The sequence below is a fragment of the Lonchura striata genome, chromosome W (assembly GCF_050655825.1).
Source record: "Lonchura striata isolate lonStrDom1 chromosome W, ASM5065582v1, whole genome shotgun sequence".
NCBI classification, from domain to species: domain Eukaryota; kingdom Metazoa; phylum Chordata; class Aves; order Passeriformes; family Estrildidae; genus Lonchura; species Lonchura striata.
Window position 1 is genome coordinate 33,719,846 of NC_140743.1, and position 69,784 is coordinate 33,789,629.

Genomic DNA, 69,784 nt, shown 5'->3' on the forward strand with positions numbered 1-69,784 from the left:
CTCAGCAGTCCAGGTTCCTGATGTCAGTTTGTAGGGTTCCCTTGGGTCTATCAAGGCAGCACAAGTTTGAGGTGGCAACAAATTCAGTTTGGGGTCCATCCTTCGATATAAGGATTTTTTGCAGTCAGGGCCAGGGGCCCCTGGGCCCATCCTTTTTCCATTTTCCCTGGGAAAGAAAACTCAGCAGTCCAGGTTCCTTATGTCAGTTTGTAGGGCTCCCTTGGGTCTATCAGGGCAGCACAAGTTTGAGGTGGGGAACACTTTGGTGTGGGGTCCATCCTTCGATATAAAGATTTTTTGCAGTGAGGGCCAGGGGCCCCTGGGCACATCCTTTTTCAATTTTCCCTGGGAAAGAAAACTCAGCAGTCCAGGTTCCTGATGTCAGTTTGTAGGGCTCCCTTGGGTCTATCAGGGCAGCACAAGTTTGAGGTGGGGACAACTTCGGTGTGGGCTCCATCCTTCGATATAAGGATTTTTTTCAGTCAGGGCCAGGGGCCCCTGGGCACATCCTTTTTCCATTTTCCCTGGGAAAGAAAACTCAGCAGTCCAGGTTCCTGATGTCAGTTTGTAGGGCTCCCTTGGGTCTATCAGGGCAGCACAAGTTTGAGGTGGGGACAACTTCGGTGTGGGCTCCATCCTTCGATATAAGGATTTTTTGCAGTCAGGGCCAGGGGCCCCTGGGCACATCCTTTTTCCATTTTCCCTGGGAAAGAAAACTCAGCAGTCCAGGTTCCTGATGTCAGTTTGTAGGGCTCCCTTGGGTTTATCAGGGCAGCACAAGTTTGAGGTGGGGACAACTTCGGTGTGGGGTCCATCCTTCGATATAAGGATTCTTTGCAGTGCGGCCGCAGCCCAGGGCCAGGGGCCCCTGGACACATCCTTTTTCAATTTTCCCTGGGAAAGAAAACTCAGCAGTCCAGGTTCCTGATGTCAGTTTGTAGGGCTCCCTTGGGTCTATCAGGGCAGCACAAGTTTGAGCTGGGGACAACTTCGGTGTGGGGTCCATCCTTCGATATAAGGATTTTTTGCAGTCAGGGCCAGGGGCCCCTGGGCACATCCTTTTTCCATTTTCCCTGGGAAAGAAAACTCAGCAGTCCAGGTTCCTGATGTCAGTTTGTAGGGCTCCCTTGGGTCTATCAGGGCAGCACAAGTTTGAGGTGGGGACAAATTCGGTGTGGGCTCCATCCTTCGATATAAGGATTTTTTGCAATGAGGCCCCAGCCCAGGGCCAGGGGCCCCTGGGCACATCCTTTTTCCATTTTCCCTGGGAAAGAAAACTCAGCAGTCCAGGTTCCTGATGTCAGTTTGTAGGGTTCCCTTGGGTCTATCAGAGCAGCACAAGTTTGAGGTGGGGACAACTTTGGTGTGGGGTCCATCCTTCGATATAAGGATTTTTTGCAGTCAGGGCCAGACGCCCCTGGGCACATCCTTTTTCCATTTTCCCTGGGAAAGAAAACTCAGCAGTCCAGGTTCCTGATGTCAGTTTGTAGGGCTCCCTTGGGTCTATCAGGGCAGCACAAGTTTGAGGTGGGGACAACTTCGGTGTGGGGTCCATCCTTCGATATAAGGATTTTTTGCAGTCAGGGTCAGGGGCCCCTGGCCATATCTTTTTTCCATTTTCCCTGGGAAAGAAAACTCAGCAGTCCAGGTTCCTGATGTCAGTTTGTAGGGCTCCCTTGGGTCTATCAGGGCAGCACAAGTTTGAGGTGGGGACAACTTCGGTGTGGGGTCCATCCTTCGATATAAGGATTTTTTGCAGTCAGGGTATGGGGCCCAGGGCCAGGGGCTCCTGGGCACATCCTTTTTCCATTTTCCCTGGGAAAGAAAACTCAGCAGTCCAGGTTCCTGATGTCAGTTTGTAGGGCTCCCTTGGGTCTATCAGGGCAGCACAAGTTTGAGGTGGGGACAAATTCGGTGTGGGCTCCATCCTTCGATATATGGATTTTTTGCAGTGAGGGCCAGGGGCCCCTGGGCACATCCTTTTTCCATTTTCCCTGGGAAAGAAAACTCAGCAGTCCAGGTTCCTGATGTCAGTTTGTAGGGCTCCCTTGGGTCTATCAGGGCAGCACAAGTTTGAGGTGGGGACAACTTCGGTGTGGGGTCCATCCTTCGATATAAGGATTCTTTGCAGTGTGGCCCCAGCCCATGGCCAGGGGCCCCTGGGCACATCCTTTTTCCATTTTCCCTGGGAAAGAAAACTCAGCAGTCCAGGTTCCTGATGTCAGTTTGTAGGGCTCCCTTGGGTCTATCAGGGCAGCACAAGTTTGAGGTGGGGACAACTTTGGTGTGGGGTCCATCCTTCGATATAAGGATTTTTTGCAGTCAGGGCCAGGGGCCCCTGGGCACAACCTTTTTCCATTTTCCCTGGGAAAGAAAACTCAGCAGTCCAGGTTCCTGATGTCAGTTTGTAGGGTTCCCTTGGGTGTATCAGGGCAGCACAAGTTTGAGGTGGGGACAACTTCGGTGTGGGGTCCATCCTTCGATATAAGGATTTTTTGCAGTCAGGGCCAGGGGCCCCTGGGCACATCCTTTTTCCATTTTCCCTGGGAAAGAAAACTCAGCAGTCGAGGTTCCTGATGTCAGTTTGTAGGGTTCCCTTGGGTCTATCAGGGCAGCACAAGTTTGAGGTGGGGACAACTTCGGTGTGGGGTCCATCCTTCGATATAAGGATTTTTTGCAGTCAGGGCCAGGGGCCCCTGGGCACATCCTTTTTCCATTTTCCCTGGGAAAGAAAACTCAGCAGTCCAGGTTCCTGATGTCAATTTGTAGGGTTCCCTTGGGTCTATCAGGGCAGCACAAGTTTGAGGTGGGAACAAATTCAGTGTGGGGTCCATCCTTCGATATAAGGATTTTTTGCAGTCAGGGCCAGGGGCCCCTGGGCACATCCTTTTTCCATTTTCCCTGGGAAAGAAAACTCAGCAGTCCAGGTTCCTGATGTCAGTTTGTAGGGCTCCCTTGGGTCTATCAGGGCAGCACAAGTTTGAGGTGGGGAACACTTTGGTGTGGGGTCCATCCTTCGATATAAGGATTCTTTGCAGTCAGGGCCAGGGGCCCCTGGGCACATCCTTTTTCCATTTTCCCTGGGAAAGAAAACTCAGCAGTCCAGGTTCCTGATGTCAGTTTGTAGGGCTCCCTTGGGTCTATTAGGGCAGCACAAGTTTGAGGTGGGGACAAGTTTGGTGTGGGGTCCATCCTTCGATATAAGGATTTTTTGCAGTCAGGGCCAGGGGCCCCTGGGCACATCCTTTTTCCATTTTCCCTGGGAAAGAAAACTCAGCAGTCCAGGTTCCTGATGTCAGTTTGTAGGGCTCCCTTGGGTCTATCAGGGCAGCACAAGTTTGAGGTGGGGACAACTTCGGTGTGGGGTCCATCCTTCGATATAAGGATTTTTTGCAGTCAGGGCCAGGGGCCCCTGGGCACATCCTTTTTCCATTTTCCCTGGGAAAGAAAACTCAGCAGTCCAGGTTCCTGATGTCAGTTTGTAGGGCTCCCTTGGGTCTATCAGGGCAGCACAAGTTTGAGGTGGGGACAACTTCGGTGTGGGGTCCATCCTTCGATATAAGGATTCTTTGCAGTGCGGCCGCAGCCCAGGGCCAGGGGCCCCTGGACACATCCTTTTTCAATTTTCCCTGGGAAAGAAAACTCAGCAGTCCAGGTTCCTGATGTCAGTTTGTAGGGCTCCCTTGGGTCTATCAGGGCAGCACAAGTTTGAGCTGGGGACAACTTCGGTGTGGGGTCCATCCTTCGATATAAGGATTTTTTGCAGTCAGGGCCAGGGGCCCCTGGGCACATCCTTTTTCCATTTTCCCTGGGAAAGAAAACTCAGCAGTCCAGGTTCCTGATGTCAGTTTGTAGGGTTCCCTTGGGTCTATCAGAGCAGCACAAGTTTGAGGTGGGGACAACTTTGGTGTGGGGTCCATCCTTCGATATAAGGATTTTTTGCAGTCAGGGCCAGACGCCCCTGGGCACATCCTTTTTCCATTTTCCCTGGGAAAGAAAACTCAGCAGTCCAGGTTCCTGATGTCAGTTTGTAGGGCTCCCTTGGGTCTATCAGGGCAGCACAAGTTTGAGGTGGGGACAACTTCGGTGTGGGGTCCATCCTTCGATATAAGGATTTTTTGCAGTCAGGGTCAGGGGCCCCTGGCCATATCTTTTTTCCATTTTCCCTGGGAAAGAAAACTCAGCAGTCCAGGTTCCTGATGTCAGTTTGTAGGGCTCCCTTGGGTCTATCAGGGCAGCACAAGTTTGAGGTGGGGACAACTTCGGTGTGGGGTCCATCCTTCGATATAAGGATTTTTTGCAGTCAGGGTATGGGGCCCAGGGCCAGGGGCTCCTGGGCACATCCTTTTTCCATTTTCCCTGGGAAAGAAAACTCAGCAGTCCAGGTTCCTGATGTCAGTTTGTAGGGCTCCCTTGGGTCTATCAGGGCAGCACAAGTTTGAGGTGGGGACAAATTCGGTGTGGGCTCCATCCTTCGATATAAGGATTTTTTGCAGTGAGGGCCAGGGGCCCCTGGGCACATCCTTTTTCCATTTTCCCTGGGAAAGAAAACTCAGCAGTCCAGGTTCCTGATGTCAGTTTGTAGGGCTCCCTTGGGTCTATCAGGGCAGCACAAGTTTGAGGTGGGGACAACTTCGGTGTGGGGTCCATCCTTCGATATAAGGATTCTTTGCAGTGTGGCCCCAGCCCATGGCCAGGGGCCCCTGGGCACATCCTTTTTCCATTTTCCCTGGGAAAGAAAACTCAGCAGTCCAGGTTCCTGATGTCAATTTGTAGGGTTCCCTTGGGTCTATCAGGGCAGAACAAGTTTGAGGTGGGAACAAATTCAGTGTGGGGTCCATCCTTCGATATAAGGATTTTTTGCAGTCAGGGCCAGGGGCCCCATGGCACATCCTTTTTCCATTTTCCCTGGGAAAGAAAACTCAGCAGTCCAGGTTCCTGATGTCACTTTGTAGGGCTCCCTTGGGTCTATCAGGGCAGCACAAGTTTGAGGTGGGGAACACTTTGGTGTGGGGTCCATCCTTCGATATAAGGATTCTTTGCAGTCAGGGCCAGGGGCCCCTGGGCACATCCTTTTTCCATTTTCCCTGGGAAAGAAAACTCAGCAGTCCAGGTTCCTGATGTCAGTTTGTAGGGCTCCCTTGGGTCTATTAGGGCAGCACAAGTTTGAGGTGGGGACAAGTTTGGTGTGGGGTCCATCCCTCGATATAAGGATTTTTTGCAGTCAGGGCCAGGGGCCCCTGGGCACATCCTTTTTCCATTTTCCCTGGGAAAGAAAACTCAGCAGTCCAGGTTCCTGATGTCAGTTTGTAGGGCTCCCTTGGGTCTATCAGGGCAGCACAAGTTTGAGGTGGGGACAACTTCGGTGTGGGGTCCATCCATCGATATAAGGATTTTTTGCAGTCAGGGCCAGGGGCCCCTGGGCACATCCTTTGGCCATTTTCCCTGGGAAAGAAAACTCAGCAGTCCAGGTTCCTGATGTCACTTTGTAGGGCTCCCTTGGGTCTATCAGGGCAGCACAAGTTTGAGGTGGGGACAACTTCGGTGTGGGGTCCATCCTTCGATATAAGGATTTTTTGCAGTCAGGGCCAGGGGCCCCTGGGCACATCCTTTTTCCATTTTCCCTGGGAAAGAAAACTCAGCAGTCCAGGTTCCTGATGTCAGTTTGTAGGACTCCCTTGGGTCTATTAGGGCAGCACAAGTTTGAGGTGGGGACAAGTTTGGTGTGGGGTCCATCCTTCGATATAAGGATTTTTTGCAGTCAGGGCCAGGGGCCCCTGGGCACATCCTTTTTACATTTTCCCTGGGAAAGAAAACTCAGCAGTCCAGGTTCCTGATGTCAGTTTGTAGGGCTCCCTTGGGTCTATCAGGGCACCACAAGTTTGAGGTGGGGACAACTTCGGTGTGGGGTCCATCCATCGATATAAGGATTTTTTGCAGTCAGGGCCAGGGGCCCCATGGCACATCCTTTTTCCATTTTCCCTGGGAAAGAAAACTCAGCAGTCCAGGTTCCTGATGTCACTTTGTAGGGCTCCCTTGGGTCTATCAGGGCAGCACAAGTTTGAGGTGGGGACAACTTCGGTGTGGGGTCCATCCTTCGATATAAGGATTTTTTGCAGTCAGGGCCAGGGGCCCCTGGGCACAACCTTTTTCCATTTTCCCTGGGAAAGAAAACTCAGCAGTCCAGGTTCCTGATGTCAGTTTGTAGGGCTCCCTTGGGTCTATCAGAGCAGCACAAGTTTGAGGTGGGGACATCTTTGATGTGGGGTCCATCCTTTGATATAAGGATTCTTTGCAGTCAGGGCCAGGGGCCCCTGTGCACAACCTTTTTCCATTTTCCCTGGGAAAGAAAACTCAGCAGTCCAGGTTCCTGATGTCAGTTTGTAGGGCTCCCTTGGGTCTATCAGGGCAGCACAAGTTTGAGGTGGGGACAAATTCGGTGTGGGCTCCATCCTTCGATATAAGGATTTTTTGCAGTCAGGGCCAGGGGCCCCTGGGCACATCCTTTTTCCATTTTCCCTGGGAAAGAAAACTCAGCAGTCCAGGTTCCTGATGTCAGTTTGTAGGGCTCCCTTGGGTCTATCAGGGCAGCACAAGTTTGAGGTGGGGACAACTTCGGTGTGGGGTCCATCCTTCGATATAAGGATTCTTTGCAGTGTGGCCCCAGCCCATGGCCAGGGGCCCCTGGGCACATCCTTTTTCCATTTTCCCTGGGAAAGAAAACTCAGCAGTCCAGGTTCCTGATGTCAGTTTGTAGGGCTCCCTTGGGTCTATCAGGGCAGCACAAGTTTGAGGTGGGGACAACTTTGATGTGGGGTCCATCCTTCGATATAAGGATTTTTTGCAGTCAGGGCCAGGGGCCCCTGGGCACATCCTTTTTCCATTTTCCCTGGGAAAGAAAACTCAGCAGTCCAGGTTCCTGATGTCAGTTTGTAGGGTTCCCTTGGGTCTATCAGGGCAGCACAAGTTTGAGGTGGGGACAACTTTGGTGTGGGGTCCATCCTTCGATATAAGGATTTTTTGCAGTCAGGGCCAGGGGCCCCTGGGCACATCCTTTTTCCATTTTCCCTGGGAAAGAAAACTCAGCAGTCCAGGTTCCTGATGTCACTTTGTAGGGCTCCCTTGGGTCTATCAGGGCAGCACAAGTTTCAGGTGGGGACAACTTTGATGTGGGGTCCATCCTTCGATATAAGGATTTTTTGCAGTCAGGGCCAGGGGCCCCTGGGCACATCCTTTTTCCATTTTCCCTGGGAAAGAAAACTCAGCAGTCCAGGTTCCTGATGTCAGTTTGTAGGGTTCCCTTGGGTCTATCAGGGCAGCACAAGTTTGAGGTGGGAACAAATTCAGTTTGGGCTCCATCCTTCGATATAAGGATTTTTTGCAGTCAGGGCCAGGGGCCCCTGGGCACATCCTTTTTCCATTTTCCCTGGGAAAGAAAACTCAGCAGTCCAGGTTCCTTATGTCAGTTTGTAGGGCTCCCTTGGGTCTATCAGGGCAGCACAAGTTTGAGGTGGGGAACACTTTGGTGTGGGGTCCATCCTTCGATATAAGGATTCTTTGCAGTCAGGGCCAGGGGCCCCTGGGCACATCCTTTTTCAATTTTCCCTGGGAAAGAAAACTCAGCAGTCCAGGTTCCTGATGTCAGTTTGTAGGGCTCCCTTGGGTCTATCAGGGCAGCACAAGTTTGAGGTGGGGACAACTTCGGTGTGGGCTCCATCCTTCGATATAAGGATTTTTTGCAGTCAGGGCCAGGGGCCCCTGGGCACATCCTTTTCCATTTTCCCTGGGAAAGAAAACTCAGCAGTCCAGGTTCCTGATGTCAGTTTGTAGGGCTCCCTTGGGTCTATCAGGGCAGCACAAGTTTGAGGTGGGGACAACTTCGGTGTGGGGTCCATCCTTCGATATAAGGATTTTTTGCAGTCAGGGCCAGGGGCCCCATGGCACATCCTTTTTCCATTTTCCCTGGGAAAGAAAACTCAGCAGTCCAGGTTCCTGATGTCAGTTTGTAGGGCTCCCTTGGGTTTATCAGGGCAGCACAAGTTTGAGGTGGGGACAACTTCGGTGTGGGGTCCATCCTTCGATATAAGGATTCTTTGCAGTGCGGCCGCAGCCCAGGGCAAGGGGCCCCTGGGCACATCCTTTTTCAATTTTCCCTGGGAAAGAAAACTCAGCAGTCCAGGTTCCTGATGTCAGTTTGTAGGGCTCCCTTGGGTCTATCAGGGCAGCACAAGTTTGAGCTGGGGACAACTTCGGTGTGGGGTCCATCCTTCGATATAAGGATTTTTTGCAGTCAGGGCCAGGGGCCCCTGGGCACATCCTTTTTCCATTTTCCCTGGGAAAGAAAACTCAGCAGTCCAGGTTCCTGATGTCAGTTTGTAGGGCTCCCTTGGGTCTATCAGGGCAGCACAAGTTTGAGGTGGGGACAAATTCGGTGTGGGCTCCATCCTTCGATATAAGGATTTTTTGCAATGAGGCCCCAGCCCAGGGCCAGGGGCCCCTGGGCATATCATTTTTCCATTTTCCCTGGGAAAGAAAACTCAGCAGTCCAGGTTCCTGATGTCAGTTTGTAGGGTTCCCTTGGGTCTATCAGAGCAGCACAAGTTTGAGGTGGTGACAACTTTGGTGTGGGCTCCATCCTTCGATATAAGGATTTTTTGCAGTCAGGGCCAGGGGCCCCTGGGCACATCCTTTTTCCATTTTCCCTGGGAAAGAAAACTCAGCAGTCCAGGTTCCTGATGTCAGTTTGTAGGGCTCCCTTGGGTCTATCAGGGCAGCACAAGTTTGAGGTGGGAACAAATTCAGTTTGGGCTCCATCCTTCGATATAAGGATTTTTTGCAGTCAGGGTCAGGGGCCCCTGGCCATAGCTTTTTTCAATTTTCCCTGGGAAAGAAAACTCAGCAGTCCAGGTTCCTGATGTCAGTTTGTAGGGCTCCCTTGGGTCTATCAGGGCAGCACAAGTTTGAGGTGGGGACAACTTCGGTGTGGGGTCCATCCTTCGATATAAGGATTTTTTGCAGTCAGGGTATGGGGCCCAGGGCCAGGGGCTCCTGGGCACATCCTTTTTCCATTTTCCCTGGGAAAGAAAACTCAGCAGTCCAGGTTCCTGATCTCAGTTTGTAGGGCTCCCTTGGGTCTATCAGGGCAGCACAAGTTTGAGGTGGGGACAACTTTGATGTGGGGTCCATCCTTCGATATAAGGATTTTTTGCAGTGAGGCCCCAGCCCAGGGCCAGGGGCCCCTGGGCACAACCTTTTTCCATTTTCCCTGGGAAAGAAAACTCAGCAGTCCAGGTTCCTGATGTCAGTTTGTAGGGCTCCCTTGGGTCTATCAGGGCAGCACAAGTTTGAGGTGGGGACAACTTTGATGTGGGGTCCATCCTTCGATATAAGGATTTTTTGCAGTGAGGCACCAGCCCAGGCCCAGGGGCCCCTGGGCACAACCTTTTTCCATTTTCCCTGGGAAAGAAAACTCAGCAGTCCAGGTTCCTGATGTCAGTTTGTAGGGCTCCCTTGGGTCTATCAGGGCAGCACAAGTTTGAGGTGGGGAACACTTTGGTGTGGGGTCCATCCTTCGATATAAGGATTCTTTGCAGTCAGGGCCAGGGGCCCCTGGGCACATCCTTTTTCAATTTTCCCTGGGAAAGAAAACTCAGCAGTCCAGGTTCCTGATGTCAGTTTGTAGGGCTCCCTTGGGTCTATCAGGGCAGCACAAGTTTGAGGTGGGGACAACTTCGGTGTGGGCTCCATCCTTCGATATAAGGATTTTTTGCAGTCAGGGCCAGGGGCCCCATGGCACATCCTTTTTCCATTTTCCCTGGGAAAGAAAACTGAGCAGTCCAGGTTCCTGATGTCAGTTTGTAGGGCTCCCTTGGGTTTATCAGGGCAGCACAAGTTTGAGGTGGGGACAACTTCGGTGTGGGGTCCATCCTTCGATATAAGGATTCTTTGCAGTGCGGCCGCAGCCCAGGGCCAGGGGCCCCTGGGCACATCCTTTTTCAATTTTCCCTGGGAAAGAAAACTCAGCAGTCCAGGTTCCTGATGTCAGTTTGTAGGGCTCCCTTGGGTCTATCAGGGCAGCACAAGTTTGAGCTGGGGACAACTTCGGTGTGGGGTCCATCCTTCGATATAAGGATTTTTTGCAGTCAGGGCCAGGGGCCCCTGGGCACATCCTTTTTCCATTTTCCCTGGGAAAGAAAACTCAGCAGTCCAGGTTCCTGATGTCAGTTTGTAGGGCTCCCTTGGGTCTATCAGGGCAGCACAAGTTTGAGGTGGGGACAAATTCGGTGTGGGCTCCATCCTTCGATATAAGGATTTTTTGCAAAGAGGCCCCAGCCCAGGGCCAGGGGCCCCTGGGCACATCCTTTTTCCATTTTCCCTGGGAAAGAAAACTCAGCAGTCCAGGTTCCTGATGTCAGTTTGTAGGGTTCCCTTGGGTCTATCAGAGCAGCACAAGTTTGAGGTGGGGACAACTTTGGTGTGGGGTCCATCCTTCGATATAAGGATTTTTTGCAGTCAGGGCCAGGGGCCCCTGGGCACATCCTTTTTCCATTTTCCCTGGGAAAGAAAACTCAGCAGTCCAGGTTCCTGATGTCAGTTTGTAGGGCTCCCTTGGGTCTATCAGGGCAGCACAAGTTTGAGGTGGGGACAACTTCGGTGTGGGGTCCATCCTTCGATATAAGGATTTTTTGCAGTCAGGGTCAGGGGCCCCTGGCCACATCTTTTTTCCATTTTCCCTGGGAAAGAAAACTCAGCAGTCCAGGTTCCTGATGTCAGTTTGTAGGGCTCCCTTGGGTCTATCAGGGCAGCACAAGTTTGAGGTGGGGACAACTTCGGTGTGGGGTCCATCCTTCGATATAAGGATTTTTTGCAGTCAGGGTATGGGGCCCAGGGCCAGGGGCCCCTGGGCACATCCTTTTTCCATTTTCCCTGGGAAAGAAAACTCAGCAGTCCAGGTTCCTGATGTCAGTTCGTAGGGTTCCCTTGGGTCTATCAGGGCAGCACAAGTTTGAGGTGGGGACAACTTTGATGTGGGGTCCATCCTTCGATATAAGGATTTTTTGCAGTGAGGCCCCAGCCCAGGGCCAGGGGCCCCTGGGCACAACCTTTTTCCATTTTCCCTGGGAAAGAAAACTCAGCAGTCCAGGTTCCTGATGTCAGTTTGTAGGGCTCCCTTGGGTCTATCAGAACAGCACAAGTTTGAGGTGGGGACAACTTTGATGTGGGGTCCATCCTTCGATATAAGGATTTTTTGCAGTGAGGCCCCAGCCCAGGGCCAGGGGCCCCTGGGCACAACCTTTTTCCATTTTCCCTGGGAAAGAAAACTCAGCAGTCCAGGTTCCTGATGTCAGTTCGTAGGGTTCCCTTGGGTCTATCAGGGCAGCACAAGTTTGAGGTGGGGACAACTTTGATGTGGGGTCCATCCTTCGATATAAGGATTTTTTGCAGTGAGGCCCCAGCCCAGGGCCAGGGGCCCCTGGGCACAACCTTTTTCCATTTTCCCTGGGAAAGAAAACTCAGCAGTCCAGGTTCCTGATGTCAGTTTGTAGGGCTCCCTTGGGTCTATCAGGGCAGTACAAGTTTGAGGTGGGGAACACTTTGGTGTGGGGTCCATCCTTCGATATATGGATTCTTTGCAGTCAGGGCCAGGGGCCCCTGGGCACATCCTTTTTCCATTTTCCCTGGGAAAGAAAACTCAGCAGTCCAGGTTCCTGATGTCAGTTTGTAGGGCTCCCTTGGGTCTATCAGGGCAGAACAAGTTTGAGGTGGGGACAACTTTGGTGTGGGGTCCATCCTTCGATATAAGGATTTTTTGCAGTGAGGCCCCAGCACAGGGCCAGGGGCCCCTGGGCACATCCTTTTTCCATTTTCCCTGGGAAAGAAAACTCAGCAGTCCAGGTTCCTGATGTCAGTTTGTAGGGCTCCCTTGGGTCTATCTGGGCAGCACAAGTTTGAGATGGGGAAAACTTCGGTGTGGGGTCCATCCTTCGATATAAGGATTTTTTGCAGTCAGGGCCAGGGGCCCCATGGCACATCCTTTTTCCATTTTCCCTGGGAAAGAAAACTCAGCAGTCCAGGTTCCTGATGTCAGTTTGTAGGGCTCCCTTGGGTCTATCAGGGCAGCACAAGTTTGAGGTGGGGACAACTTCGGTGTGGGGTCCATCCTTCGATATAAGGATTCTTTGCAGTCAGGGCCAGGGGCCCCTGGGCACATCCTTTTTCCATTTTCCCTGGGAAAGAAAACTCAGCAGTCCAGGTTCCTGATGTCAGTTTGTAGGGCTCCCTTGGGTCTATCAGGGCAGCACAAGTTTGAGGTGGGGACAACTTCGGTGTGGGATCCATCCTTCGATATAAGGATTTTTCGTAGTGAGGCCCCAGCCCATGGCCAGGGGCCCCTGGGCACATCCTTTTTCCATTTTCCCTGGGAAAGAAAACTCAGCAGTCCAGGTTCCTGATGTCAGTTTGTAGGGATCCCTTGGGTCTATCAGGGCAGCACAAGTTTGAAGTGGGGACAAATTCGGTGTGGGCTCCATCCTTCGATATAAGAATTTTTTGCAGTCAGGGCCAGGGGCCCCTGGGCACATCCTTTTTCCCTTTTCCCTGGGAAAGAAAACTCAGCAGTCCAGGTTCCTGATGTCAGTTTGTAGGGTTCCCTTGGGTCTATCAGGGCAGCACAAGTTTGAGGTGGGAACAAATTCAGTTTGGGGTCCATCCTTCGATATAAGGATTTTTTGCAGTCAGGGCCAGGGGCCCCTGGGCACATCCTTTTTCCATTTTCCCTGGGAAAGAAAACTCAGCAGTCCAGGTTCCTGATGTCAGTTTGTAGGGCTCCCTTGGGTCTATCAGGGCAGCACAAGTTTGAGGTGGGGAACACTTTGGTGTGGGGTCCATCCTTCGATATAAGGATTCTTTGCAGTCAGGGCCAGGGGCCCCTGGGCACATCCTTTTTCAATTTTCCCTGGGAAAGAAAACTCAGCAGTCCAGGTTCCTGATGTCAGTTTGTAGGGCTCCCTTGGGTCTATCAGGGCAGCACAAGTTTGAGGTGGGGACAAATTCGGTGTGGGCTCCATCCTTCGATATAAGGATTTTTTGCAGTCAGGGCCAGGGGCCCCTGGGCACATCCTTTTTCCATTTTCCCTGGGAAAGAAAACTCAGCAGTCCAGGTTCCTGATGTCAGTTTGTAGGGCTCCCTTGGGTCTATCAGGGCAGCACAAGTTTGAGGTGGGGACAACTTCGGTGTGGGCTCCATCCTTCGATATAAGGATTTTTTGCAGTGAGGCCCCAGCCCAGGGCCAGGGGCCCCTGGGCACATCCTTTTTCCATTTTCCCTGGGAAAGAAAACTCAGCAGTCCTGGTTCCTGATGTCAGTTTGTAGGGTTCCCTTGGGTCTATCAGAGCAGCACAAGTTTGAGGTGGGGACATCTTTGATGTGGGGTCCATCCTTTGATATAAGGATTCTTTGCAGTCAGGGCCAGGGGCCCCTGGGCACATCCTTTTTCAATTTTCCCTGGGAAAGAAAACTCAGCAGTCCAGGTTCCTGATGTCAGTTTGTAGGGCTCCCTTGGGTCTATCAGGGCAGCACAAGTTTGAGGTGGGGACAACTTCGGTGTGGGGTCCATCCTTCGATATAAGGATTTTTTGCAGTCAGGGTCAGGGGCCCCTGGCCATATCTTTTTTCCATTTCCCCTGGGAAAGAAAACTCAGCAGTCCAGGTTCCTGATGTCAGTTTGTAGGGCTCCCTTGGGTCTATCAGGGCAGCACAAGTTTGAGATGGGGACAACTTCGGTGTGGGGTCCATCCTTCGATATAAGGATTTTTTGCCGTCAGGGCCAGGGGCCCCTGGGCACATCCTTTTTCCATTTTCCCTGGGAAAGAAAACTCAGCAGTCCAGGTTCCTGATGTCAGTTTGTAGGGTTCCCTTGGGTCTATCAGGGCAGCACAAGTTTGAGGTGGGAACAAATTCAGTTTGGGGTCCATCCTTCGATATAAGGATTTTTTGCAGTCAGGGCCAGGGGCCCCTGGGCACATCCTTTTTCCATTTTCCCTGGGAAAGAAAACTCAGCAGTCCAGGTTCCTGATGTCAGTTTGTAGGGCTCCCTTGGGTCTATCAGGGCAGCACAAGTTTGAGGTGGGGACAACTTCAGTGTGGGGTCCATCCTTCGATATAAGGATTTTTTGCAGTCAGGGTCAGGGGCCCCTGGCCATATCTTTTTTCCATTTCCCCTGGGAAAGAAAACTCAGCAGTCCAGGTTCCTGATGTCAGTTTGTAGGGCTCCCTTGGGTCTATCAGGGCAGCACAAGTTTGAGATGGGGACAACTTCGGTGTGGGGTCCATCCTTCTATATAAGGATTTTTTGCAGTCAGGGCCAGGGGCCCCTGGGCACATCCTTTTTCCATTTTCCCTGGGAAAGAAAACTCAGCAGTCCAGGTTCCTGATGTCAGTTTGTAGGGCTCCCTTGGGTCTATCAGGGCAGCACAAGTTTGAGGTGGGGAAAACTTCGGTGTGGGGTCCATCCTTCGATATAAGGATTTTTTGCAGTCAGGGTATGGGGCCCAGGGCCAGGGGCCCCTGGGCACATCCTTTTTCCATTTTCCCTGGGAAAGAAAACTCAGCAGTCCAGGTTCCTGATGTCAGTTTGTAGGGCTCCCCTGGGTCTATCAGGGCAGCACAAGTTTGAGGTGGGGACAACTTCGGTGTGGGGTCCATCCTTCGATATAAGGATTTTTTGCAGTCAGGGCCAGGGGCCCCTGGGCACATCCTTTTTCCATTTTCCCTGGGAAAGAAAACTCAGCAGTCCAGGTTCCTGATGTCAGTTTGTAGGGCTCCCTTGGGTCTATCAGGGCAGCACAAGTTTGAGGTGGGGACAACTTCGGTGTGGGGTCCATCCTTCGATATAAGGATTTTTTGCAGTCAGGGTCAGGGGCCCCTGGCCATATCATTTTTCCATTTTCCCTGGGAAAGAAAACTCAGCAGTCCAGGTTCCTGATGTCAGTTTGTAGGGCTCCCTTGGGTCTATCAGGGCAGCACAAGTTTGAGATGGGGACAACTTCGGTGTGGGGTCCATCCTTCGATATAAGGATTTTTTGCAGTCAGGGCCAGGGGCCCCTGGGCACATCCTTTTTCCATTTTCCCTGGGAAAGAAAACTCAGCAGTCCAGGTTCCTGATGTCAGTTTGTAGGGCTCCCTTGGGTGTATCAGGGCAGCACAAGTTTGAGGTGGGGACAACATCGGTGTGGGGTCCATCCTTCGATATAAGGATTCTTTGCAGTGCGGACCCAGCCCAGGGCCCGGGGCCCCTGGGCACATCCTTTTTCCATTTTCCCTGGGAAAGAAAACTGTGTAGTCCAGGTTCCTGATGTCAGTTTGTAGGGCTCCCTTGGGTCTATCAGGGCAGCACAAGTTTGAGGTGGGGACAACTTCGGTGTGGGGTCCATCCTTCGATATAAGGATTTTTTGCAGTCAGGGCCAGGGGCCCCTGGGCACATCCTTTTTCCATTTTCCCTGGGAAAGAAAACTCAGCAGTCCAGGTTCCTGATGTCAGTTTGTAGGGCTCCCTTGGGTCTATCAGGGCAGCACAAGTTTGAGGTGGGGACAACTTTGGTGTGGGGTCCATCCTTCGATATAAGGATTTTTTGCAGTCAGGGCCAGGGGCCCCTGGGCACATCCTTTTTCCATTTTCCCTGGGAAAGAAAACTCAGCAGTCCAGGTTCCTGATGTCAGTTTGTAGGGCTCCCTTGGGTCAATCAGGGCAGCACAAGTTTGAGATGGGGACAACTTCGGTGTGGGGTCCATCCTTCGATATAAGGATTTTTTGCAGTCAGGGCCAGGGGCCCCTGGGCACATCCTTTTTCCATTTTCCCTGGGAAAGAAAACTCAGCAGTCCAGGTTCCTGATGTCAGTTTGTAGGGCTCCCTTGGGTCTATCAGGGCAGCACAAGTTTGAGGTGGGGAAAACTTCGGTGTGGGGTCCATCCTTCGATATAAGGATTTTTTGCAGTCAGGGTATGGGGCCCAGGGCCAGGGGCCCCTGGGCACATCCTTTTTCCATTTTCCCTGGGAAAGAAAACTCAGCAGTCCAGGTTCCTGATGTCACTTTGTAGGGCTCCCTTGGGTCTATCAGGGCAGCACAAGTTTGAGGTGGGGACAACTTTGGTGTGGGGTCCATCCTTCGATATAAGGATTTTTTGCAGTCAGGGCCAGGGGCCCCTGGGCACATCCTTTTTCCATTTTCCCTGGGAAAGAAAACTCAGCAGTCCAGGTTCCTGATGTCAGTTTGTAGGGCTCCCTTGGGTCAATCAGGGCAGCACAAGTTTGAGATGGGGACAACTTCGGTGTGGGGTCCATCCTTCGATATAAGGATTTTTTGCAGTCAGGGCCAGGGGCCCCTGGGCACATCCTTTTTCCATTTTCCCTGGGAAAGAAAACTCAGCAGTCCAGGTTCCTGATGTCAGTTTGTAGGGCTCCCTTGGGTCTATCAGGGCAGCACAAGTTTGAGGTGGGGAAAACTTCGGTGTGGGGTCCATCCTTCGATATAAGGATTTTTTGCAGTCAGGGTATGGGGCCCAGGGCCAGGGGCCCCTGGGCACATCCTTTTTCCATTTTCCCTGGGAAAGAAAACTCAGCAGTCCAGGTTCCTGATGTCAGTTTGTAGGGCTCCCTTGGGTCTATCAGGGCAGCACAAGTTTGAGGTGGGGACAACTTCGGTGTGGGCTCCATCCTTCGATATAAGGATTTTTTACAGTCAGGGCCAGGGGCCCCTGGGCACATCCTTTTTCCATTTTCCCTGGGAAAGAAAACTCAGCAGTCCAGGTTCCTGATGTCAGTTTGTAGGGCTCCCTTGGGTCTATCAGGGCAGCACAAGTTTGAGGTGGGGACAACTTCGGTGTGGGATCCATCCTTCGATATAAGGATTTTTTGTAGTGAGGCCCCAGCCCAGGGCCAGGGGCCCCTGAACACATCCTTTTTCCATTTTCCCTGGGAAAGAAAACTCAGCAGTCCAGGTTCCTGATGTCAGTTTGTAGGGCTCCCTTGGGTCTATCAGGGCAGCACAAGTTTGAGGTGGGGACAACTTTGGTGTGGGGTCCATCCTTCGATATAAGGATTTTTTGCAGTCAGGGCCAGGGGCCCCTGGGCACATCCTTTTTCCATTTTCCCTGGGAAAGAAAACTCAGCAGTCCAGGTTCCTGATGTCAGTTTGTAGGGCTCCCTTGGGTCTATCAGGGCAGCACAAGTTTGAGGTGGGGACAACTTCAGTGTGGGGTCCATCCTTCGATATAAGGATTTTTTGCAGTCAGGGTCAGGGGCCCCTGGCCATATCTTTTTTCCATTTCCCCTGGGAAAGAAAACTCAGCAGTCCAGGTTCCTGATGTCAGTTTGTAGGGCTCCCTTGGGTCTATCAGGGCAGCACAAGTTTGAGATGGGGACAACTTCGGTGTGGGGTCCATCCTTCTATATAAGGATTTTTTGCAGTCAGGGCCAGGGGCCCCTGGGCACATCCTTTTTCCATTTTCCCTGGGAAAGAAAACTCAGCAGTCCAGGTTCCTGATGTCAGTTTGTAGGGCTCCCTTGGGTCTATCAGGGCAGCACAAGTTTGAGGTGGGGAAAACTTCGGTGTGGGGTCCATCCTTCGATATAAGGATTTTTTGCAGTCAGGGTATGGGGCCCAGGGCCAGGGGCCCCTGGGCACATCCTTTTTCCATTTTCCCTGGGAAAGAAAACTCAGCAGTCCTGGTTCCTGATGTCAGTTTGTAGGGTTCCCTTGGGTCTATCAGAGCAGCACAAGTTTGAGGTGGGGACATCTTTGATGTGGGGTCCATCCTTTGATATAAGGATTCTTTGCAGTCAGGGCCAGGGGCCCCTGGGCACATCCTTTTTCAATTTTCCCTGGGAAAGAAAACTCAGCAGTCCAGGTTCCTGATGTCAGTTTGTAGGGCTCCCTTGGGTCTATCAGGGCAGCACAAGTTTGAGGTGGGGACAACTTCGGTGTGGGGTCCATCCTTCGATATAAGGATTTTTTGCAGTCAGGGTCAGGGGCCCCTGGCCATATCTTTTTTCCATTTCCCCTGGGAAAGAAAACTCAGCAGTCCAGGTTCCTGATGTCAGTTTGTAGGGCTCCCTTGGGTCTATCAGGGCAGCACAAGTTTGAGATGGGGACAACTTCGGTGTGGGGTCCATCCTTCGATATAAGGATTTTTTGCCGTCAGGGCCAGGGGCCCCTGGGCACATCCTTTTTCCATTTTCCCTGGGAAAGAAAACTCAGCAGTCCAGGTTCCTGATGTCAGTTTGTAGGGTTCCCTTGGGTCTATCAGGGCAGCACAAGTTTGAGGTGGGAACAAATTCAGTTTGGGGTCCATCCTTCGATATAAGGATTTTTTGCAGTCAGGGCCAGGGGCCCCTGGGCACATCCTTTTTCCATTTTCCCTGGGAAAGAAAACTCAGCAGTCCAGGTTCCTGATGTCAGTTTGTAGGGCTCCCTTGGGTCTATCAGGGCAGCACAAGTTTGAGGTGGGGACAACTTCAGTGTGGGGTCCATCCTTCGATATAAGGATTTTTTGCAGTCAGGGTCAGGGGCCCCTGGCCATATCTTTTTTCCATTTCCCCTGGGAAAGAAAACTCAGCAGTCCAGGTTCCTGATGTCAGTTTGTAGGGCTCCCTTGGGTCTATCAGGGCAGCACAAGTTTGAGATGGGGACAACTTCGGTGTGGGGTCCATCCTTCTATATAAGGATTTTTTGCAGTCAGGGCCAGGGGCCCCTGGGCACATCCTTTTTCCATTTTCCCTGGGAAAGAAAACTCAGCAGTCCAGGTTCCTGATGTCAGTTTGTAGGGCTCCCTTGGGTCTATCAGGGCAGCACAAGTTTGAGGTGGGGAAAACTTCGGTGTGGGGTCCATCCTTCGATATAAGGATTTTTTGCAGTCAGGGTATGGGGCCCAGGGCCAGGGGCCCCTGGGCACATCCTTTTTCCATTTTCCCTGGGAAAGAAAACTCAGCAGTCCAGGTTCCTGATGTCAGTTTGTAGGGCTCCCCTGGGTCTATCAGGGCAGCACAAGTTTGAGGTGGGGACAACTTCGGTGTGGGGTCCATCCTTCGATATAAGGATTTTTTGCAGTCAGGGCCAGGGGCCCCTGGGCACATCCTTTTTCCATTTTCCCTGGGAAAGAAAACTCAGCAGTCCAGGTTCCTGATGTCAGTTTGTAGGGCTCCCTTGGGTCTATCAGGGCAGCACAAGTTTGAGGTGGGGACAACTTCGGTGTGGGGTCCATCCTTCGATATAAGGATTTTTTGCAGTCAGGGTCAGGGGCCCCTGGCCATATCATTTTTCCATTTTCCCTGGGAAAGAAAACTCAGCAGTCCAGGTTCCTGATGTCAGTTTGTAGGGCTCCCTTGGGTCTATCAGGGCAGCACAAGTTTGAGATGGGGACAACTTCGGTGTGGGGTCCATCCTTCGATATAAGGATTTTTTGCAGTCAGGGCCAGGGGCCCCTGGGCACATCCTTTTTCCATTTTCCCTGGGAAAGAAAACTCAGCAGTCCAGGTTCCTGATGTCAGTTTGTAGGGCTCCCTTGGGTGTATCAGGGCAGCACAAGTTTGAGGTGGGGACAACATCGGTGTGGGGTCCATCCTTCGATATAAGGATTCTTTGCAGTGCGGACCCAGCCCAGGGCCCGGGGCCCCTGGGCACATCCTTTTTCCATTTTCCCTGGGAAAGAAAACTGTGTAGTCCAGGTTCCTGATGTCAGTTTGTAGGGCTCCCTTGGGTCTATCAGGGCAGCACAAGTTTGAGGTGGGGACAACTTCGGTGTGGGGTCCATCCTTCGATATAAGGATTTTTTGCAGTCAGGGCCAGGGGCCCCTGGGCACATCCTTTTTCCATTTTCCCTGGGAAAGAAAACTCAGCAGTCCAGGTTCCTGATGTCAGTTTGTAGGGCTCCCTTGGGTCTATCAGGGCAGCACAAGTTTGAGGTGGGGACAACTTTGGTGTGGGGTCCATCCTTCGATATAAGGATTTTTTGCAGTCAGGGCCAGGGGCCCCTGGGCACATCCTTTTTCCATTTTCCCTGGGAAAGAAAACTCAGCAGTCCAGGTTCCTGATGTCAGTTTGTAGGGCTCCCTTGGGTCAATCAGGGCAGCACAAGTTTGAGATGGGGACAACTTCGGTGTGGGGTCCATCCTTCGATATAAGGATTTTTTGCAGTCAGGGCCAGGGGCCCCTGGGCACATCCTTTTTCCATTTTCCCTGGGAAAGAAAACTCAGCAGTCCAGGTTCCTGATGTCAGTTTGTAGGGCTCCCTTGGGTCTATCAGGGCAGCACAAGTTTGAGGTGGGGAAAACTTCGGTGTGGGGTCCATCCTTCGATATAAGGATTTTTTGCAGTCAGGGTATGGGGCCCAGGGCCAGGGGCCCCTGGGCACATCCTTTTTCCATTTTCCCTGGGAAAGAAAACTCAGCAGTCCAGGTTCCTGATGTCACTTTGTAGGGCTCCCTTGGGTCTATCAGGGCAGCACAAGTTTGAGGTGGGGACAACTTTGGTGTGGGGTCCATCCTTCGATATAAGGATTTTTTGCAGTCAGGGCCAGGGGCCCCTGGGCACATCCTTTTTCCATTTTCCCTGGGAAAGAAAACTCAGCAGTCCAGGTTCCTGATGTCAGTTTGTAGGGCTCCCTTGGGTCAATCAGGGCAGCACAAGTTTGAGATGGGGACAACTTCGGTGTGGGGTCCATCCTTCGATATAAGGATTTTTTGCAGTCAGGGCCAGGGGCCCCTGGGCACATCCTTTTTCCATTTTCCCTGGGAAAGAAAACTCAGCAGTCCAGGTTCCTGATGTCAGTTTGTAGGGCTCCCTTGGGTCTATCAGGGCAGCACAAGTTTGAGGTGGGGAAAACTTCGGTGTGGGGTCCATCCTTCGATATAAGGATTTTTTGCAGTCAGGGTATGGGGCCCAGGGCCAGGGGCCCCTGGGCACATCCTTTTTCCATTTTCCCTGGGAAAGAAAACTCAGCAGTCCAGGTTCCTGATGTCAGTTTGTAGGGCTCCCTTGGGTCTATCAGGGCAGCACAAGTTTGAGGTGGGGACAACTTCGGTGTGGGCTCCATCCTTCGATATAAGGATTTTTTACAGTCAGGGCCAGGGGCCCCTGGGCACATCCTTTTTCCATTTTCCCTGGGAAAGAAAACTCAGCAGTCCAGGTTCCTGATGTCAGTTTGTAGGGCTCCCTTGGGTCTATCAGGGCAGCACAAGTTTGAGGTGGGGACAACTTCGGTGTGGGATCCATCCTTCGATATAAGGATTTTTTGTAGTGAGGCCCCAGCCCAGGGCCAGGGGCCCCTGAACACATCCTTTTTCCATTTTCCCTGGGAAAGAAAACTCAGCAGTCCAGGTTCCTGATGTCAGTTTGTAGGGCTCCCTTGGGTCTATCAGGGCAGCACAAGTTTGAGGTGGGGACAACTTTGGTGTGGGGTCCATCCTTCGATATAAGGATTTTTTGCAGTCAGGGCCAGGGGCCCCTGGGCACATCCTTTTTCCATTTTCCCTGGGAAAGAAAACTCAGCAGTCCAGGTTCCTGATGTCAGTTTGTAGGGCTCCCTTGGGTCTATCAGGGCAGCACAAGTTTGAGGTGGGGACAACTTCAGTGTGGGGTCCATCCTTCGATATAAGGATTTTTTGCAGTCAGGGTCAGGGGCCCCTGGCCATATCTTTTTTCCATTTCCCCTGGGAAAGAAAACTCAGCAGTCCAGGTTCCTGATGTCAGTTTGTAGGGCTCCCTTGGGTCTATCAGGGCAGCACAAGTTTGAGATGGGGACAACTTCGGTGTGGGGTCCATCCTTCTATATAAGGATTTTTTGCAGTCAGGGCCAGGGGCCCCTGGGCACATCCTTTTTCCATTTTCCCTGGGAAAGAAAACTCAGCAGTCCAGGTTCCTGATGTCAGTTTGTAGGGCTCCCTTGGGTCTATCAGGGCAGCACAAGTTTGAGGTGGGGAAAACTTCGGTGTGGGGTCCATCCTTCGATATAAGGATTTTTTGCAGTCAGGGTATGGGGCCCAGGGCCAGGGGCCCCTGGGCACATCCTTTTTCCATTTTCCCTGGGAAAGAAAACTCAGCAGTCCAGGTTCCTGATGTCAGTTTGTAGGGCTCCCTTGGGTCTATCAGGGCAGCACAAGTTTGAGGTGGGGACAACTTCGGTGTGGGGTCCATCCTTCGATATAAGGATTTTTTGCAGTCAGGGTCAGGGGCCCCTGGCCATATCATTTTTCCATTTTCCCTGGGAAAGAAAACTCAGCAGTCCAGGTTCCTGATGTCAGTTTGTAGGGCTCCCTTGGGTCTATCAGGGCAGCACAAGTTTGAGATGGGGACAACTTCGGTGTGGGGTCCATCCTTCGATATAAGGATTTTTTGCAGTCAGGGCCAGGGGCCCCTGGGCACATCCTTTTTCCATTTTCCCTGGGAAAGAAAACTCAGCAGTCCAGGTTCCTGATGTCAGTTTGTAGGGCTCCCTTGGGTCTATCAGGGCAGCACAAGTTTGAGGTGGGGACAACTTCGGTGTGGGGTCCATCCTTCGATATAAGGATTCTTTGCAGTGCGGACCCAGCCCAGGGCCCGGGGCCCCTGGGCACATCCTTTTTCCATTTTCCCTGGGAAAGAAAACTGTGTAGTCCAGGTTCCTGATGTCAGTTTGTAGGGCTCCCTTGGGTCTATCAGGGCAGCACAAGTTTGAGGTGGGGACAACTTCGGTGTGGGGTCCATCCTTCGATATAAGGATTTTTTGCAGTCAGGGCCAGGGGCCCCTGGGCACATCCTTTTTCCATTTTCCCTGGGAAAGAAAACTCAGCAGTCCAGGTTCCTGATGTCACTTTGTAGGGCTCCCTTGGGTCTATCAGGGCAGCACAAGTTTGAGGTGGGGACAACTTTGGTGTGGGGTCCATCCTTCGATATAAGGATTTTTTGCAGTCAGGGCCAGGGGCCCCTGGGCACATCCTTTTTCCATTTTCCCTGGGAAAGAAAACTCAGCAGTCCAGGTTCCTGATGTCAGTTTGTAGGGCTCCCTTGGGTCAATCAGGGCAGCACAAGTTTGAGATGGGGACAACTTCGGTGTGGGGTCCATCCTTCGATATAAGGATTTTTTGCAGTCAGGGCCAGGGGCCCCTGGGCACATCCTTTTTCCATTTTCCCTGGGAAAGAAAACTCAGCAGTCCAGGTTCCTGATGTCAGTTTGTAGGGCTCCCTTGGGTCTATCAGGGCAGCACAAGTTTGAGGTGGGGAAAACTTCGGTGTGGGGTCCATCCTTCGATATAAGGATTTTTTGCAGTCAGGGTATGGGGCCCAGGGCCAGGGGCCCCTGGGCACATCCTTTTTCCATTTTCCCTGGGAAAGAAAACTCAGCAGTCCAGGTTCCTGATGTCAGTTTGTAGGGCTCCCTTGGGTCTATCAGGGCAGCACAAGTTTGAGGTGGGGACAACTTCGGTGTGGGCTCCATCCTTCGATATAAGGATTTTTTACAGTCAGGGCCAGGGGCCCCTGGGCACATCCTTTTTCCATTTTCCCTGGGAAAGAAAACTCAGCAGTCCAGGTTCCTGATGTCAGTTTGTAGGGCTCCCTTGGGTCTATCAGGGCAGCACAAGTTTGAGGTGGGGACAACTTCGGTGTGGGATCCATCCTTCGATATAAGGATTTTTTGTAGTGAGGCCCCAGCCCAGGGCCAGGGGCCCCTGAACACATCCTTTTTCCATTTTCCCTGGGAAAGAAAACTCAGCAGTCCAGGTTCCTGATGTCAGTTTGTAGGGCTCCCTTGGGTCTATCAGGGCAGCACAAGTTTGAGGTGGGCACAACTTCGGTGTGGGGTCCATCCTTCGATATAAGGATTTTTTGCAGTCAGGGCCAGGGGCCCCTGGGCACATCCTTTTTCCATTTTCCCTGGGAAAGAAAACTCAGCAGTCCAGGTTCCTGATGTCAGTTTGTAGGGCTCCCTTGGGTCTATCAGGGCAGCACAAGTTTGAGGTGGGGACAACTTCGGTGTGGGGTCCATCCTTCGATATAAGGATTTTTTGCAGTCAGGGTCAGGGGCCCCTGGCCATATCATTTTTCCATTTTCCCTGGGAAAGAAAACTCAGCAGTCCAGGTTCCTGATGTCAGTTTGTAGGGCTCCCTTGGGTCTATCAGGGCAGCACAAGTTTGAGATGGGGACAACTTCGGTGTGGGGTCCATCCTTCGATATAAGGATTTTTTGCAGTCAGGGCCAGGGGCCCCTGGGCACATCCTTTTTCCATTTTCCCTGGGAAAGAAAACTCAGCAGTCCAGGTTCCTGATGTCAGTTTGTAGGGCTCCCTTGGGTGTATCAGGGCAGCACAAGTTTGAGGTGGGGACAACATCGGTGTGGGGTCCATCCTTCGATATAAGGATTCTTTGCAGTGCGGACCCAGCCCAGGGCCCGGGGCCCCTGGGCACATCCTTTTTCCATTTTCCCTGGGAAAGAAAACTGTGTAGTCCAGGTTCCTGATGTCAGTTTGTAGGGCTCCCTTGGGTCTATCAGGGCAGCACAAGTTTGAGGTGGGGACAACTTCGGTGTGGGGTCCATCCTTCGATATAAGGATTTTTTGCAGTCAGGGCCAGGGGCCCCTGGGCACATCCTTTTTCCATTTTCCCTGGGAAAGAAAACTCAGCAGTCCAGGTTCCTGATGTCACTTTGTAGGGCTCCCTTGGGTCTATCAGGGCAGCACAAGTTTGAGGTGGGGACAACTTTGGTGTGGGGTCCATCCTTCGATATAAGGATTTTTTGCAGTCAGGGCCAGGGGCCCCTGGGCACATCCTTTTTCCATTTTCCCTGGGAAAGAAAACTCAGCAGTCCAGGTTCCTGATGTCAGTTTGTAGGGCTCCCTTGGGTCAATCAGGGCAGCACAAGTTTGAGATGGGGACAACTTCGGTGTGGGGTCCATCCTTCGATATAAGGATTTTTTGCAGTCAGGGCCAGGGGCCCCTGGGCACATCCTTTTTCCATTTTCCCTGGGAAAGAAAACTCAGCAGTCCAGGTTCCTGATGTCAGTTTGTAGGGCTCCCTTGGGTCTATCAGGGCAGCACAAGTTTGAGGTGGGGAAAACTTCGGTGTGGGGTCCATCCTTCGATATAAGGATTTTTTGCAGTCAGTGTATGGGGCCCAGGGCCAGGGGCCCCTGGGCACATCCTTTTTCCATTTTCCCTGGGAAAGAAAACTCAGCAGTCCAGGTTCCTGATGTCAGTTTGTAGGGCTCCCTTGGGTCTATCAGGGCAGCACAAGTTTGAGGTGGGGACAACTTCGGTGTGGGCTCCATCCTTCGATATAAGGATTTTTTACAGTCAGGGCCAGGGGCCCCTGGGCACATCCTTTTTCCATTTTCCCTGGGAAAGAAAACTCAGCAGTCCAGGTTCCTGATGTCAGTTTGTAGGGCTCCCTTGGGTCTATCAGGGCAGCACAAGTTTGAGGTGGGGACAACTTCGGTGTGGGATCCATCCTTCGATATAAGGATTTTTTGTAGTGAGGCCCCAGCCCAGGGCCAGGGGCCCCTGAACACATCCTTTTTCCATTTTCCCTGGGAAAGAAAACTCAGCAGTCCAGGTTCCTGATGTCAGTTTGTAGGGCTCCCTTGGGTCTATCAGGGCAGCACAAGTTTGAGGTGGGGACAACTTTGGTGTGGGGTCCATCCTTCGATATAAGGATTTTTTGCAGTCAGGGCCAGGGGCCCCTGGCCATATCTTTTTTCCATTTTCCCTGGGAAAGAAAACTCAGCAGTCCAGGTTCCTGATGTCAGTTTGTAGGGCTCCCTTGGGTCTATCAGGGCAGCACAAGTTTGAGGTGGGGACAACTTCAGTGTGGGGTCCATCCTTCGATATAAGGATTTTTTGCAGTCAGGGTCAGGGGCCCCTGGCCATATCTTTTTTCCATTTCCCCTGGGAAAGAAAACTCAGCAGTCCAGGTTCCTGATGTCAGTTTGTAGGGCTCCCTTGGGTCTATCAGGGCAGCACAAGTTTGAGATGGGGACAACTTCGGTGTGGGGTCCATCCTTCTATATAAGGATTTTTTGCAGTCAGGGCCAGGGGCCCCTGGGCACATCCTTTTTCCATTTTCCCTGGGAAAGAAAACTCAGCAGTCCAGGTTCCTGATGTCAGTTTGTAGGGCTCCCTTGGGTCTATCAGGGCAGCACAAGTTTGAGGTGGGGAAAACTTCGGTGTGGGGTCCATCCTTCGATATAAGGATTTTTTGCAGTCAGGGTATGGGGCCCAGGGCCAGGGGCCCCTGGGCACATCCTTTTTCCATTTTCCCTGGGAAAGAAAACTCAGCAGTCCAGGTTCCTGATGTCAGTTTGTAGGGCTCCCTTGGGTCTATCAGGGCAGCACAAGTTTGAGGTGGGGACAACTTCGGTGTGGGGTCCATCCTTCGATATAAGGATTTTTTGCAGTCAGGGCCAGGGGCCCCTGGGCACATCCTTTTTCCATTTTCCCTGGGAAAGAAAACTCAGCAGTCCAGGTTCCTGATGTCAGTTTGTAGGGCTCCCTTGGGTCTATCAGGGCAGCACAAGTTTGAGGTGGGGACAACTTCGGTGTGGGGTCCATCCTTCGATATAAGGATTTTTTGCAGTCAGGGTCAGGGGCCCCTGGCCATATCATTTTTCCATTTTCCCTGGGAAAGAAAACTCAGCAGTCCAGGTTCCTGATGTCAGTTTGTAGGGCTCCCTTGGGTCTATCAGGGCAGCACAAGTTTGAGATGGGGACAACTTCGGTGTGGGGTCCATCCTTCGATATAAGGATTTTTTGCAGTCAGGGCCAGGGGCCCCTGGGCACATCCTTTTTCCATTTTCCCTGGGAAAGAAAACTCAGCAGTCCAGGTTCCTGATGTCAGTTTGTAGGGCTCCCTTGGGTCTATCAGGGCAGCACAAGTTTGAGGTGGGGACAACTTCGGTGTGGGGTCCATCCTTCGATATAAGGATTCTTTGCAGTGCGGACCCAGCCCAGGGCCCGGGGCCCCTGGGCACATCCTTTTTCCATTTTCCCTGGGAAAGAAAACTGTGTAGTCCAGGTTCCTGATGTCAGTTTGTAGGGCTCCCTTGGGTCTATCAGGGCAGCACAAGTTTGAGGTGGGGACAACTTCGGTGTGGGGTCCATCCTTCGATATAAGGATTTTTTGCAGTCAGGGCCAGGGGCCCCTGGGCACATCCTTTTTCCATTTTCCCTGGGAAAGAAAACTCAGCAGTCCAGGTTCCTGATGTCACTTTGTAGGGCTCCCTTGGGTCTATCAGGGCAGCACAAGTTTGAGGTGGGGACAACTTTGGTGTGGGGTCCATCCTTCGATATAAGGATTTTTTGCAGTCAGGGCCAGGGGCCCCTGGGCACATCCTTTTTCCATTTTCCCTGGGAAAGAAAACTCAGCAGTCCAGGTTCCTGATGTCAGTTTGTAGGGCTCCCTTGGGTCAATCAGGGCAGCACAAGTTTGAGATGGGGACAACTTCGGTGTGGGGTCCATCCTTCGATATAAGGATTTTTTGCAGTCAGGGCCAGGGGCCCCTGGGCACATCCTTTTTCCATTTTCCCTGGGAAAGAAAACTCAGCAGTCCAGGTTCCTGATGTCAGTTTGTAGGGCTCCCTTGGGTCTATCAGGGCAGCACAAGTTTGAGGTGGGGAAAACTTCGGTGTGGGGTCCATCCTTCGATATAAGGATTTTTTGCAGTCAGGGTATGGGGCCCAGGGCCAGGGGCCCCTGGGCACATCCTTTTTCCATTTTCCCTGGGAAAGAAAACTCAGCAGTCCAGGTTCCTGATGTCAGTTTGTAGGGCTCCCTTGGGTCTATCAGGGCAGCACAAGTTTGAGGTGGGGACAACTTCGGTGTGGGCTCCATCCTTCGATATAAGGATTTTTTACAGTCAGGGCCAGGGGCCCCTGGGCACATCCTTTTTCCATTTTCCCTGGGAAAGAAAACTCAGCAGTCCAGGTTCCTGATGTCAGTTTGTAGGGCTCCCTTGGGTCTATCAGGGCAGCACAAGTTTGAGGTGGGGACAACTTCGGTGTGGGATCCATCCTTCGATATAAGGATTTTTTGTAGTGAGGCCCCAGCCCAGGGCCAGGGGCCCCTGAACACATCCTTTTTCCATTTTCCCTGGGAAAGAAAACTCAGCAGTCCAGGTTCCTGATGTCAGTTTGTAGGGCTCCCTTGGGTCTATCAGGGCAGCACAAGTTTGAGGTGGGCACAACTTCGGTGTGGGGTCCATCCTTCGATATAAGGATTTTTTGCAGTCAGGGCCAGGGGCCCCTGGGCACATCCTTTTTCCATTTTCCCTGGGAAAGAAAACTCAGCAGTCCAGGTTCCTGATGTCAGTTTGTAGGGCTCCCTTGGGTCTATCAGGGCAGCACAAGTTTGAGGTGGGGACAACTTCGGTGTGGGGTCCATCCTTCGATATAAGGATTTTTTGCAGTCAGGGTCAGGGGCCCCTGGCCATATCATTTTTCCATTTTCCCTGGGAAAGAAAACTCAGCAGTCCAGGTTCCTGATGTCAGTTTGTAGGGCTCCCTTGGGTCTATCAGGGCAGCACAAGTTTGAGATGGGGACAACTTCGGTGTGGGGTCCATCCTTCGATATAAGGATTTTTTGCAGTCAGGGCCAGGGGCCCCTGGGCACATCCTTTTTCCATTTTCCCTGGGAAAGAAAACTCAGCAGTCCAGGTTCCTGATGTCAGTTTGTAGGGCTCCCTTGGGTGTATCAGGGCAGCACAAGTTTGAGGTGGGGACAACATCGGTGTGGGGTCCATCCTTCGATATAAGGATTCTTTGCAGTGCGGACCCAGCCCAGGGCCCGGGGCCCCTGGGCACATCCTTTTTCCATTTTCCCTGGGAAAGAAAACTGTGTAGTCCAGGTTCCTGATGTCAGTTTGTAGGGCTCCCTTGGGTCTATCAGGGCAGCACAAGTTTGAGGTGGGGACAACTTCGGTGTGGGGTCCATCCTTCGATATAAGGATTTTTTGCAGTCAGGGCCAGGGGCCCCTGGGCACATCCTTTTTCCATTTTCCCTGGGAAAGAAAACTCAGCAGTCCAGGTTCCTGATGTCACTTTGTAGGGCTCCCTTGGGTCTATCAGGGCAGCACAAGTTTGAGGTGGGGACAACTTTGGTGTGGGGTCCATCCTTCGATATAAGGATTTTTTGCAGTCAGGGCCAGGGGCCCCTGGGCACATCCTTTTTCCATTTTCCCTGGGAAAGAAAACTCAGCAGTCCAGGTTCCTGATGTCAGTTTGTAGGGCTCCCTTGGGTCAATCAGGGCAGCACAAGTTTGAGATGGGGACAACTTCGGTGTGGGGTCCATCCTTCGATATAAGGATTTTTTGCAGTCAGGGCCAGGGGCCCCTGGGCACATCCTTTTTCCATTTTCCCTGGGAAAGAAAACTCAGCAGTCCAGGTTCCTGATGTCAGTTTGTAGGGCTCCCTTGGGTCTATCAGGGCAGCACAAGTTTGAGGTGGGGAAAACTTCGGTGTGGGGTCCATCCTTCGATATAAGGATTTTTTGCAGTCAGGGTATGGGGCCCAGGGCCAGGGGCCCCTGGGCACATCCTTTTTCCATTTTCCCTGGGAAAGAAAACTCAGCAGTCCAGGTTCCTGATGTCAGTTTGTAGGGCTCCCTTGGGTCTATCAGGGCAGCACAAGTTTGAGGTGGGGACAACTTCGGTGTGGGCTCCATCCTTCGATATAAGGATTTTTTACAGTCAGGGCCAGGGGCCCCTGGGCACATCCTTTTTCCATTTTCCCTGGGAAAGAAAACTCAGCAGTCCAGGTTCCTGATGTCAGTTTGTAGGGCTCCCTTGGGTCTATCAGGGCAGCACAAGTTTGAGGTGGGGACAACTTCGGTGTGGGATCCATCCTTCGATATAAGGATTTTTTGTAGTGAGGCCCCAGCCCAGGGCCAGGGGCCCCTGAACACATCCTTTTTCCATTTTCCCTGGGAAAGAAAACTCAGCAGTCCAGGTTCCTGATGTCAGTTTGTAGGGCTCCCTTGGGTCTATCAGGGCAGCACAAGTTTGAGGTGGGGACAACTTTGGTGTGGGGTCCATCCTTCGATATAAGGATTTTTTGCAGTCAGGGCCAGGGGCCCCTGGGCACATCCTTTTTCCATTTTCCCTGGGAAAGAAAACTCAGCAGTCCAGGTTCCTGATGTCAGTTTGTAGGGCTCCCTTGGGTCTATCAGGGCAGCACAAGTTTGAGGTGGGGACAACTTCAGTGTGGGGTCCATCCTTCGATATAAGGATTTTTTGCAGTCAGGGTCAGGGGCCCCTGGCCATATCTTTTTTCCATTTCCCCTGGGAAAGAAAACTCAGCAGTCCAGGTTCCTGATGTCAGTTTGTAGGGCTCCCTTGGGTCTATCAGGGCAGCACAAGTTTGAGATGGGGACAACTTCGGTGTGGGGTCCATCCTTCTATATAAGGATTTTTTGCAGTCAGGGCCAGGGGCCCCTGGGCACATCCTTTTTCCATTTTCCCTGGGAAAGAAAACTCAGCAGTCCAGGTTCCTGATGTCAGTTTGTAGGGCTCCCTTGGGTCTATCAGGGCAGCACAAGTTTGAGGTGGGGAAAACTTCGGTGTGGGGTCCATCCTTCGATATAAGGATTTTTTGCAGTCAGGGCCAGGGGCCCCTGGGCACATCCTTTTTCCATTTTCCCTGGGAAAGAAAACTCAGCAGTCCAGGTTCCTGATGTCAGTTTGTAGGGCTCCCTTGGGTCTATCAGGGCAGCACAAGTTTGAGGTGGGGACAACTTCGGTGTGGGCTCCATCCTTCGATATAAGGATTTTTTACAGTCAGGGCCAGGGGCCCCTGGGCACATCCTTTTTCCATTTTCCCTGGGAAAGAAAACTCAGCAGTCCAGGTTCCTGATGTCAGTTTGTAGGGCTCCCTTGGGTCTATCAGGGCAGCACAAGTTTGAGGTGGGGACAACTTCGGTGTGGGATCCATCCTTCGATATAAGGATTTTTTGTAGTGAGGCCCCAGCCCAGGGCCAGGGGCCCCTGAACACATCCTTTTTCCATTTTCCCTGGGAAAGAAAACTCAGCAGTCCAGGTTCCTGATGTCAGTTTGTAGGGCTCCCTTGGGTCTATCAGGGCAGCACAAGTTTGAGGTGGGGACAAATTCGGTGTGGGCTCCATCCTTCGATATAAGGATTTTTTGCAGTCAGGGCCAGGGGCCCCTGGGCACATCCTTTTTCCATTTTCCCTGGGAAAGAAAACTCAGCAGTCCAAGTTCCTGATGTCAGTTTGTAGGGCTCCCTTGGGTCTATCAGGGCAGCACAAGTTTGAGGTGGGGACAACTTCGGTGTGCGCTCCATCCTTCGATATAAGGATTTTTTGCAGTGAGGCCCCAGCCCAGGGCCAGGGGCCCCTGGGCACATGCTTTGGCCATTTTCCGTAGGAAAGAAAACTCAGCAGTCCAGGTTCCTGATGTCAGTTTGTAGGGCTCCCTTGGGTCTATCAGGGCAGCACAAGTTTGAGGTGGGGACAACTTCGGTGTGGCGTCCATCCTTCGATATAAGGATTTTTTGCAGTCAGGGCCAAGGGACCCTGGGCACATCCTTTTTCCATTTTCCCTGGGAAAGAAAACTCAGCAGTCCAGGTTCCTGATGTCAGTTTGTAGGGCTCCCTTGGGTGTATCAGGGCAGCACAAGTTTGAGGTGGGGACAACTTCGGTGTGGGGTCCATCCTTCGATATAAGGATTCTTTGCAGTGTGGCCCCAGCCCATGGCCAGGGGCCCCTGGGCACATCCTTATTCCATTTTCCCTGGGAAAGAAAACTCAGCAGTCCAGGTTCCTGATGTCAGTTTGTAGGGCTCCCTTGGGTCTATCAGGGCAGCACAAGTTTTAGGTGGGGACAACTTTGATGTGGGGTCCATCCTTCGATATATGGATTCTTTGCAGTCAGGGCCAGGGGCCCCTGGGCACAGCCTTTTTCCATTTTCCCTGGGAAAGAAAACTCAGCAGTCCAGGTTCCTGATGTCACTTTGTAGGGCTCCCTTGGGTCTATCAGGGCAGCACAAGTTTGAGGTGGGAACAACTTTGATGTGGGGTCCATCCTTCGATATAAGGATTTTTTGCAGTCAGGGCCAGGGGCCCCTGGGCACATCCTTTTTCCATTTTCCCTGGGAAAGAAAACTCAGCAGTCCAGGTTCCTGATGTCAGTTTGTAGGGCTCCCTTGGGTCTATCAGGGCAGCACAAGTTTGAGATGGGGAAAACTTCGGTGTGGGGTCCATCCTTCGATATAAGGATTTTTTGCAGTCAGGGTATGGGGCCCAGGGCCAGGGGCCCCTGGGCACATCCTTTTTCCATTTTCCCTGGGAAAGAAAACTCAGCAGTCCAGGTTCCTGATGTCAGTTTGTAGGGCTCCCTTGGGTCTATCAGGGCAGTACAAGTTTAAGGTGGGGAACACTTTGGTGTGGGGTCCATCCTTCGATATATGGATTCTTTGCAGTCAGGGCCAGGGGCCCCTGGGCACAGCCTTTTTCCATTTTCCCTGGGAAAGAAAACTCAGCAGTCCAGGTTCCTGATGTCAGTTTGTAGGGCTCCCTTGGGTCTATCAGGGCAGCACAAGTTTGAGGTGGGGACAACTTCGGTGTGCGCTCCATCCTTCGATATAAGGATTTTTTGCAGTGAGGCCCCAGCCCAGGGCCAGGGGCCCCTGGGCACATGCTTTGGCCATTTTCCGTAGGAAAGAAAACTCAGCAGTCCAGGTTCCTGATGTCAGTTTGTAGGGCTCCCTTGGGTCTATCAGGGCAGCACAAGTTTGAGGTGGGGACAACTTCGGTGTGGCGTCCATCCTTCGATATAAGGATTTTTTGCAGTCAGGGCCAAGGGACCCTGGGCACATCCTTTTTCCATTTTCCCTGGGAAAGAAAACTCAGCAGTCCAGGTTCCTGATGTCAGTTTTTAGGGCTCCCTTGGGTCTATCAGGGCAGCACAAGTTTGAGGTGGGGACAACTTCGGTGTGGGCTCCATCCTTCGATATAAGGATTTTTTGCAGTGAGGCCCCAGCCCAGGGCCAGGGGCCCCTGGGCACATCCTTTTTCCATTTTCCCTGGGAAAGAAAACTCAGCAATCCAGGTTCCTGATGTCAGTTTGTAGGGTTCCCTTGGGTCTATCAGAGCAGCACAAGTTTGAGGTGGGGACATCTTTGATGTGGGGTCCATCCTTTGATATAAGGATTCTTTGCAGTCAGGGCCAGGGGCCCCTGGGCACATCCTTTTTCCATTTTCCCTGGGAAAGAAAACTCAGCAGTCCAGGTTCCTGATGTCAGTTTGTAGGGCTCCCTTGGGTCTATCAGGGCAGCACAAGTTTGAGGTGGGGACAACTTCGGTGTGGGGTCCATCCTTCGATATAAGGATTTTTTGCAGTCAGGGTCAGGGGCCCCTGGCCATATCTTTTTTCCATTTTCCCTGGGAAAGAAAACTCAGCAGTCCAGGTTCCTGATGTCAGTTTGTAGGGCTCCCTTGGGTCTATCAGGGCAGCACAAGTTTGAGGTGGGGCAACTTCGGTGTGGGATCCATCCTTCGATATAAGGATTTTTTGTAGTGAGGCCCCAGCACAGGGCCAGGGGCCCCTGGGCACATCCTTTTTCCATTTTCCCTGGGAAAGAAAACTCAGCAGTCCAGGTTCCTGATGTCAGTTTGTAGGGCTCCCTTGGGTCTATCAGGGCAGCACAAGTTTGAGGTGGGGACAAATTCGGTGTGGGCTCCATCCTTCGATATAAGGATTTTTTGCAGTCAGGGCCAGGGGCCCCTGGGCACATCCTTTTTCCATTTTCCCTGGGAAAGAAAACTCAGCAGTCCAGGTTCCTGATGTCAGTTTGTAGGGTTCCCTGGGGTCTATCAGGGCAGCACAAGTTTGAGGTGGGAACAAATTCAGTGTGGGGTCCATCCTTCGATATAAGGATTTTTTGCAGTCAGGGCCAGGGGCCCCTGGGCACATCCTTTTTCCATTTTCCCTGGGAAAGAAAACTCAGCAGTCCAGGTTCCTGATGTCAGTTTGTAGGGATCCCTTGGGTCTATCAGGGCAGTACAAGTTTGATGTGGGGAACACTTTGGTGTGGGGTCCATCCTTCGATATATGGATTCTTTGCAGTCAGGGCCAGGGGCCCCTGGGCACATCCTTTTTCCATTTTCCCTGGGAAAGAAAACTCAGCAGTCCAGGTTCCTGATGTCAGTTTGTAGGGCTCCCTTGGGTCTATCAGGGCAGCACAAGTTTGAGGTGGGCACAACTTCGGTGTGGGGTCCATCCTTCGATATAAGGATTTTTTGTAGTGAGGCCCCAGCACAGGGCCAGACGCCCCTGGGCACATCCTTTTTCCATTTTCCCTGGGAAAGAAAACTCATCAGTCCAGGTTCCTGATGTCAGTTTGTAGGGCTCCCTTGGGTCTATTAGGGCAGCACAAGTTTGAGGTGGGGACAAGTTTGGTGTGGGGTCCATCCTTCGATATAAGGATTTTTTGCAGTCAGGGCCAGGGGCCCCTGGGCACATCCTTTTTCCATTTTCCCTGGGAAAGAAAACTCAGCAGTCCAGGTTCCTGATGTCAGTTTGTAGGGCTCCCTTGGGTCTATCAGGGCAGCACAAGTTTGAGGTGGGGACAACTTCGGTGTGGGGTCCATCCTTCGATATAAGGATTTTTTGCAGTCAGGGCCAGGGGCCCCTGGGCACATCCTTTTTCCATTTTCCCTGGGAAAGAAAACTCAGCAGTCCAGGTTCCTGATGTCAGTTTGTAGGGCTCCCTTGGGTCTATCAGGGCAGCACAAGTTTGAGATGGGGAAAACTTCGGTGTGGGGTCCATCCTTCGATATAAGGATTTTTTGCAGTCAGGGTATGGGGCCCAGGGCCAGGGGCCCCTGGGCACATCCTTTTTCCATTTTCCCTGGGAAAGAAAACTCAGCAGTCCAGGTTCCTGATGTCAGTTTGTAGGGCTCCCTTGGGTCTATCAGGGCAGTACAAGTTTGAGGTGGGGAACACTTTGGTGTGGGGTCCATCCTTCGATATATGGATTCTTTGCAGTCAGGGCCAGGGGCCCCTGGGCACAGCCTTTTTCCATTTTCCCTGGGAAAGAAAACTCAGCAGTCCAGGTTCCTGATGTCAGTTTGTAGGGCTCCCTTGGGTCTATCAGGGCAGCACAAGTTTGAGGTGGGGACAACTTCGGTGTGCGCTCCATCCTTCGATATAAGGATTTTTTGCAGTGAGGCCCCAGCCCAGGGCCAGGGGCCCCTGGGCACATGCTTTGGCCATTTTCCGTAGGAAAGAAAACTCAGCAGTCCAGGTTCCTGATGTCAGTTTGTAGGGCTCCCTTGGGTCTATCAGGGCAGCACAAGTTTGAGGTGGGGACAACTTCGGTGTGGCGTCCATCCTTCGATATAAGGATTTTTTGCAGTCAGGGCCAAGGGACCCTGGGCACATCCTTTTTCCATTTTCCCTGGGAAAGAAAACTCAGCAGTCCAGGTTCCTGATGTCAGTTTGTAGGGCTCCCTTGGGTCTATCAGGGCAGCACAAGTTTGAGGTGGGGACAACTTCGGTGTGGGCTCCATCCTTCGATATAAGGATTTTTTGCAGTGAGGCCCCAGCCCAGGGCCAGGGGCCCCTGGGCACATCCTTTTTCCATTTTCCCTGGGAAAGAAAACTCAGCAATCCAGGTTCCTGATGTCAGTTTGTAGGGTTCCCTTGGGTCTATCAGAGCAGCACAAGTTTGAGGTGGGGACATCTTTGATGTGGGGTCCATCCTTTGATATAAGGATTCTTTGCAGTCAGGGCCAGGGGCCCCTGGGCACATCCTTTTTCCATTTTCCCTGGGAAAGAAAACTCAGCAGTCCAGGTTCCTGATGTCAGTTTGTAGGGCTCCCTTGGGTCTATCAGGGCAGCACAAGTTTGAGGTGGGGACAACTTCGGTGTGGGGTCCATCCTTCGATATAAGGATTTTTTGCAGTCAGGGTCAGGGGCCCCTGGCCATATCTTTTTTCCATTTTCCCTGGGAAAGAAAACTCAGCAGTCCAGGTTCCTGATGTCAGTTTGTAGGGCTCCCTTGGGTCTATCAGGGCAGCACAAGTTTGAGGTGGGGCAACTTCGGTGTGGGATCCATCCTTCGATATAAGGATTTTTTGTAGTGAGGCCCCAGCACAGGGCCAGGGGCCCCTGGGCACATCCTTTTTCCATTTTCCCTGGGAAAGAAAACTCAGCAGTCCAGGTTCCTGATGTCAGTTTGTAGGGCTCCCTTGGGTCTATCAGGGCAGCACAAGTTTGAGGTGGGGACAAATTCGGTGTGGGCTCCATCCTTCGATATAAGGATTTTTTGCAGTCAGGGCCAGGGGCCCCTGGGCACATCCTTTTTCCATTTTCCCTGGGAAAGAAAACTCAGCAGTCCAGGTTCCTGATGTCAGTTTGTAGGGCTCCCTTGGGTCTATCAGGGCAGCACAAGTTTGAGATGGGGACAACTTCGGTGTGGGGTCCATCCTTCGATATAAGGATTCTTTGCAGTGTGACCCCAGCCCATGGCCAGGGGCCCCTGGGCACATCCTTATTCCATTTTCCCTGGGAAAGAAAACTCAGCAGTCCAGGTTCCTGATGTCAGTTTGTAGGGCTCCCTTGGGTCTATCAGGGCAGCACAAGTTTTAGGTGGGGACAACTTTGATGTGGGGTCCATCCTTCGATATAAGGATTTTTTGCAGTCAGGGCCAGGGGCCCCTGGGCACATCCTTTTTCCATTTTCCCTGGGAAAGAAAACTCAGCAGTCCAGGTTCCTGATGTCACTTTGTAGGGCTCCCTTGGGTCTATCAGGGCAGCACAAGTTTGAGGTGGGGACAAATTCGGTGTGGGCTCCATCCTTCGATATAAGGATTTTTTGCAGTCAGGGCCAGGGGCCCCTGGGCACATCCTTTTTCCATTTTCCCTGGGAAAGAAAACTCAGCAGTCCAGGTTCCTGATGTCAGTTTGTAGGGTTCCCTGGGGTCTATCAGGGCAGCACAAGTTTGAGGTGGGAACAAATTCAGTGTGGGGTCCATCCTTCGATATAAGGATTTTTTGCAGTCAGGGCCAGGGGCCCCTGGGCACATCCTTTTTCCATTTTCCCTGGGAAAGAAAACTCAGCAGTCCAGGTTCCTGATGTCAGTTTGTAGGGCTCCCTTGGGTCTATCAGGGCAGTACAAGTTTGATGTGGGGAACACTTTGGTGTGGGGTCCATCCTTCGATATATGGATTCTTTGCAGTCAGGGCCAGGGGCCCCTGGGCACATCCTTTTTCCATTTTCCCTGGGAAAGAAAACTCAGCAGTCCAGGTTCCTGATGTCAGTTTGTAGGGCTCCCTTGGGTCTATCAGGGCAGCACAAGTTTGAGGTGGGCACAACTTCGGTGTGGGGTCCATCCTTCGATATAAGGATTTTTTGTAGTGAGGCCCCAGCACAGGGCCAGACGCCCCTGGGCACATCCTTTTTCCATTTTCCCTGGGAAAGAAAACTCAGCAGTCCAGGTTCCTGATGTCAGTTTGTAGGGCTCCCTTGGGTCTATTAGGGCAGCACAAGTTTGAGGTGGGGACAAGTTTGGTGTGGGGTCCATCCTTCGATATAAGGATTTTTTGCAGTCAGGGCCAGGGGCCCCTGGGCACATCCTTTTTCCATTTTCCCTGGGAAAGAAAACTCAGCAGTCCAGGTTCCTGATGTCAGTTTGTAGGGCTCCCTTGGGTCTATCAGGGCAGCACAAGTTTGAGGTGGGGACAACTTCGGTGTGGGGTCCATCCTTCGATATAAGGATTTTTTGCAGTCAGGGCCAGGGGCCCCTGGGCACATCCTTTTTCCATTTTCCCTGGGAAAGAAAACTCAGCAGTCCAGGTTCCTGATGTCAGTTTGTAGGGCTCCCTTGGGTCTATCAGGGCAGCACAAGTTTGAGATGGGGAAAACTTCGGTGTGGGGTCCATCCTTCGATATAAGGATTTTTTGCAGTCAGGGTATGGGGCCCAGGGCCAGGGGCCCCTGGGCACATCCTTTTTCCATTTTCCCTGGGAAAGAAAACTCAGCAGTCCAGGTTCCTGATGTCAGTTTGTAGGGCTCCCTTGGGTCTATCAGGGCAGTACAAGTTTGAGGTGGGGAACACTTTGGTGTGGGGTCCATCCTTCGATATATGGATTCTTTGCAGTCAGGGCCAGGGGCCCCTGGGCACAGCCTTTTTCCATTTTCCCTGGGAAAGAAAACTCAGCAGTCCAGGTTCCTGATGTCAGTTTGTAGGGCTCCCTTGGGTCTATCAGGGCAGCACAAGTTTGAGGTGGGGACAACTTCGGTGTGCGCTCCATCCTTCGATATAAGGATTTTTTGCAGTGAGGCCCCAGCCCAGGGCCAGGGGCCCCTGGGCACATGCTTTGGCCATTTTCCGTAGGAAAGAAAACTCAGCAGTCCAGGTTCCTGATGTCAGTTTGTAGGGCTCCCTTGGGTCTATCAGGGCAGCACAAGTTTGAGGTGGGGACAACTTCGGTGTGGCGTCCATCCTTCGATATAAGGATTTTTTGCAGTCAGGGCCAAGGGACCCTGGGCACATCCTTTTTCCATTTTCCCTGGGAAAGAAAACTCAGCAGTCCAGGTTCCTGATGTCAGTTTGTAGGGCTCCCTTGGGTCTATCAGGGCAGCACAAGTTTGAGGTGGGGACAACTTCGGTGTGGGCTCCATCCTTCGATATAAGGATTTTTTGCAGTGAGTCCCCAGCCCAGGGCCAGGGGCCCCTGGGCACATCCTTTTTCCATTTTCCCTGGGAAAGAAAACTCAGCAATCCAGGTTCCTGATGTCAGTTTGTAGGGTTCCCTTAGGTCTATCAGAGCAGCACAAGTTTGAGGTGGGGACATCTTTGATGTGGGGTCCATCCTTTGATATAAGGATTCTTTGCAGTCAGGGCCAGGGGCCCCTGGGCACATCCTTTTTCCATTTTCCCTGGGAAAGAAAACTCAGCAGTCCAGGTTCCTGATGTCAGTTTGTAGGGCTCCCTTGGGTCTATCAGGGCAGCACAAGTTTGAGGTGGGGACAACTTCGGTGTGGGGTCCATCCTTCGATATAAGGATTTTTTGCAGTCAGGGTCAGGGGCCCCTGGCCATATCTTTTTTCCATTTTCCCTGGGAAAGAAAACTCAGCAGTCCAGGTTCCTGATGTCAGTTTGTAGGGCTCCCTTGGGTCTATCAGGGCAGCACAAGTTTGAGGTGGGGCAACTTCGGTGTGGGATCCATCCTTCGATATAAGGATTTTTTGTAGTGAGGCCCCAGCACAGGGCCAGGGGCCCCTGGGCACATCCTTTTTCCATTTTCCCTGGGAAAGAAAACTCAGCAGTCCAGGTTCCTGATGTCAGTTTGTAGGGCTCCCTTGGGTCTATCAGGGCAGCACAAGTTTGAGGTGGGGACAAATTCGGTGTGGGCTCCATCCTTCGATATAAGGATTTTTTGCAGTCAGGGCCAGGGGCCCCTGGGCACATCCTTTTTCCATTTTCCCTGGGAAAGAAAACTCAGCAGTCCAGGTTCCTGATGTCAGTTTGTAGGGCTCCCTTGGGTCTATCAGGGCAGCACAAGTTTGAGATGGGGACAACTTCGGTGTGGGGTCCATCCTTCGATATAAGGATTCTTTGCAGTGTGACCCCAGCCCATGGCCAGGGGCCCCTGGGCACATCCTTATTCCATTTTCCCTGGGAAAGAAAACTCAGCAGTCCAGGTTCCTGATGTCAGTTTGTAGGGCTCCCTTGGGTCTATCAGGGCAGCACAAGTTTTAGGTGGGGACAACTTTGATGTGGGGTCCATCCTTCGATATAAGGATTTTTTGCAGTCAGGGCCAGGGGCCCCTGGGCACATCCTTTTTCCATTTTCCCTGGGAAAGAAAACTCAGCAGTCCAGGTTCCTGATGTCACTTTGTAGGGCTCCCTTGGGTCTATCAGGGCAGCACAAGTTTGAGGTGGGAACAACTTTGATGTGGGGTCCATCCTTCGATATAAGGATTTTTTGCAGTCAGGGCCAGGGGCCCCTGGGCACATCCTTTTTCCATTTTCCCTGGGAAAGAAAACTCAGCAGTCCAGGTTCCTGATGTCAGTTTGTAGGGTTCCCTTGGGTCTATCAGGGCAGCACAAGTTTGAGGTGGGAACAAATTCAGTGTGGGGTCCATCCTTCGATATAAGGATTTTTTGCAGTCAGGGCCAGGGGCCCCTGGGCACATCCTTTTTCCATTTTCCCTGGGAAAGAAAACTCAGCAGTCCAGGTTCCTGATGTCAGTTTGTAGGGCTCCCTTGGGTCTATCAGGGCAGTACAAGTTTGATGTGGGGAACACTTTGGTGTGGGGTCCATCCTTCGATATATGGATTCTTTGCAGTCAGGGCCAGGGGCCCCTGGGCACATCCTTTTTCCATTTTCCCTGGGAAAGAAAACTCAGCAGTCCAGGTTCCTGATGTCAATTTGTAGGGCTCCCTTGGGTCTATCAGGGCAGCACAAGTTTGAGGTGGGCACAACTTCGGTGTGGGGTCCATCCTTCGATATAAGGATTTTTTGTAGTGAGGCCCCAGCACAGGGCCAGACTCCCCTGGGCACATCCTTTTTCCATTTTCCCTGGGAAAGAAAACTCAGCAGTCCAGGTTCCTGATGTCAGTTTGTAGGGCTCCCTTGGGTCTATTAGGGCAGCACAAGTTTGAGGTGGGGACAAGTTTGGTGTGGGGTCCATCCTTCGATATAAGGATTTTTTGCAGTCAGGGCCAGGGGCCCCTGGGCACATCCTTTTTCCATTTTCCCTGGGAAAGAAAACTCAGCAGTCCAGGTTCCTGATGTCACTTTGTAGGGCTGCCTTGGGTCTATCAGGGCAGCACAAGTTTGAGGTGGGAACAACTTTGATGTGGGGTCCATCCTTCGATATAAGGATTTTTTGCAGTCAGGGCCAGGGGCCCCTGGGCACATCCTTTTTCCATTTTCCCTGGGAAAGAAAACTCAGCAGTCCAGGTTCCTGATGTCAGTTTGTAGGGCTCCCTTGGGTCTATCAGGGCAGCACAAGTTTGAGGTGGGGACAACTTCGGTGTGGGCTCCATCCTTCGATATAAGGATTTTTTACAGTCAGGGCCAGGGGCCCCTGGGCACATCCTTTTTCCATTTTCCCTGGGAAAGAAAACTCAGCAGTCCAGGTTCCTGATGTCAGTTTGTAGGGCTCCCTTGGGTCTATCAGGGCAGCACAAGTTTGAGGTGGGGACAACTTCGGTGTGGGATCCATCCTTCGATATAAGGATTTTTTGTAGTGAGGCCCCAGCCCAGGGCCAGGGGCCCCTGAACACATCCTTTTTCCATTTTCCCTGGGAAAGAAAACTCAGCAGTCCAGGTTCCTGATGTCAGTTTGTAGGGCTCCCTTGGGTCTATCAGGGCAGCACAATTTTGAGGTGGGGACAACTTCGGTGTGGGGTCCATCCTTCGATATAAGGATTTTTTGCAGTCAGGGCCAGGGGCCCCTGGGCACATCCTTTTTCCATTTTCCCTGGGAAAGAAAACTCAGCAGTCCAAGTTCCTGATGTCAGTTTGTAGGGCTCCCTTGGGTCTATCAGGGCAGCACAAGTTTGAGGTGGGGACAACTTCGGTGTGCGCTCCATCCTTCGATATAAGGATTTTTTGCAGTGAGGCCCCAGCCCAGGGCCAGGGGCCCCTGGGCACATGCTTTGGCCATTTTCCGTAGGAAAGAAAACTCAGCAGTCCAGGTTCCTGATGTCAGTTTGTAGGGCTCCCTTGGGTCTATCAGGGCAGCACAAGTTTGAGGTGGGGACAACTTCGGTGTGGCGTCCATCCTTCGATATAAGGATTTTTTGCAGTCAGGGCCAAGGGACCCTGGGCACATCCTTTTTCCATTTTCCCTGGGAAAGAAAACTCAGCAGTCCAGGTTCCTGATGTCAGTTTGTAGGGCTCCCTTGGGTGTATCAGGGCAGCACAAGTTTGAGGTGGGGACAACTTCGGTGTGGGGTCCATCCTTCGATATAAGGATTCTTTGCAGTGCGGACCCAGCCCATGGCCAGGGGCCCCTGGGCACATCCTTATTCCATTTTCCCTGGGAAAGAAAACTCAGCAGTCCAGGTTCCTGATGTCAGTTTGTAGGGCTCCCTTGGGTCTATCAGGGCAGCACAAGTTTTAGGTGGGGACAACTTTGATGTGGGGTCCATCCTTCGATATAAGGATTTTTTGCAGTCAGGGCCAGGGGCCCCTGGGCACATCCTTTTTCCATTTTCCCTGGGAAAGAAAACTCAGCAGTCCAGGTTCCTGATGTCACTTTGTAGGGCTCCCTTGGGTCTATCAGGGCAGCACAAGTTTGAGGTGGGAACAACTTTGATGTGGGGTCCATCCTTCGATATATGGATTTTTTGCAGTCAGGGCCAGGGGCCCCTGGGCACATCCTTTTTCCATTTTCCCTGGGAAAGAAAACTCAGCAGTCCAGGTTCCTGATGTCAGTTTTTAGGGCTCCCTGGGGTCTATCAGGGCAGCACAAGTTTGAGGTGGGAACAAATTCAGTGTGGGGTCCATCCTTCGATATAAGGATTTTTTGCAGTCAGGGCCAGGGGCCCCTGGGCACATCCTTTTTCCATTTTCCCTGGGAAAGAAAACTCAGCAGTCCAGGTTCCTGATGTCAGTTTGTAGGGCTCCCTTGGGTCTATCAGGGCAGTACAAGTTTGATGTGGGGAACACTTTGGTGTGGGGTCCATCCTTCGATATATGGATTCTTTGCAGTCAGGGCCAGGGGCCCCTGGGCACATCCTTTTTCCATTTTCCCTGGGAAAGAAAACTCAGCAGTCCAGGTTCCTGATGTCAGTTTGTAGGGCTCCCTTGGGTCTATCAGGGCAGCACAAGTTTGAGGTGGGCACAACTTCGGTGTGGGGTCCATCCTTCGATATAAGGATTTTTTGTAGTGAGGCCCCAGCACAGGGCCAGAAGCCCCTGGGCACATCCTTTTTCCATTTTCCCTGGGAAAGAAAACTCAGCAGTCCAGGTTCCTGATGTCAGTTTGTAGGGCTCCCTTGGGTCTATTAGGGCAGCACAAGTTTGAGGTGGGGACAAGTTTGGTGTGGGGTCCATCCTTCGATATAAGGATTTTTTGCAGTCAGGGCCAGGGGCCCCTGGGCACATCCTTTTTCCATTTTCCCTGGGAAAGAAAACTCAGCAGTCCAGGTTCCTGATGTCAGTTTGTAGGGCTCCCTTGGGTCTATCAGGGCAGCACAAGTTTGAGGTGGGGACAACTTCGGTGTGGGGTCCATCCTTCGATATAAGGATTTTTTGCAGTCAGGGTCAGGGGCCCCTGGCCATATCATTTTTCCATTTTCCCTGGGAAAGAAAACTCAGCAGTCCAGGTTCCTGATGTCAGTTTATAGGGCTCCCTTGGGTCTATCAGGGCAGCACAAGTTTGAGGTGGGGACAACTTCGGTGTGGGGTCCATCCTTCGATATAAGGATTTTTTGCAGTGAGGCCCCAGCCCAGGGCCAGGGGCCCCTGGGCACATCCTTTTTCCATTTTCCCTGGGAAAGAAAACTCAGCAATCCAGGTTCCTGATGTCAGTTTGTAGGGTTCCCTTGGGTCTATCAGAGCAGCACAAGTTTGAGGTGGGGACATCTTTGATGTGGGGTCCATCCTTTGATATAAGGATTCTTTGCAGTCAGGGCCAGGGGCCCCTGGGCACATCCTTTTTCCATTTTCCCTGGGAAAGAAAACTCAGCAGTCCAGGTTCCTGATGTCAGTTTGTAGGGCTCCCTTGGGTCTATCAGGGCAGCACAAGTTTGAGGTGGGGACAACTTCGGTGTGGGGTCCATCCTTCGATATAAGGATTTTTTGCAGTCAGGGTCAGGGGCCCCTGGCCATATCTTTTTTCCATTTTCCCTGGGAAAGAAAACTCAGCAGTCCAGGTTCCTGATGTCAGTTTGTAGGGCTCCCTTGGGTCTATCAGGGCAGCACAAGTTTGAGGTGGGGCAACTTCGGTGTGGGATCCATCCTTCGATATAAGGATTTTTTGTAGTGAGGCCCCAGCACAGGGCCAGGGGCCCCTGGGCACATCCTTTTTCCATTTTCCCTGGGAAAGAAAACTCAGCAGTCCAGGTTCCTGATGTCAGTTTGTAGGGCTCCCTTGGGTCTATCAGGGCAGCACAAGTTTGAGGTGGGGACAAATTCGGTGTGGGCTCCATCCTTCGATATAAGGATTTTTTGCAGTCAGGGCCAGGGGCCCCTGGGCACATCCTTTTTCCATTTTCCCTGGGAAAGAAAACTCAGCAGTCCAGGTTCCTGATGTCAGTTTGTAGGGTTCCCTGGGGTCTATCAGGGCAGCACAAGTTTGAGGTGGGAACAAATTCAGTGTGGGGTCCATCCTTCGATATAAGGATTTTTTGCAGTCAGGGCCAGGGGCCCCTGGGCACATCCTTTTTCCATTTTCCCTGGGAAAGAAAACTCAGCAGTCCAGGTTCCTGATGTCAGTTTGTAGGGCTCCCTTGGGTCTATCAGGGCAGTACAAGTTTGATGTGGGGAACACTTTGGTGTGGGGTCCATCCTTCGATATATGGATTCTTTGCAGTCAGGGCCAGGGGCCCCTGGGCACATCCTTTTTCCATTTTCCCTGGGAAAGAAAACTCAGCAGTCCAGGTTCCTGATGTCAGTTTGTAGGGCTCCCTTGGGTCTATCAGGGCAGCACAAGTTTGAGGTGGGCACAACTTCGGTGTGGGGTCCATCCTTCGATATAAGGATTTTTTGTAGTGAGGCCCCAGCACAGGGCCAGACACCCCTGGGCACATCCTTTTTCCATTTTCCCTGGGAAAGAAAACTCAGCAGTCCAGGTTCCTGATGTCAGTTTGTAGGGCTCCCTTGGGTCTATTAGGGCAGCACAAGTTTGAGGTGGGGACAAGTTTGGTGTGGGGTCCATCCTTCGATATAAGGATTTTTTGCAGTCAGGGCCAGGGGCCCCTGGGCACATCCTTTTTCCATTTTCCCTGGGAAAGAAAACTCAGCAGTCCAGGTTCCTGATGTCAGTTTGTAGGGCTCCCTTGGGTCTATCAGGGCAGCACAAGTTTGAGGTGGGGACAACTTCGGTGTGGGGTCCATCCTTCGATATAAGGATTTTTTGCAGTCAGGGCCAGGGGCCCCTGGGCACATCCTTTTTCCATTTTCCCTGGGAAAGAAAACTCAGCAGTCCAGGTTCCTGATGTCAGTTTGTAGGGCTCCCTTGGGTCTATCAGGGCAGCACAAGTTTGAGATGGGGAAAACTTCGGTGTGGGGTCCATCCTTCGATATAAGGATTTTTTGCAGTCAGGGTATGGGGCCCAGGGCCAGGGGCCCCTGGGCACATCCTTTTTCCATTTTCCCTGGGAAAGAAAACTCAGCAGTCCAGGTTCCTGATGTCAGTTTGTAGGGCTCCCTTGGGTCTATCAGGGCAGTACAAGTTTGAGGTGGGGAACACTTTGGTGTGGGGTCCATCCTTCGATATATGGATTCTTTGCAGTCAGGGCCAGGGGCCCCTGGGCACAGCCTTTTTCCATTTTCCCTGGGAAAGAAAACTCAGCAGTCCAGGTTCCTGATGTCAGTTTGTAGGGCTCCCTTGGGTCTATCAGGGCAGCACAAGTTTGAGGTGGGGACAACTTCGGTGTGCGCTCCATCCTTCGATATAAGGATTTTTTGCAGTGAGGCCCAGGCCCAGGGCCAGGGGCCCCTGGGCACATGCTTTGGCCATTTTCCGTAGGAAAGAAAACTCAGCAGTCCAGGTTCCTGATGTCAGTTTGTAGGGCTCCCTTGGGTCTATCAGGGCAGCACAAGTTTGAGGTGGGGACAACTTCGGTGTGGCGTCCATCCTTCGATATAAGGATTTTTTGCAGTCAGGGCCAAGGGACCCTGGGCACATCCTTTTTCCATTTTCCCTGGGAAAGAAAACTCAGCAGTCCAGGTTCCTGATGTCAGTTTGTAGGGCTCCCTTGGGTCTATCAGGGCAGCACAAGTTTGAGGTGGGGACAACTTCGGTGTGGGCTCCATCCTTCGATATAAGGATTTTTTGCAGTGAGGCCCCAGCCCAGGGCCAGGGGCCCCTGGGCACATCCTTTTTCCATTTTCCCTGGGAAAGAAAACTCAGCAATCCAGGTTCCTGATGTCAGTTTGTAGGGTTCCCTTGGGTCTATCAGAGCAGCACAAGTTTGAGGTGGGGACATCTTTGATGTGGGGTCCATCCTTTGATATAAGGATTCTTTGCAGTCAGGGCCAGGGGCCCCTGGGCACATCCTTTTTCCATTTTCCCTGGGAAAGAAAACTCAGCAGTCCAGGTTCCTGATGTCAGTTTGTAGGGCTCCCTTGGGTCTATCAGGGCAGCACAAGTTTGAGGTGGGGACAACTTCGGTGTGGGGTCCATCCTTCGATATAAGGATTTTTTGCAGTCAGGGTCAGGGGCCCCTGGCCATATCTTTTTTCCATTTTCCCTGGGAAAGAAAACTCAGCAGTCCAGGTTCCTGATGTCAGTTTGTAGGGCTCCCTTGGGTCTATCAGGGCAGCACAAGTTTGAGGTGGGGCAACTTCGGTGTGGGATCCATCCTTCGATATAAGGATTTTTTGTAGTGAGGCCCCAGCACAGGGCCAGGGGCCCCTGGGCACATCCTTTTTCCATTTTCCCTGGGAAAGAAAACTCAGCAGTCCAGGTTCCTGATGTCAGTTTGTAGGGCTCCCTTGGGTCTATCAGGGCAGCACAAGTTTGAGGTGGGGACAAATTCGGTGTGGGCTCCATCCTTCGATATAAGGATTTTTTGCAGTCAGGGCCAGGGGCCCCTGGGCACATCCTTTTTCCATTTTCCCTGGGAAAGAAAACTCAGCAGTCCAGGTTCCTGATGTCAGTTTGTAGGGCTCCCTTGGGTCTATCAGGGCAGCACAAGTTTGAGATGGGGACAACTTCGGTGTGGGGTCCATCCTTCGATATAAGGATTCTTTGCAGTGTGACCCCAGCCCATGGCCAGGGGCCCCTGGGCACATCCTTATTCCATTTTCCCTGGGAAAGAAAACTCAGCAGTCCAGGTTCCTGATGTCAGTTTGTAGGGCTCCCTTGGGTCTATCAGGGCAGCACAAGTTTTAGGTGGGGACAACTTTGATGTGGGGTCCATCCTTCGATATAAGGATTTTTTGCAGTCAGGGCCAGGGGCCCCTGGGCACATCCTTTTTCCATTTTCCCTGGGAAAGAAAACTCAGCAGTCCAGGTTCCTGATGTCACTTTGTAGGGCTCCCTTGGGTCTATCAGGGCAGCACAAGTTTGAGGTGGGAACAACTTTGATGTGGGGTCCATCCTTCGATATAAGGATTTTTTGCAGTCAGGGCCAGGGGCCCCTGGGCACATCCTTTTTCCATTTTCCCTGGGAAAGAAAACTCAGCAGTCCAGGTTCCTGATGTCAGTTTGTAGGGTTCCCTTGGGTCTATCAGGGCAGCACAAGTTTGAGGTGGGAACAAATTCAGTGTGGGGTCCATCCTTCGATATAAGGATTTTTTGCAGTCAGGGCCAGGGGCCCCTGGGCACATCCTTTTTCCATTTTCCCTGGGAAAGAAAACTCAGCAGTCCAGGTTCCTGATGTCAGTTTGTAGGGCTCCCTTGGGTCTATCAGGGCAGTACAAGTTTGATGTGGGGAACACTTTGGTGTGGGGTCCATCCTTCGATATATGGATTCTTTGCAGTCAGGGCCAGGGGCCCCTGGGCACATCCTTTTTCCATTTTCCCTGGGAAAGAAAACTCAGCAGTCCAGGTTCCTGATGTCAATTTGTAGGGCTCCCTTGGGTCTATCAGGGCAGCACAAGGTTGAGGTGGGCACAACTTCGGTGTGGGGTCCATCCTTCGATATAAGGATTTTTTGTAGTGAGGCCCCAGCACAGGGCCAGACTCCCCTGGGCACATCCTTTTTCCATTTTCCCTGGGAAAGAAAACTCAGCAGTCCAGGTTCCTGATGTCAGTTTGTAGGGCTCCCTTGGGTCTATTAGGGCAGCACAAGTTTGAGGTGGGGACAAGTTTGGTGTGGGGTCCATCCTTCGATATAAGGATTTTTTGCAGTCAGGGCCAGGGGCCCCTGGGCACATCCTTTTTCCATTTTCCCTGGGAAAGAAAACTCAGCAGTCCAGGTTCCTGATGTCACTTTGTAGGGCTGCCTTGGGTCTATCAGGGCAGCACAAGTTTGAGGTGGGAACAACTTTGATGTGGGGTCCATCCTTCGATATAAGGATTTTTTGCAGTCAGGGCCAGGGGCCCCTGGGCACATCCTTTTTCCATTTTCCCTGGGAAAGAAAACTCAGCAGTCCAGGTTCCTGATGTCAGTTTGTAGGGTTCCCTGGGGTCTATCAGGGCAGCACAAGTTTGAGGTGGGAACAAATTCAGTGTGGGGTCCATCCTTCGATATAAGGATTTTTTGCAGTCAGGGCCAGGGGCCCCTGGGCACATCCTTTTTCCATTTTCCCTGGGAAAGAAAACTCAGCAGTCCAGGTTCCTGATGTCAGTTTGTAGGGCTCCCTTGGGTCTATCAGGGCAGTACAAGTTTGATGTGGGGAACACTTTGGTGTGGGGTCCATCCTTCGATATATGGATTCTTTGCAGTCAGGGCCAGGGGCCCCTGGGCACATCCTTTTTCCATTTTCCCTGGGAAAGAAAACTCAGCAGTCCAGGTTCCTGATGTCAGTTTGTAGGGCTCCCTTGGGTCTATCAGGGCAGCACAAGTTTGAGGTGGGCACAACTTCGGTGTGGGGTCCATCCTTCGATATAAGGATTTTTTGTAGTGAGGCCCCAGCACAGGGCCTGACGCCCCTGGGCACATCCTTTTTCCATTTTCCCTGGGAAAGAAAACTCAGCAGTCCAGGTTCCTGATGTCAGTTTGTAGGGCTCCCTTGGGTCTATTAGGGCAGCACAAGTTTGAGGTGGGGACAAGTTTGGTGTGGGGTCCATCCTTCGATATAAGGATTTTTTGCAGTCAGGGCCAGGGGCCCCTGGGCACATCCTTTTTCCATTTTCCCTGGGAAAGAAAACTCAGCAGTCCAGGTTCCTGATGTCAGTTTGTAGGGCTCCCTTGGGTCTATCAGGGCAGCACAAGTTTGAGGTGGGGACAACTTCGGTGTGGGGTCCATCCTTCGATATAAGGATTTTTTGCAGTCAGGGTCAGGGGCCCCTGGCCATATCATTTTTCCATTTTCCCTGGGAAAGAAAACTCAGCAGTCCAGGTTCCTGATGTCAGTTTATAGGGCTCCCTTGGGTCTATCAGGGCAGCACAAGTTTGAGGTGGGGACAACTTTGATGTGGGGTCCATCCTTCGATATAAGGATTTTTTGCAGTCAGGGCCAGGGGCCCCTGGGCACATCCTTTTTCCATTTTCCCTGGGAAAGAAAACTCAGCAGTCCAGGTTCCTGATGTCAGTTTGTAGGGCTCCCTTGGGTCTATCAGGGCAGCACAAGTTTGAGATGGGGAAAACTTCGGTGTGGGGTCCATCCTTCGATATAAGGATTTTTTGCAGTCAGGGTATGGGGCCCAGGGCCAGGGGCCCCTGGGCACATCCTTTTTCCATTTTCCCTGGGAAAGAAAACTCAGCAGTCCAGGTTCCTGATGTCAGTTTGTAGGGTTCCCTTGGGTCTATCAGGGCAGTACAAGTTTGAGGTGGGGAACACTTTGGTGTGGGGTCCATCCTTCGATATATGGATTCTTTGCAGTCAGGGCCAGGGGCCCCTGGGCACAGCCTTTTTCCATTTTCCCTGGGAAAGAAAACTCAGCAGTCCAGGTTCCTGATGTCAGTTTGTAGGGCTCCCTTGGGTCTATCAGGGCAGCACAAGTTTGAGGTGGGGACAACTTCGGTGTGCGCTCCATCCTTCGATATAAGGATTTTTTGCAGTGAGGCCCCAGCCCAGGGCCAGGGGCCCCTGGGCACATGCTTTGGCCATTTTCCGTAGGAAAGAAAACTCAGCAGTCCAGGTTCCTGATGTCAGTTTGTAGGGCTCCCTTGGGTCTATCAGGGCAGCACAAGTTTGAGGTGGGGACAACTTCGGTGTGGCGTCCATCCTTCGATATAAGGATTTTTTGCAGTCAGGGCCAAGGGACCCTGGGCACATCCTTTTTCCATTTTCCCTGGGAAAGAAAACTCAGCAGTCCAGGTTCCTGATGTCAGTTTGTAGGGCTCCCTTGGGTCTATCAGGGCAGCACAAGTTTGAGGTGGGGACAACTTCGGTGTGGGCTCCATCCTTCGATATAAGGATTTTTTGCAGTGAGGCCCCAGCCCAGGGCCAGGGGCCCCTGGGCACATCCTTTTTCCATTTTCCCTGGGAAAGAAAACTCAGCAATCCAGGTTCCTGATGTCAGTTTGTAGGGTTCCCTTGGGTCTATCAGAGCAGCACAAGTTTGAGGTGGGGACATCTTTGATGTGGGGTCCATCCTTTGATATAAGGATTCTTTGCAGTCAGGGCCAGGGGCCCCTGGGCACATCCTTTTTCCATTTTCCCTGGGAAAGAAAACTCAGCAGTCCAGGTTCCTGATGTCAGTTTGTAGGGCTCCCTTGGGTCTATCAGGGCAGCACAAGTTTGAGGTGGGGACAACTTCGGTGTGGGGTCCATCCTTCGATATAAGGATTTTTTGCAGTCAGGGTCAGGGGCCCCTGGCCATATCTTTTTTCCATTTTCCCTGGGAAAGAAAACTCAGCAGTCCAGGTTCCTGATGTCAGTTTGTAGGGCTCCCTTGGGTCTATCAGGGCAGCACAAGTTTGAGGTGGGGCAACTTCGGTGTGGGATCCATCCTTCGATATAAGGATTTTTTGTAGTGAGGCCCCAGCACAGGGCCAGGGGCCCCTGGGCACATCCTTTTTCCATTTTCCCTGGGAAAGAAAACTCAGCAGTCCAGGTTCCTGATGTCAGTTTGTAGGGCTCCCTTGGGTCTATCAGGGCAGCACAAGTTTGAGGTGGGGACAAATTCGGTGTGGGCTCCATCCTTCGATATAAGGATTCTTTGCAGTCAGGGCCAGGGGCCCCTGGGCACATCCTTTTTCCATTTTCCCTGGGAAAGAAAACTCAGCAGTCCAGGTTCCTGATGTCAGTTTGTAGGGCTCCCTTGGGTCTATCAGGGCAGCACAAGTTTGAGATGGGGACAACTTCGGTGTGGGGTCCATCCTTCGATATAAGGATTCTTTGCAGTGTGACCCCAGCCCATGGCCAGGGGCCCCTGGGCACATCCTTTTTCCATTTTCCCTGGGAAAGAAAACTCAGCAGTCCAGGTTCCTGATGTCAGTTTGTAGGGCTCCCTTGGGTCTATCAGGGCAGCACAAGTTTTAGGTGGGGACAACTTTGATGTGGGGTCCATCCTTCGATATAAGGATTTTTTGCAGTCAGGGCCAGGGGCCCCTGGGCACATCCTTTTTCCATTTTCCCTGGGAAAGAAAACTCAGCAGTCCAGGTTCCTGATGTCACTTTGTAGGGCTCCCTTGGGTCTATCAGGGCAGCACAAGTTTGAGGTGGGGACAACTTCGGTGTGGGCTCCATCCTTCGATATAAGGATTTTTTGCAGTCAGGGCCAGGGGCCCCTGGGCACATCCTTTTTCCATTTTCCCTGGGAAAGAAAACTCAGCAGTCCAGGTTCCTGATGTCAGTTTGTAGGGTTCCCTGGGGTCTATCAGGGCAGCACAAGTTTGAGGTGGGAACAAATTCAGTGTGGGGTCCATCCTTCGATATAAGGATTTTTTGCAGTCAGGGCCAGGGGCCCCTGGGCACATCCTTTTTCCATTTTCCCTGGGAAAGAAAACTCAGCAGTCCAGGTTCCTGATGTCAGTTTGTAGGGCTCCCTTGGGTCTATCAGGGCAGTACAAGTTTGATGTGGGGAACACTTTGGTGTGGGGTCCATCCTTCGATATATGGATTCTTTGCAGTCAGGGCCAGGGGCCCCTGGGCACATCCTTTTTCCATTTTCCCTGGGAAAGAAAACTCAGCAGTCCAGGTTCCTGATGTCAGTTTGTAGGGCTCCCTTGGGTCTATCAGGGCAGCACAAGTTTGAGGTGGGCACAACTTCGGTGTGGGGTCCATCCTTCGATATAAGGATTTTTTGTAGTGAGGCCCCAGCACAGGGCCAGACGCCCCTGGGCACATCCTTTTTCCATTTTCCCTGGGAAAGAAAACTCAGCAGTCCAGGTTCCTGATGTCAGTTTGTAGGGCTCCCTTGGGTCTATTAGGGCAGCACAAGTTTGAGGTGGGGACAAGTTTGGTGTGGGGTCCATCCTTCGATATAAGGATTTTTTGCTGTCAGGGCCAGGGGCCCCTGGGCACATCCTTTTTCCATTTTCCCTGGGAAAGAAAACTCAGCAGTCCAGGTTCCTGATGTCAGTTTGTAGGGCTCCCTTGGGTCTATCAGGGCAGCACAAGTTTGAGGTGGGGACAACTTCGGTGTGGGGTCCATCCTTCGATATAAGGATTTTTTGCAGTCAGGGCCAGGGGCCCCTGGGCACATCCTTTTTCCATTTTCCCTGGGAAAGAAAACTCAGCAGTCCAGGTTCCTGATGTCAGTTTGTAGGGCTCCCTTGGGTCTATCAGGGCAGCACAAGTTTGAGATGGGGAAAACTTCGGTGTGGGGTCCATCCTTCGATATAAGGATTTTTTGCAGTCAGGGTATGGGGCCCAGGGCCAGGGGCCCCTGGGCACATCCTTTTTCCATTTTCCCTGGGAAAGAAAACTCAGCAGTCCAGGTTCCTGATGTCAGTTTGTAGGGCTCCCTTGGGTCTATCAGGGCAGTACAAGTTTGAGGTGGGGAACACTTTGGTGTGGGGTCCATCCTTCGATATATGGATTCTTTGCAGTCAGGGCCAGGGGCCCCTGTGCACAGCCTTTTTCCATTTTCCCTGGGAAAGAAAACTCAGCAGTCCAGGTTCCTGATGTCAGTTTGTAGGGCTCCCTTGGGTCTATTAGGGCAGCACAAGTTTGAGGTGGGGACAACTTTGGTGTGGGGTCCATCCTTCGATATAAGGATTTTTTGCAGTCAGGGCCAGGGGCCCCTGGGCACATCCTTTTTCCATTTTCCCTGGGAAAGAAAACTCAGCAGTCCAGGTTCCTGATGTCAGTTTGTAGGGCTCCCTTGGGTCTATCAGGGCAGCACAAGTTTGAGGTGGGGACAACTTCGGTGTGGGGTCCATCCTTCGATATAAGGATTTTTTGCAGTCAGGGCCAGGGGCCCCTGGGCACATCCTTTTTCCATTTTCCCTGGGAAAGAAAACTCAGCAGTCCAGGTTCCTGATGTCAGTTTGTAGGGCTCCCTTGGGTCTATCAGGGCAGCACAAGTTTGAGGTGGGGAAAACTTCGGTGTGGGGTCCATCCTTCGATATAAGGATTTTTTGCAGTCAGGGTATGGGGCCCAGGGCCAGGGGCCCCTGGGCACATCCTTTTTCCATTTTCCCTGGGAAAGAAAACTCAGCAGTCCAGGTTCCTGATGTCAGTTTGTAGGGCTCCCTTGGGTCTATCAGGGCAGCACAAGTTTGAGGTGGGGACAACTTCGGTGTGGGCTCCATCCTTCGATATAAGGATTTTTTACAGTCAGGGCCAGGGGCCCCTGGGCACATCCTTTTTCCATTTTCCCTGGGAAAGAAAACTCAGCAGTCCAGGTTCCTGATGTCACTTTGTAGGGCTCCCTTGGGTCTATCAGGGCAGCACAAGTTTGAGGTGGGGACAACTTCGGTGTGGGATCCATCCTTCGATATAAGGATTTTTTGTAGTGAGGCCCCAGCCCAGGGCCAGGGGCCCCTGAACACATCCTTTTTCCATTTTCCCTGGGAAAGAAAACTCAGCAGTCCAGGTTCCTGATGTCAGTTTGTAGGGCTCCCTTGGGTCTATCAGGGCAGCACAAGTTTGAGGTGGGGACAAATTCGGTGTGGGCTCCATCCTTCGATATAAGGATTTTTTGCAGTCAGGGCCAGGGGCCCCTGGGCACATCCTTTTTCCATTTTCCCTGGGAAAGAAAACTCAGCAGTCCAGGTTCCTGATGTCAGTTTGTAGGGCTCCCTTGGGTCTATCAGGGAAGCACAAGTTTGAGGTGGGGACAACTTCGGTGTGCGCTCCATCCTTCGATATAAGGATTTTTTGCAGTGAGGCCCCAGCCCAGGGCCAGGGGCCCCTGGGCACATGCTTTGGCCATTTTCCGTAGGAAAGAAAACTCAGCAATCCAGGTTCCTGATGTCAGTTTGTAGGGCTCCCTTGGGTCTATCAGGGCAGCACAAGTTTGAGGTGGGGACAACTTCGGTGTGGCGTCCATCCTTCGATATAAGGATTTTTTGCAGTCAGGGCCAGGGGACCCTGGGAACATTCTTTTTCCATTTTCCCTGGGAAAGAAAACTCAGCAGTCCAGGTTCCTGATGTCAGTTTGTAGGGCTCCCTTGGGTCTATCAGGGCAGCACAAGTTTGAGGTGGGCACAACTTCGGTGTGGGCTCCATCCTTCGATATAAGGATTTTTTGCAGTGAGGCCCCAGCCCAGGGCCAGGGGCCCCTGGGCACATCCTTTTTCCATTTTCCCTGGGAAAGAAAACTCAGCAATCCAGGTTCCTGATGTCAGTTTGTAGGGTTCCCTTGGGTCTATCAGAGCAGCACAAGTTTGAGGTGGGGACATCTTTGATGTGGGGTCCATCCTTTGATATAAGGATTCTTTGCAGTCAGGGCCAGGGGCCCCTGGGCACATCCTTTTTCCATTTTCCCTGGGAAAGAAAACTCAGCAGTCCAGGTTCCTGATGTCAGTTTGTAGGGCTCCCTTGGGTCTATCAGGGCAGCACAAGTTTGAGGTGGGGACAACTTCGGTGTGGGGTCCATCCTTCGATATAAGGATTTTTTGCAGTCAGGGTCAGGGGCCCCTGGCCATATCTTTTTTCCATTTTCCCTGGGAAAGAAAACTCAGCAGTCCAGGTTCCTGATGTCAGTTTGTAGGGCTCCCTTGGGTCTATCAGGGCAGCACAAGTTTGAGGTGGGGCAACTTCGGTGTGGGATCCATCCTTCGATATAAGGATTTTTTGTAGTGAGGCCCCAGCACAGGGCCAGGGGCCCCTGGGCACATCCTTTTTCCATTTTCCCTGGGAAAGAAAACTCAGCAGTCCAGGTTCCTGATGTCAGTTTGTAGGGCTCCCTTGGGTCTATCAGGGCAGCACAAGTTTGAGGTGGGGACAAATTCGGTGTGGGCTCCATCCTTCGATATAAGGATTTTTTGCAGTCAGGGCCAGGGGCCCCTGGGCACATCCTTTTTCCATTTTCCCTGGGAAAGAAAACTCAGCAGTCCAGGTTCCTGATGTCAGTTTGTAGGGCTCCCTTGGGTCTATCAGGGCAGCACAAGTTTGAGATGGGGACAACTTCGGTGTGGGGTCCATCCTTCGATATAAGGATTCTTTGCAGTGTGACCCCAGCCCATGGCCAGGGGCCCCTGGGCACATCCTTATTCCATTTTCCCTGGGAAAGAAAACTCAGCAGTCCAGGTTCCTGATGTCAGTTTGTAGGGCTCCCTTGGGTCTATCAGGGCAGCACAAGTTTTAGGTGGGGACAACTTTGATGTGGGGTCCATCCTTCGATATAAGGATTTTTTGCAGTCAGGGCCAGGGGCCCCTGGGCACATCCTTTTTCCATTTTCCCTGGGAAAGAAAACTCAGCAGTCCAGGTTCCTGATGACACTTTGTAGGGCTCCCTTGGGTCTATCAGGGCAGCACAAGTTTGAGGTGGGAACAACTTTGATGTGGGGTCCATCCTTCGATATAAGGATTTTTTGCAGTCAGGGCCAGGGGCCCCTGGGCACATCCTTTTTCCATTTTCCCTGGGAAAGAAAACTCAGCAGTCCAGGTTCCTGATGTCAGTTTGTAGGGTTCCCTTGGGTCTATCAGGGCAGCACAAGTTTGAGGTGGGAACAAATTCAGTGTGGGGTCCATCCTTCGATATAAGGATTTTTTGCAGTCAGGGCCAGGGGCCCCTGGGCACATCCTTTTTCCATTTTCCCTGGGAAAGAAAACTCAGCAGTCCAGGTTCCTGATGTCAGTTTGTAGGGCTCCCTTGGGTCTATCAGGGCAGTACAAGTTTGATGTGGGGAACACTTTGGTGTGGGGTCCATCCTTCGATATATGGATTCTTTGCAGTCAGGGCCAGGGGCCCCTGGGCACATCCTTTTTCCATTTTCCCTGGGAAAGAAAACTCAGCAGTCCAGGTTCCTGATGTCAATTTGTAGGGCTCCCTTGGGTCTATCAGGGCAGCACAAGTTTGAGGTGGGCACAACTTCGGTGTGGGGTCCATCCTTCGATATAAGGATTTTTTGTAGTGAGGCCCCAGCACAGGGCCAGACTCCCCTGGGCACATCCTTTTTCCATTTTCCCTGGGAAAGAAAACTCAGCAGTCCAGGTTCCTGATGTCAGTTTGTAGGGCTCCCTTGGGTCTATTAGGGCAGCACAAGTTTGAGGTGGGGACAAGTTTGGTGTGGGGTCCATCCTTCGATATAAGGATTTTTTGCAGTCAGGGCCAGGGGCCCCTGGGCACATCCTTTTTCCATTTTCCCTGGGAAAGAAAACTCAGCAGTCCAGGTTCCTGATGTCACTTTGTAGGGCTGCCTTGGGTCTATCAGGGCAGCACAAGTTTGAGGTGGGAACAACTTTGATGTGGGGTCCATCCTTCGATATAAGGATTTTTTGCAGTCAGGGCCAGGGGCCCCTGGGCACATCCTTTTTCCATTTTCCCTGGGAAAGAAAACTCAGCAGTCCAGGTTCCTGATGTCAGTTTGTAGGGTTCCCTGGGGTCTATCAGGGCAGCACAAGTTTGAGGTGGGAACAAATTCAGTGTGGGGTCCATCCTTCGATATAAGGATTTTTTGCAGTCAGGGCCAGGGGCCCCTGGGCACATCCTTTTTCCATTTTCCCTGGGAAAGAAAACTCAGCAGTCCAGGTTCCTGATGTCAGTTTGTAGGGCTCCCTTGGGTCTATCAGGGCAGTACAAGTTTGATGTGGGGAACACTTTGGTGTGGGGTCCATCCTTCGATATATGGATTCTTTGCAGTCAGGGCCAGGGGCCCCTGGGCACATCCTTTTTCCATTTTCCCTGGGAAAGAAAACTCAGCAGTCCAGGTTCCTGATGTCAGTTTGTAGGGCTCCCTTGGGTCTATCAGGGCAGCACAAGTTTGAGGTGGGCACAACTTCGGTGTGGGGTCCATCCTTCGATATAAGGATTTTTTGTAGTGAGGCCCCAGCACAGGGCCAGACGCCCCTGGGCACATCCTTTTTCCATTTTCCCTGGGAAAGAAAACTCAGCAGTCCAGGTTCCTGATGTCAGTTTGTAGGGCTCCCTTGGGTCTATTAGGGCAGCACAAGTTTGAGGTGGGGACAAGTTTGGTGTGGGGTCCATCCTTCGATATAAGGATTTTTTGCAGTCAGGGCCAGGGGCCCCTGGGCACATCCTTTTTCCATTTTCCCTGGGAAAGAAAACTGTGTAGTCCAGGTTCCTGATGTCAGTTTGTAGGGCTCCCTTGGGTCTATCAGGGCAGCACAAGTTTGAGGTGGGGACAACTTCGGTGTGGGGTCCATCCTTCGATATAAGGATTTTTTGCAGTCAGGGTCAGGGGCCCCTGGCCATATCATTTTTCCATTTTCCCTGGGAAAGAAAACTCAGCAGTCCAGGTTCCTGATGTCAGTTTATAGGGCTCCCTTGGGTCTATCAGGGCAGCACAAGTTTGAGGTGGGGACAACTTCGGTGTGGGGTCCATCCTTCGATATAAGGATTTTTTGCAGTCAGGGCCAGGGGCCCCTGGGCACATCCTTTTTCCATTTTCCCTGGGAAAGAAAACTCAGCAGTCCAGGTTCCTGATGTCAGTTTGTAGGGCTCCCTTGGGTCTATCAGGGCAGTACAAGTTTGATGTGGGGAACACTTTGGTGTGGGGTCCATCCTTCGATATATGGATTCTTTGCAGTCAGGGCCAGGGGCCCCTGGGCACATCCTTTTTCCATTTTCCCTGGGAAAGAAAACTCAGCAGTCCAGGTTCCTGATGTCAGTTTGTAGGGCTCCCTTGGGTCTATCAGGGCAGCACAAGTTTGAGGTGGGCACAACTTCGGTGTGGGGTCCATCCTTCGATATAAGGATTTTTTGTAGTGAGGCCCCAGCACAGGGCCAGACGCCCCTGGGCACATCCTTTTTCCATTTTCCCTGGGAAAGAAAACTCAGCAGTCCAGGTTCCTGATGTCAGTTTGTAGGGCTCCCTTGGGTCTATTAGGGCAGCACAAGTTTGAGGTGGGGACAAGTTTGGTGTGGGGTCCATCCTTCGATATAAGGATTTTTTGCAGTCAGGGCCAGGGGCCCCTGGGCACATCCTTTTTCCATTTTCCCTGGGAAAGAAAACTCAGCAGTCCAGGTTCCTGATGTCAGTTTGTAGGGCTCCCTTGGGTCTATCAGGGCAGCACAAGTTTGAGGTGGGGACAACTTCGGTGTGGGGTCCATCCTTCGATATAAGGATTTTTTGCAGTCAGGGTCAGGGGCCCCTGGCCATATCATTTTTCCATTTTCCCTGGGAAAGAAAACTCAGCAGTCCAGGTTCCTGATGTCAGTTTATAGGGCTCCCTTGGGTCTATCAGGGCAGCACAAGTTTGAGGTGGGGACAACTTCGGTGTGGGGTCCATCCTTCGATATAAGGATTTTTTGCAGTCAGGGCCAGGGGCCCCTGGGCACATCCTTTTTCCATTTTCCCTGGGAAAGAAAACTCAGCAGTCCAGGTTCCTGATGTCAGTTTGTAGGGCTCCCTTGGGTCTATCAGGGCAGCACAAGTTTGAGATGGGGAAAACTTCGGTGTGGGGTCCATCCTTCGATATAAGGATTTTTTGCAGTCAGGGTATGGGGCCCAGGGCCAGGGGCCCCTGGGCACATCCTTTTTCCATTTTCCCTGGGAAAGAAAACTCAGCAGTCCAGGTTCCTGATGTCAGTTTGTAGGGTTCCCTTGGGTCTATCAGGGCAGTACAAGTTTGAGGTGGGGAACACTTTGGTGTGGGGTCCATCCTTCGATATATGGATTCTTTGCAGTCAGGGCCAGGGGCCCCTGGGCACAGCCTTTTTCCATTTTCCCTGGGAAAGAAAACTCAGCAGTCCAGGTTCCTGATGTCAGTTTGTAGGGCTCCCTTGGGTCTATCAGGGCAGCACAAGTTTGAGGTGGGGACAACTTCGGTGTGCGCTCCATCCTTCGATATAAGGATTTTTTGCAGTGAGGCCCCAGCCCAGGGCCAGGGGCCCCTGGGCACATGCTTTGGCCATTTTCCGTAGGAAAGAAAACTCAGCAGTCCAGGTTCCTGATGTCAGTTTGTAGGGCTCCCTTGGGTCTATCAGGGCAGCACAAGTTTGAGGTGGGGACAACTTCGGTGTGGCGTCCATCCTTCGATATAAGGATTTTTTGCAGTCAGGGCCAAGGGACCCTGGGCACATCCTTTTTCCATTTTCCCTGGGAAAGAAAACTCAGCAGTCCAGGTTCCTGATGTCAGTTTGTAGGGCTCCCTTGGGTCTATCAGGGCAGCACAAGTTTGAGGTGGGGACAACTTCGGTGTGGGCTCCATCCTTCGATATAAGGATTTTTTGCAGTGAGGCCCCAGCCCAGGGCCAGGGGCCCCTGGGCACATCCTTTTTCCATTTTCCCTGGGAAAGAAAACTCAGCAATCCAGGTTCCTGATGTCAGTTTGTAGGGTTCCCTTGGGTCTATCAGAGCAGCACAAGTTTGAGGTGGGGACATCTTTGATGTGGGGTCCATCCTTTGATATAAGGATTCTTTGCAGTCAGGGCCAGGGGCCCCTGGGCACATCCTTTTTCCATTTTCCCTGGGAAAGAAAACTCAGCAGTCCAGGTTCCTGATGTCAGTTTGTAGGGCTCCCTTGGGTCTATCAGGGCAGCACAAGTTTGAGGTGGGGACAACTTCGGTGTGGGGTCCATCCTTCGATATAAGGATTTTTTGCAGTCAGGGTCAGGGGCCCCTGGCCATATCTTTTTTCCATTTTCCCTGGGAAAGAAAACTCAGCAGTCCAGGTTCCTGATGTCAGTTTGTAGGGCTCCCTTGGGTCTATCAGGGCAGCACAAGTTTGAGGTGGGGCAACTTCGGTGTGGGATCCATCCTTCGATATAAGGATTTTTTGTAGTGAGGCCCCAGCACAGGGCCAGGGGCCCCTGGGCACATCCTTTTTCCATTTTCCCTGGGAAAGAAAACTCAGCAGTCCAGGTTCCTGATGTCAGTTTGTAGGGCTCCCTTGGGTCTATCAGGGCAGCACAAGTTTGAGGTGGGGACAAATTCGGTGTGGGCTCCATCCTTCGATATAAGGATTCTTTGCAGTCAGGGCCAGGGGCCCCTGGGCACATCCTTTTTCCATTTTCCCTGGGAAAGAAAACTCAGCAGTCCAGGTTCCTGATGTCAGTTTGTAGGGCTCCCTTGGGTCTATCAGGGCAGCACAAGTTTGAGATGGGGACAACTTCGGTGTGGGGTCCATCCTTCGATATAAGGATTCTTTGCAGTGTGACCCCAGCCCATGGCCAGGGGCCCCTGGGCACATCCTTTTTCCATTTTCCCTGGGAAAGAAAACTCAGCAGTCCAGGTTCCTGATGTCAGTTTGTAGGGCTCCCTTGGGTCTATCAGGGCAGCACAAGTTTTAGGTGGGGACAACTTTGATGTGGGGTCCATCCTTCGATATAAGGATTTTTTGCAGTCAGGGCCAGGGGCCCCTGGGCACATCCTTTTTCCATTTTCCCTGGGAAAGAAAACTCAGCAGTCCAGGTTCCTGATGTCACTTTGTAGGGCTCCCTTGGGTCTATCAGGGCAGCACAAGTTTGAGGTGGGAACAACTTTGATGTGGGGTCCATCCTTCGATATAAGGATTTTTTGCAGTCAGGGCCAGGGGCCCCTGGGCACATCCTTTTTCCATTTTCCCTGGGAAAGAAAACTCAGCAGTCCAGGTTCCTGATGTCAGTTTGTAGGGTTCCCTGGGGTCTATCAGGGCAGCACAAGTTTGAGGTGGGAACAAATTCAGTGTGGGGTCCATCCTTCGATATAAGGATTTTTTGCAGTCAGGGCCAGGGGCCCCTGGGCACATCCTTTTTCCATTTTCCCTGGGAAAGAAAACTCAGCAGTCCAGGTTCCTGATGTCAGTTTGTAGGGCTCCCTTGGGTCTATCAGGGCAGTACAAGTTTGATGTGGGGAACACTTTGGTGTGGGGTCCATCCTTCGATATATGGATTCTTTGCAGTCAGGGCCAGGGGCCCCTGGGCACATCCTTTTTCCATTTTCCCTGGGAAAGAAAACTCAGCAGTCCAGGTTCCTGATGTCAGTTTGTAGGGCTCCCTTGGGTCTATCAGGGCAGCACAAGTTTGAGGTGGGCACAACTTCGGTGTGGGGTCCATCCTTCGATATAAGGATTTTTTGTAGTGAGGCCCCAGCACAGGGCCAGACGCCCCTGGGCACATCCTTTTTCCATTTTCCCTGGGAAAGAAAACTCAGCAGTCCAGGTTCCTGATGTCAGTTTGTAGGGCTCCCTTGGGTCTATTAGGGCAGCACAAGTTTGAGGTGGGGACAAGTTTGGTGTGGGGTCCATCCTTCGATATAAGGATTTTTTGCTGTCAGGGCCAGGGGCCCCTGGGCACATCCTTTTTCCATTTTCCCTGGGAAAGAAAACTCAGCAGTCCAGGTTCCTGATGTCAGTTTGTAGGGCTCCCTTGGGTCTATCAGGGCAGCACAAGTTTGAGGTGGGGACAACTTCGGTGTGGGGTCCATCCTTCGATATAAGGATTTTTTGCAGTCAGGGTCAGGGTCCCCTGGCCATATCATTTTTCCATTTTCCCTGGGAAAGAAAACTCAGCAGTCCAGGTTCCTGATGTCAGTTTATAGGGCTCCCTTGGGTCTATCAGGGCAGCACAAGTTTGAGGTGGGGACAACTTCGGTGTGGGGTCCATCCTTCGATATAAGGATTTTTTGCAGTCAGGGCCAGGGGCCCCTGGGCACATCCTTTTTCCATTTTCCCTGGGAAAGAAAACTCAGCAGTCCAGGTTCCTGATGTCAGTTTGTAGGGCTCCCTTGGGTCTATCAGGGCAGCACAAGTTTGAGATGGGGAAAACTTCGGTGTGGGGTCCATCCTTCGATATAAGGATTTTTTGCAGTCAGGGTATGGGGCCCAGGGCCAGGGGCCCCTGGGCACATCCTTTTTCCATTTTCCCTGGGAAAGAAAACTCAGCAGTCCAGGTTCCTGATGTCAGTTTGTAGGGCTCCCTTGGGTCTATCAGGGCAGTACAAGTTTGAGGTGGGGAACACTTTGGTGTGGGGTCCATCCTTCGATATATGGATTCTTTGCAGTCAGGGCCAGGGGCCCCTGTGCACAGCCTTTTTCCATTTTCCCTGGGAAAGAAAACTCAGCAGTCCAGGTTCCTGATGTCAGTTTGTAGGGCTCCCTTGGGTCTATTAGGGCAGCACAAGTTTGAGGTGGGGACAACTTTGGTGTGGGGTCCATCCTTCGATATAAGGATTTTTTGCAGTCAGGGCCAGGGGCCCCTGGGCACATCCTTTTTCCATTTTCCCTGGGAAAGAAAACTCAGCAGTCCAGGTTCCTGATGTCAGTTTGTAGGGCTCCCTTGGGTCTATCAGGGCAGCACAAGTTTGAGGTGGGGACAACTTCGGTGTGGGGTCCATCCTTCGATATAAGGATTTTTTGCTGTCAGGGCCAGGGGCCCCTGGGCACATCCTTTTTCCATTTTCCCTGGGAAAGAAAACTCAGCAGTCCAGGTTCCTGATGTCAGTTTGTAGGGCTCCCTTGGGTCTATCAGGGCAGCACAAGTTTGAGGTGGGGAAAACTTCGGTGTGGGGTCCATCCTTCGATATAAGGATTTTTTGCAGTCAGGGTATGGGGCCCAGGGCCAGGGGCCCCTGGGCACATCCTTTTTCCATTTTCCCTGGGAAAGAAAACTCAGCAGTCCAGGTTCCTGATGTCAGTTTGTAGGGCTCCCTTGGGTCTATCAGGGCAGCACAAGTTTGAGGTGGGGACAACTTCGGTGTGGGCTCCATCCTTCGATATAAGGATTTTTTACAGTCAGGGCCAGGGGCCCCTGGGCACATCCTTTTTCCATTTTCCCTGGGAAAGAAAACTCAGCAGTCCAGGTTCCTGATGTCACTTTGTAGGGCTCCCTTGGGTCTATCAGGGCAGCACAAGTTTGAGGTGGGGACAACTTCGGTGTGGGATCCATCCTTCGATATAAGGATTTTTTGTAGTGAGGCCTCAGCCCAGGGCCAGGGGCCCCTGAACACATCCTTTTTCCATTTTCCCTGGGAAAGAAAACTCAGCAGTCCAGGTTCCTGATGTCAGTTTGTAGGGCTCCCTTGGGTCTATCAGGGCAGCACAAGTTTGAGGTGGGGACAAATTCGGTGTGGGCTCCATCCTTCGATATAAGGATTTTTTGCAGTCAGGGCCAGGGGCCCCTGGGCACATCCTTTTTCCATTTTCCCTGGGAAAGAAAACTCAGCAGTCCAGGTTCCTGATGTCAGTTTGTAGGGCTCCCTTGGGTCTATCAGGGAAGCACAAGTTTGAGGTGGGGACAACTTCGGTGTGCGCTCCATCCTTCGATATAAGGATTTTTTGCAGTGAGGCCCCAGCCCAGGGCCAGGGGCCCCTGGGCACATGCTTTGGCCATTTTCCGTAGGAAAGAAAACTCAGCAATCCAGGTTCCTGATGTCAGTTTGTAGGGCTCCCTTGGGTCTATCAGGGCAGCACAAGTTTGAGGTGGGGACAACTTCGGTGTGGCGTCCATCCATCGATATAAGGATTTTTTGCAGTCAGGGCCAGGGGACCCTGGGAACATTCTTTTTCCATTTTCCCTGGGAAAGAAAACTCAGCAGTCCAGGTTCCTGATGTCAGTTTGTAGGGCTCCCTTGGGTCTATCAGGGCAGCACAAGTTTGAGGTGGGGACAACTTCGGTGTGGGCTCCATCCTTCGATATAAGGATTTTTTGCAGTGAGGCCCCAGCCCAGGGCCAGGGGCCCCTGGGCACATCCTTTTTCCATTTTCCCTGGGAAAGAAAACTCAGCAATCCAGGTTCCTGATGTCAGTTTGTAGGGTTCCCTTGGGTCTATCAGAGCAGCACAAGTTTGAGGTGGGGACATCTTTGATGTGGGGTCCATCCTTTGATATAAGGATTCTTTGCAGTCAGGGCCAGGGGCCCCTGGGCACATCCTTTTTCCATTTTCCCTGGGAAAGAAAACTCAGCAGTCCAGGTTCCTGATGTCAGTTTGTAGGGCTCCCTTGGGTCTATCAGGGCAGCACAAGTTTGAGGTGGGGACAACTTCGGTGTGGGGTCCATCCTTCGATATAAGGATTTTTTGCAGTCAGGGTCAGGGGCCCCTGGCCATATCTTTTTTCCATTTTCCCTGGGAAAGAAAACTCAGCAGTCCAGGTTCCTGATGTCAGTTTGTAGGGCTCCCTTGGGTCTATCAGGGCAGCACAAGTTTGAGGTGGGGCAACTTCGGTGTGGGATCCATCCTTCGATATAAGGATTTTTTGTAGTGAGGCCCCAGCACAGGGCCAGGGGCCCCTGGGCACATCCTTTTTCCATTTTCCCTGGGAAAGAAAACTCAGCAGTCCAGGTTCCTGATGTCAGTTTGTAGGGCTCCCTTGGGTCTATCAGGGCAGCACAAGTTTGAGGTGGGGACAAATTCGGTGTGGGCTCCATCCTTCGATATAAGGATTTTTTGCAGTCAGGGCCAGGGGCCCCTGGGCACATCCTTTTTCCATTTTCCCTGGGAAAGAAAACTCAGCAGTCCAGGTTCCTGATGTCAGTTTGTAGGGCTCCCTTAGGTCTATCAGGGCAGCACAAGTTTGAGGTGGGGACAAATTCGGTGTGGGCTCCATCCTTCGATATAAGGATTTTTTGCAGTGTGACCCCAGCCCATGGCCAGGGGCCCCTGGGCACATCCTTATTCCATTTTCCCTGGGAAAGAAAACTCAGCAGTCCAGGTTCCTGATGTCAGTTTGTAGGGCTCCCTTGGGTCTATCAGGGCAGCACAAGTTTTAGGTGGGGACAACTTTGATGTGGGGTCCATCCTTCGATATAAGGATTTTTTGCAGTCAGGGCCAGGGGCCCCTGGGCACATCCTTTTTCCATTTTCCCTGGGAAAGAAAACTCAGCAGTCCAGGTTCCTGATGTCACTTTGTAGGGCTCCCTTGGGTCTATCAGGGCAGCACAAGTTTGAGGTGGGAACAACTTTGATGTGGGGTCCATCCTTCGATATAAGGATTTTTTGCAGTCAGGGCCAGGGGCCCCTGGGCACATCCTTTTTCCATTTTCCCTGGGAAAGAAAACTCAGCAGTCCAGGTTCCTGATGTCAGTTTGTAGGGTTCCCTTGGGTCTATCAGGGCAGCACAAGTTTGAGGTGGGAACAAATTCAGTGTGGGGTCCATCCTTCGATAGAAGGATTTTTTGCAGTCAGGGCCAGGGGCCCCTGGGCACATCCTTTTTCCATTTTCCCTGGGAAAGAAAACTCAGCAGTCCAGGTTCCTGATGTCAGTTTGTAGGGCTCCCTTGGGTCTATCAGGGCAGTACAAGTTTGATGTGGGGAACACTTTGGTGTGGGGTCCATCCTTCGATATATGGATTCTTTGCAGTCAGGGCCAGGGGCCCCTGGGCACATCCTTTTTCCATTTTCCCTGGGAAAGAAAACTCAGCAGTCCAGGTTCCTGATGTCAGTTTGTAGGGCTCCCTTGGGTCTATCAGGGCAGCACAAGTTTGAGGTGGGCACAACTTCGGTGTGGGGTCCATCCTTCGATATAAGGATTTTTTGTAGTGAGGCCCCAGCACAGGGCCAGGGGCCCCTGGGCACATCCTTTTTCCATTTTCCCTGGGAAAGAAAACTCAGCAGTCCAGGTTCCTGATGTCAGTTTGTAGGGCTCCCTTGGGTCTATTAGGGCAGCGCAAGTTTGAGGTGGGGACAAGTTTGGTGTGGGGTCCATCCTTCGATATAAGGATTTTTTGCAGTCAGGGCCAGGGGCCCCTGGGCACATCCTTTTTCCATTTTCCCTGGGAAAGAAAACTCAGCAGTCCAGGTTCCTGATGTCAGTTTGTAGGGCTCCCTTGGGTCTATCAGGGCAGCACAAGTTTGAGGTGGGGACAACTTCGGTGTGGGGTCCATCCTTCGATATAAGGATTTTTTGCAGTCAGGGTCAGGGGCCCCTGGCCATATCATTTTTCCATTTTCCCTGGGAAAGAAAACTCAGCAGTCCAGGTTCCTGATGTCAGTTTGTAGGGCTCCCTTGGGTCTATCAGGGCAGCACAAGTTTGAGGTGGGGACAACTTCGGTGTGGGGTCCATCCTTCGATATAAGGATTTTTTGCAGTCAGGGCCAGGGGCCCCTGGGCACATCCTTTTTCCATTTTCCCTGGGAAAGAAAACTCAGCAGTCCAGGTTCCTGATGTCAGTTTGTAGGGCTCCCTTGGGTCTATCAGGGCAGCACAAGTTTGAGATGGGGAAAACTTCGGTGTGGGGTCCATCCTTCGATATAAGGATTTTTTGCAGTCAGGGTATGGGGCCCAGGGCCAGGGGCCCCTGGGCACATCCTTTTTCCATTTTCCCTGGGAAAGAAAACTCAGCAGTCCAGGTTCCTGATGTCAGTTTGTAGGGCTCCCTTGGGTCTATCAGGGCAGTACAAGTTTGAGGTGGGGAACACTTCGGTGTGGGGTCCATCCTTCGATATATGGATTCTTTGCAGTCAGGGCCAGGGGCCCCTGGGCACATCCTTTTTCCATTTTCCCTGGGAAAGAAAACTCAGCAGTCCAGGTTCCTGATGTCAGTTTGTAGGGCTCCCTTGGGTCTATCAGGGCAGCACAAGTTTGAGATGGGGAAAACTTCGGTGTGGGGTCCATCCTTCGATATAAGGATTTTTTGCAGTCAGGGTATGGGGCCCAGGGCCAGGGGCCCCTGGGCACATCCTTTTTCCATTTTCCCTGGGAAAGAAAACTCAGCAGTCCAGGTTCCTGATGTCAGTTTGTAGGGCTCCCTTGGGTCTATCAGGGCAGTACAAGTTTGAGGTGGGGAACACTTTGGTGTGGGGTCCATCCTTCGATATATGGATTCTTTGCAGTCAGGGCCAGGGGCCCCTGGGCACAGCCTTTTTCCATTTTCCCTGGGAAAGAAAACTCAGCAGTCCAGGTTCCTGATGTCAGTTTGTAGGGCTCCCTTGGGTCTATTAGGGCAGCACAAGTTTGAGGTGGGGACAACTTTGGTGTGGGGTCCATCCTTCGATATAAGGATTTTTTGCAGTCAGGGCCAGGGGCCCCTGGGCACATCCTTTTTCCATTTTCCCTGGGAAAGAAAACTCAGCAGTCCAGGTTCCTGATGTCAGTTTGTAGGGCTCCCTTGGGTCTATCAGGGCAGCACAAGTTTGAGGTGGGGACAACTTCGGTGTGGGGTCCATCCTTCGATATAAGGATTTTTTGTAGTCAGGGTCAGGGGCCCCTGGCCATATCATTTTTCCATTTTCCCTGGGAAAGAAAACTCAGCAGTCCAAGTTCCTGATGTCAGTTTGTAGGGCTCCCTTGGGTCTATCAGGGCAGCACAAGTTTGAGGTGGGGACAACTTCGGTGTGGGGTCCATCCTTCGATATAAGGATTTTTTACAGTCAGGGCCAGGGGCCCCTGGGCACATCCTTTTTCCATTTTCCCTGAAAAAGAAAACTCAGCAGTCCAGGTTCCTGATGTCACTTTGTAGGGCTCCCTTGGGTCTATCAGGGCAGCACAAGTTTGAGGTGGGGCAACTTCGGTGTGGGCTCCATCCTTCGATATAAGGATTTTTTGTAGTGAGGCCCCAGCACAGGGCCAGGGGCCCCTGGGCACATCCTTTTTCCATTTTCCCTGGGAAAGAAAACTCAGCAGTCCAGGTTCCTGATGTCAGTTTGTAGGGCTCCCTTGGGTCTATCAGGGCAGCAAAAGTTTGAGGTGGGGACAAATTCGGTGTGGGCTCCATCCTTCGATATAAGGATTTTTTGCAGTCAGGGCCAGGGGCCCCTGGGCACATCCTTTTTCCATTTTCCCTGGGAAAGAAAACTCAGCAGTCCAGGTTCCTGATGTCAGTTTGTAGGGCTCCCTTGGGTCTATCAGGGCAGCACAAGTTTGAGGTGGGGACAACTTCGGTGTGGGGTCCATCCTTCGATATAAGGATTCTTTGCAGTGTGACCCCAGCCCATGGCCAGGGGCCCCTGGGCACATCCTTATTCCATTTTCCCTGGGAAAGAAAACTCAGCAGTCCAGGTTCCTGATGTCAGTTTGTAGGGCTCCCTTGGGTCTATCAGGGCAGCACAAGTTTTAGGTGGGGACAACTTTGATGTGGGGTCCATCCTTCGATATAAGGATTTTTTGCAGTCAGGGCCAGGGGCCCCTGGGCACATCCTTTTTCCATTTTCCCTGGGAAAGAAAACTCAGCAGTCCAGGTTCCTGATGTCAGTTTGTAGGGCTCCCTTGGGTCTATCAGGGCAGTACAAGTTTGATGTGGGGAACACTTTGGTGTGGGGTCCATCCTTCGATATATGGATTCTTTGCAGTCAGGGCCAGGGGCCCCTGGGCACATCCTTTTTCCATTTTCCCTGGGAAAGAAAACTCAGCAGTCCAGGTTCCTGATGTCAGTTTGTAGGGCTCCCTTGGGTCTATCAGGGCAGCACAAGTTTGAGGTGGGCACAACTTCGGTGTGGGGTCCATCCTTCGATATAAGGATTTTTTGTAGTGAGGCCCCAGCACAGGGCCAGACGCCCCTGGGCACATCCTTTTTCCATTTTCCCTGGGAAAGAAAACTCAGCAGTCCAGGTTCCTGATGTCAGTTTGTAGGGCTCCCTTGGGTCTATTAGGGCAGCACAAGTTTGAGGTGGGGACACGTTTGGTGTGGGGTCCATCCTTCGATATAAGGATTTTTTTCAGTCAGGGCCAGGGGCCCCTGGGCACATCCTTTTTCCATTTTCCCTGGGAAAGAAAACTCAGCAGTCCAGGTTCCTGATGTCAGTTTGTAGGGCTCCCTTGGGTCTATCAGGGCAGTACAAGTTTGAGGTGGGGAACACTTTGGTGTGGGGTCCATCCTTCGATATATGGATTCTTTGCAGTCAGGGCCAGGGGCCCCTGGGCACAGCCTTTTTCCATTTTCCCTGGGAAAGAAAACTCAGCAGTCCAGGTTCCTGATGTCAGTTTGTAGGGCTCCCTTGGGTCTATTAGGGCAGCACAAGTTTGAGGTGGGGACAACTTTGGTGTGGGGTCCATCCTTCGATATAAGGATTTTTTGCAGTCAGGGCCAGGGGCCCCTGGGCACATCCTTTTTCCATTTTCCCTGGGAAAGAAAACTCAGCAGTCCAGGTTCCTGATGTCAGTTTGTAGGGCTCCCTTGGGTCTATCAGGGCAGCACAAGTTTGAGGTGGGGACAACTTCGGTGTGGGGTCCATCCTTCGATATAAGGATTTTTTGTAGTCAGGGTCAGGGGCCCCTGGCCATATCATTTTTCCATTTTCCCTGGGAAAGAAAACTCAGCAGTCCAAGTTCCTGATGTCAGTTTGTAGGGCTCCCTTGGGTCTATCAGGGCAGCACAAGTTTGAGGTGGGGACAACTTCGGTGTGGGGTCCATCCTTCGATATAAGGATTTTTTACAGTCAGGGCCAGGGGCCCCTGGGCACATCCTTTTTCCATTTTCCCTGAAAAAGAAAACTCAGCAGTCCAGGTTCCTGATGTCACTTTGTAGGGCTCCCTTGGGTCTATCAGGGCAGCACAAGTTTGAGGTGGGGCAACTTCGGTGTGGGCTCCATCCTTCGATATAAGGATTTTTTGTAGTGAGGCCCCAGCACAGGGCCAGG